This window comes from Schistocerca cancellata, chromosome 2, assembly GCF_023864275.1.
Source record: "Schistocerca cancellata isolate TAMUIC-IGC-003103 chromosome 2, iqSchCanc2.1, whole genome shotgun sequence".
In the NCBI taxonomy this organism is placed as follows: domain Eukaryota; kingdom Metazoa; phylum Arthropoda; class Insecta; order Orthoptera; family Acrididae; genus Schistocerca; species Schistocerca cancellata.
In genome coordinates, this window is record NC_064627.1 from 477,243,163 (window position 1) to 477,315,251 (window position 72,089).

General features: G+C 47.3%; 1 protein-coding gene across 1 annotated transcript; it reads right to left on the reverse strand.

The window, feature by feature from the left end:
* Positions 1-24,556: 24,556 nt before the first annotated feature.
* LOC126155385 (uncharacterized) lies at positions 24,557-45,724 on the reverse strand. The gene is made up of 3 exons (XM_049916224.1): positions 45,698-45,724; positions 33,488-34,329; positions 24,557-24,602 (listed from the first exon to the last, which is right to left on the reverse strand). The coding sequence occupies exons 1-3, from the start codon at positions 45,722-45,724 to the stop codon at positions 24,557-24,559; spliced, it is 915 nt and encodes a 304-aa protein (XP_049772181.1).
* Positions 45,725-72,089: the final 26,365 nt, after the last annotated feature.

Here is a 72,089-nt window from a genome sequence, read left to right on the forward strand (position 1 = left end):
ACATTGTGTCACTGAATGCAGATACGGGAGGGGGGTATGCGGTCAGCACACCACTCTCTCGGCTGTTGTCAGCGTTCGTGATCGGAGTGGCTACTTAGCATTCAAATAGCTTCTCAAGTGTCCTCACAAGGGCTGAGCGCAGCCCACCTGTCAACAGTGCTTGCAGACCTGGGCAGTCACCCATGCAAGTGCTAGCCAAACACGACACAGCTTGACTTTGCAGGTCTGGTGGGAACCAGTGTTACTACTGCGACAAGGCCAGTGACGATATCAGCAATTATTTACGTAATGCAGATGCTGATATGTGTTGTTTTTGTTCTACCAATGAATGAATACTGTTTCTCAGTCATATGTTCTAAAATGTGTTCGCATTTGAGAATTCTATATACTAACGCTGGTGCAAAGTAAACTGCAATATTCGGAGTGAGGTCCATGCTGTTGATCAAACACATCCAAAGCAGCTTCCTGTTAACGTGTGCATGATGTGAAATTGGATTATACAACAGGTAACTGTTCACGTTAATAAATAATCAGTATAATCACTGTGGGGAAGCTAATTACAGTTGAGGTATTTTTAACCGATCTGAAGCTGTTATGATTGCCAAGTAGTTGGTTAAAGTTGCTTAGACTGTCAGAATTATCTTTACTTCTTTTGTTGAAAATTCTGGTAATGTAAATTCAACTGTTTCAAAATTAGCAGTTAGTTTATAAATTTTATTACGCATGTATCTTGTATGCTGAAATTTGATGCTTTGACATGAATGAATAATAAATACACTCCTGGAAATGGAAAAAAGAACACATTGACACCGGTGTGTCAGACCCACCATACTTGCTCCGGACACTGCGAGAGGGCTGCCACGGCAAACTGGCTGACACTGACGGCGGCGGTGCACAAACGCTGCGCAGCTAGCGCCATTCGACGGCCAACACCGCGGTTCCTGGTGTGTCCGCTGTGCCGTGCGTGTGATTATTGCTTGTACAGCCCTCTCGCAGTGTCCGGAGCAAGTGTGGTGGGTCTGACACACCGGTGTCAATGTGTTCTTTTTTCCATTTCCAGGAGTGTAGATAGCTTACCTCAAGAACTCGCCCATCTAAAGACAGTATTCAGCGAAAATGGGTATTCCATCCGGCAGATTAACAGGGCACTAACAGATAAAACTAGGAAGCAGAATGTGAATAAAGAGGAGAACGTGCCGGAACAATCTTTAGCTTTTCTTCCTTTCGTTGGCAACACTTCGTTTAAAATAGCAAGAATCCTCAGAAAATTTCGGGTAAAAGTGGTTTTCCGCCCATCATCGAAGATTGCGGACCTTGTGGGATTAGTTAAGGACAATCTGTTACTACGAAAGGCCGGAATTTACAAGATACCGTGCCAATGTGGTATGGCTTACGTAGGTCAAACCACACGCACCGTGAACGCTGCACTGAACATCAACGTTACACCCGCCTTTTACAACCAAGCAAGTCCGCTATTGCTGAACATTGTATTTCTACTGGACATTCAATGGAGTATGAGAAAACAATGATTTTGTCCACAGCAACGTCTTTCTGGGACTCCATTATTAAAGAATCCGTAGAAATACGACTGGCGGAAAATCTGTTAAACCGTGACAGCGGCTACCAGCTGGACAGTGCATGGAATCCCATCATCTCCACGATTTGCTCAAATCGAAGACGACAGATTGCGTCGACCGCCGTGGCAAACAGCAACGCAGAGGGCGACTGAGTTCCGGTTTTCCACCAGCGAGGGCGCTGCCGGTGGGCAGTGTGGTTCTAACTATCAAGTTTTCGACGCATGCGCAGAATAGTTACAGTACGCTATATATTGCGGAACGGACGACGTTTTCGCTGCTGCCAGCCCGCCCCGATGGGGAATTGGAAAAAGACGTTTTCGCTCCTTTCCCCCATCTGCTCCTATTCCTCGAACATATTCGCATCCTCTACACCTCCCGCCGTCTTGAACTCCCTCACCGCCTGGTTGCTCCTCTCCTCTCCCATCCCCACCCCCTGCCACGTCTTCACCGTTGTGTCCCCCCTACTCTCCATCTCTACACCCTACATCTCCTTTCCCAAGGTGGCTTCCATCAACTCCCCCTCCCGGATGATGCCCTCTCTCCCTACATTTATCCTTCCTATCAACTCTGATCCTCACCCCTCTCCTTTCCTCCGTCCTTTCCCTGGGCTCCCTCTTCCTTCCCCCCTTCCATCCTGTGTTTTCTCCCCGCCTACCCTCTATCTCCTTTCTCCCCCCCCCCCCGAGTACTTTATCCTCCCCACTCCCTGGCACGTCTGCTCAGCACACCCCCCCCCCCCTCATATTTATCCTCATCTTCCATTGGCTCCATTGGCTCCTTTCCCCCCCTCCCCCTTCACTTTTCCTCTCCCCCCCCCCCTTTTTCCCGTCATCTGACCAGTTTCCCCCCACCTGCTCTCGGGTGTGGTATGTCATATTTGTGCCAATTTTTTCGTGCAGTGTTTAAGTGAGTGTTCAGTGTTGTGCGTCTTTACACAGTGTTGCGAACAGAAATCATGCTGTCGTTGGGTGTGCTTTTTATATCTCTTGCGAACAGAACCCAGACTGTCGCCGTGTTTTTTAATTGTCTATTATTTTTCTGCTTCCTGTGTATTTTATTAGCATCATCCACCCTGTGTTTTATGTTTTAAGCTCCGGAATTTTCTGCCATTTTACCTTTAAGTCACCGATTTTATCGCCAACTGTTATTTTTTTATTATCTTCATCTTTTTACAACAAATTCTGTAGGCTGAAGAGCGGCGTAATAAGCTGCTGCCCGCATCTCGTGGTCGTGCGGTAGCGCTCTCGCTTCCCACGCCCGGGTTCCCGGGTTCGATTCCCGGCGGGGTCAGGGATTTTCTCTGCCTCGTGATGGCTGGGTGTTGTGTGCTGTCCTTAGGTTAGTTAGGTTTAAGTAGTTCTAAGTTCTAGTGGACTGATGACCATAGATGTTAAGTCCCATAGTGCTCAGAGCCATTTGAGCCAATAAGCTGCTGCCAGCCCGCCCCCTTTAGGGGGAATCGAAACTCAATAAAGGAAAAAAAAAAAAAAACGTTTTCCCCAGTCTGCGACGGCTCACCTGAAGATGACTGGCAGGTGCCCAGTTGAAATATCGTGCGAAGTAGTGAACGACGACCGGCTGCAAGCCCGAAATTTGTTTGAACAGTCAATTCGCCGGGAAAATTTTAAAATTCACAAACTAAAAGTACTTCACTGCATGTAGTAACACTGCATGAACCTAGGAAAAATAGTTAAGTCCAGTTACTTAGTTCTCTCGCAGTCTCAAGTCTTCTACAGTCATCGCTACTCAAATCACCAGCCTACTACAGCACCTCCAATGTGTAATATCGTCCAGTAGTTGTCATTCCTGGTAAACCATTCGTTCCCTTGTGCTTCCCAATAAACTTACCAAACCAAACTGTGGAGTCCATTTCAGCACTGCGAAAGTTTGGTATTAAAAATTATTGTAAGGCAACTTGGCCACTACCATACACAGCGATGGCGCAATCCCGCAACACTTTCGGCGGGACCAAAGTAGCGTTTTCACACGACCACATAGCAGAGGCTTCCTCCAAGAACTGTCTCCATGACTGCTTACCATTAACATTCAGAAAGGACTCATTCTAGAAGAGGCGACTCGGGGTGACGCTCCTTGTCTTTCGAGATTCTCCTAATATTATATGTCTTTAGTCTGCATACGATACCTACCCACCGAAAAGTGCTGCTCTTTCTCTAAAATACATCTAGTCGTCTTTCCAGTAATATTTGTGTGCTTCCACTACACATAATGCTGCCTAAAAAAAATCATCACACAGTTAATAAACGCCAATATTGTTTAATTATCAGTATGAAATAACATTCATTTCACTATTAACCCATAGAAAAAAGACCAGCGATCAACCAATTACAGAAATCGCCTACAGATGGCAGAATCTCACAATATCTCTCGCCTGGGGTGCTTCCTAACTTGGCTGTTGCTAGATTGTGAGAGCGTACTTGATTCTGCGTTCGCATATGGTATGTTTCTTGTCACAAAGTAACTCGCCGATTGTGTGTGTTAAAAAGGAAAAATATATTTGTGATGTTACTGAGGTGGTAATGAGTCTCTCATTAGTCTTTTATAACTTCAGTCAGCTTTCTCTACGAGTTGTAGATAACTTTTCCCTCCCTACTTTCATAATTTTAAAGGATATATCCTAACATGAGTAAATTGTCAAAATCTTTTTCTGACACTAAAAATGCTATAAAAGTAAGTTTGCCTTTCCTCGGTCTCTCTTCTAAAATAAGTTTTAAGCTCAATATCCTCTCACGTGCCCCTACATTTCTCCAGTACCCAAATTGATCTTCGCTGAGGTCGTCTTCTACCAGTTTTCCCATTCTTCTGTAATTATATTATTGTTGACATCATCAACAGTTGCATTTTAAGTGTAAACTTTACGTTGTTCTTTTGAAATAACAATAATCGATGCTAACCTTAGGAGAAGTTAATTCAAAGCATATACAATAAAAATATCTTTAGAAACAAATAAATTATTGTTTTTGATAGCATTAACTTCGCTATAAGGTCAGAGCACATACGTCATTGTGAATAAACCGAAAATATCGTGTTTTAAAGCAGTCTGACTGCCGCATTTCTAACATTGTGATTGATATTCACTGAAACGCCAAAGAAACTGATATAGGCTTGCGTACTCAAATACAGAGATGTGTAAACAAGCAGAAAACGATGCTGCGTCGGCAACGCCTATATAAAACAAGTATCTGGCGCAGCTGTTAGATCGATTACTGCTGCTACAATGGCAGGTTATCAAGATTTAAGTGAGTCTGAACGTGGTGTTATAATCGGCACAGGAGCGATAGAACACAGCATCTCCAAAGTAGTGATGATGTGGGGATTTTCCCGTACGATCATTTGACAGGTGTACTCTTAATATCAGGAATCCGGTGAAACATCAACTCTCCGACATCGCTGCGGCCGGAAAAAGATCCTGCAAGAAAGGGACCAACGACGACTTAAGAGAATCGTTCAACGTGACAGAAGTGCAACCTTAAGGTGCCTCTTACGTGAGGAAGACATTTTTACCAGTTTTAATAAATTATTGTCTCTTACTGATGTATTCACGATAGTTAGGAAGTGCTGTAGTCGGTAGCCGGCCATGGGTCGGAGAGCATTTCTCACGCTGGCTGGCTAGGTGACGAAGCGACCATATGTCGCGCGTAGTGGGGTGGGGCTCGGGCGCTGGACCGTAGCAACAAGCGTCAACCTAGGAACTATACATGACGGGAAATACCGCCATCTTGGCGCCAAAGTCACCGATTTTGTTTGTTTATATTTAATAATTAAAGTCATAAATGACAACATGAATACTAGGAGGAGCTTCTGGATGTTTAAAACTATCATAATTTTGCCTCGTTAAAATTCACACCCGTTCATTAACAAATGCATATCTTAGTAAGTACGAACTTGATCGGAACTCCACGAACTGCGACGAAACTAGTAAGAGATACGGACTGCGCGCCAAAGTCGGCAGTCTGCGTTAAGAGCTCTTCCTGTCTTGTTCGATGGTAGCCATGCTCTCGGTTACGAGTAATTTGTGACATGAGTGTTTCATTATTGATCTAATAGGAATAAAAGTGATATTACGGCGTACTGAATGTTAATTTCGAGTAAACAAATACCCCAAAGTTGATCAACAGCAATTTCAGATAATTAGCTTCCACCGACAGAGACATCCAATGCGCCAATGAAGAATCTGCACGGGACGACATTTACGAGAGCTGCACCGTGCACAGGTAGGAGGAAATCCGACGACAAGACCCACCAAGGCGGATCAAGGAAGGTCCGACTTACACTCGCAAATTCCGGGTGGAAATGCTCACCAGTTATACTGTACATCCCATATAGCACCCTCTACGGACTCGCGGCTAAGCTGACTAATAACAGTAGCAGTTTAGAAGCGAGGGGATCTTGCAAACCCTTCCGAAAATTGCTGCAGATTTCAGTGGTGGGCCATCAACAAGTGTGAGCGTGCGAGCCATTCAACGAAACATCATTGATATGGGCTTTCGGAACCGAAGGCCCACTCGTGTACCCTTGATGAATGCACAACACAAAGATTTATGCCTCGCCAGAGCACGTCACACCGACATTGGACTGCTGACGACTGGAAGCATGTTGCCTGGTCGGACGAGTCTCGTTTCAAATTGTATCGAGGTGATGGACGTGTACAGATATGGAGACACCCTCATGAATCCATGGACGCTTCATGTCAGCAGGGCACTGTTCAAGCTGATGGAGGCTGTGTAATGGCGTGGGGCATGTGCAGTTGGAGTGTTATGGGACCCCTGACACGTCTAGGTACGACTCTGATGGGTGACACGTACGTAAGCATCCTGTCCATTCATGTCCATTGATGTGCATTGTGCTTTCCGACGGACCTGGACAATTCGAGCAGGACACCCCACAGGTCCAGAATTGCTACAGAGTGGCTCCAGGAACACTCTTCTGAGTTTAAACACTTCTGCTGGCCACCAAACTCCCCAGACATGAACATTACTGAGCAGATTTGGGATGCCTTGCAACGTGCTGTTTAGAAGAGATCTCCACCCTCTCGTACTCATACGGATTTATGGACAGCCCTGCAGGATTCGTGGTATCAGTTCCCTCCAGCACTACTTCAGACATTACTCGAGTCTATCCCACGTCGTGTTGCGACACTTCAGCGTGCTCGCGGGGGCCCTTCACGATATGAAGCAGGTGTACCATTTTCTTTGGCTCTTCAGTGTACTTGCTTAAGAGTGCAGCATACTTTATTTCCATTGATAAACTTTATGACAGTCTCCAGAGACTGATGCGAGAGAAATTGTCAGCCCTAGAAGATACTGCGCTACTTGTTTTAAACATTACTAATTTCTTGACCTGTACATTATAAAACCACAATACAATGTCAGCTGTAGATTACTTTAAGATTATTGATGACCACATACATCCCTTTATGCTTTATGTTTGCCCGACGGCGATAGCAGCTTATAGGAGGATTACAATCCATATCATGGTTTGAGGATCTTGATAATGAGCTCACGGTGATGTCTTGACCGTCAAATACTCCTGATTTGAATACGATGGAACACATTTGGGATGCTATCAAGCGTCAGCTTCGCGCCCAGAAACCGACGGCCCCTAATTTAGGAGAACTGCATCACCCGTGCGTAAACATAAATCCGGAAACTTACCAAGGATTTGTCGAATCCATGCCACGCAGACTCGCTGTTGTATTGTGCTGTGAAAGTGGACCAACACGCTACAAAGCAAGTGGTCATCACGCTGTAGTCCATGAGTATATGCCCATGTGAAGTGATTTTCGGGAGCAGAAATCAATATCGAGATCGTAGTGGCTCAGGCACGAATTGAGGAGTTGGAAAATACTGAAATGCTTTCTGAAAAACATGCACTTGAGAGAATGCGTAGTTTTAATTGCTCTCGTTAATGGGAGTAGAAACATAATAGCATGCTCTACAACTGGCAAACCAGTTATCCAAAAAGAAAAAGAAAGGAAGTCATATAAATCTTTGGGTTTTTCGATTTTGTCTTTTATCTTTGCAGTGATTTGTGCACTGTAATAAAACTTTGCAGAAAACTTGTTGCCGGATCCAGGCCCTTGTCCTATGCTGAATCTGCTCTTGCTGAACTATCCAGTCAGTTTGGGAAGCAAGTATGACAGCCGAGAATAGGAAGTTTACTGCAACATGTTAACGTGAAGCTCATGACAATGGCGGAACCGATAACAAGAATGCCAACACGTGTGTGTGTGTGTGTGTGTGTGTGTGTGTGTGTGTGTGTGTGTGTGTGTGTGCATGTATTCAGGAATGATGCTAGCGGACGAGATATAGTGTGTGAAGTAGCTCCTTTAGGTGTAGTACATGTAACTTTAACCTATCAATTTCCCTTTTTAAATTTTCTAACCTACCCGCCCGATTAAGGGGTCTGACATTCCACACTCCGATCCGTAGAATGCTAGTTTTCTTTCTCCTGATAACGACGTCCTGATTAGTCCCCGCCAGGAAATCCGAATTGGGGGGGGGGGGGACTATTTTACCTCTGGAATATTTTACCCAAGAGGTTGCCATCATCATTGAACCATACAGTGGAGCTGCAGGCCCTCGGGAAAAATGACGGCTGAAGTTTCCCCTTGCTTTCAGCCGTTCGCAGTACCAACACAGCGAGGTCGTTTTGGTTAATGTTACAAGGCCAGATCAGTCAATAATCCAGACTGTTGCCCCTGCAACTAATGAAAAGGCTGCTGCCCCTCTTCAAGAACCACACGTTTGTCTGGCCTCTCAACAGATACCCCTCCGCATCTACGATGTGGCTATCTATATCGCTAAGACGCGCAAGCCTCTCCACCAGCAGCAAGGTACATGGTTCATGGGGGTGGGGGTGTGAAATCTAGTACAAGGTGAAATGTCAGCATGTATTAGTCGACCACAATATTATTGCACATAAGAGACCGATGACCTCAGAAGTTTGGTCCCATAGTAACTTACCACCGCACATAAGAGTAAGGGCTCTTTGGTCTGATTATCTTGCTTTTTTATGGCGATATTTCACGAGGACACGCTCAAACCTTTGGCAGTAGACTAGCAACTCTCTTAAAACTATTCACTATGCGAGGCGTTTTCCTTAGTTTTGTTTCTTGCAAAGTCACTGTGCATTTCCTACAACGGCCACGGGAGAAAAAAATGGCTCGGAGCACTATGGGACTTAACAGCTGAGGTCATCAGTCCCCTAGAACTTAGAACTACTTAAACCTTGCTAACCTAAGGACATCACACACGTCCATGCCCGAGGCAGGATTCGAACCTGCAACCGTAGCGGTCGCGTGGTTCCAGACTGGTACCGCTCGACCACCCCGACCAAGTCAAAACATCTACAGAGTACCATTCTCTTTGTGCAAGAACAGATAAAAGGAATTACTAAAATTCTTTAAAGAAGATCATGTAGTTTTTGTGGTGTGGGTTTATTTAGTTATATTAACGTAACTTACGATCCAAGTTAGTGGAGCTGGATTATAGACTCATCAGAAAGTACCCTAGAGCGTGTGTTTTATGTAAAGGAAATTTGTTCTCAAAACTGTGTTTAAATATGTGTACTATGCAAAGCATTCTTTGACAATACTTATGAAAATTAGACGGACTAAACTACTGGGTCATCAGTCCCTCCTTATAAGAGAAAAATGTAAAGGTAAAAAGCGAAAAAATGTGGACTTGGTTGCTCACATTATATAACCGAGTCAGAGTTTAGAAGGAGTGACAGTAGTTGTAACATGATAGATAAAAAAAATGGAGAGAACCCAGGCAGCATCTTGCACAAGAGGGTCTAAAGGCACAAAAGTGTAAGAGAGAAGAAAGTAACCTGCAGTCGCTTGGTGGCTACCCGTCACAGAAGTCAGCTCTAGCCACTCGCTCCCCCCCCCCCCCCTTCCCCCCCCCCAAAAAAACAACCCTAACAATGGAAGTGGAATTGTTAGCGATTCGAGTAAAATCCGCTCTCGTTCAGAAAACGAAACGCTTTGGTAATGGCTGTCACGTCATCCACAAGCATCTGAGGTAGTGATGTAGGCAAGCTGAGAGCGTGCCTGCAGATAGGCCAGCAGGACGCACTCAGCAAGAATATACGCTATCGTCAGTAGACTACCGCAGCTGCAGTGAGGAGGATCCTGTCGACGCAGAAGGAACTCTTGGGTGAGTCATGTGGCCGATGCGTAGTCACTCTTTCCAAGAGGCTTGGAAGGATGTATGCCAGACCTTAGTGGACACCTTAATCGGCCTTAACTTATTTTGGATCATAGTAGCCTGCCATTACAGTTCCCAGAGACTCCAAATATTGCGTCGAAGTTGTAATCTTAAGTCTGTGCCCTGTAACTCGACGTCAAGTTGATCTCTTGTAGTTGCGTCTTTACCTAGACGTTCAGCGAGTTCATTTCCTGGTATGCCTATGTGGCTCAGTGGCCAGATGAAGGACACTGTCTTTCCAGAGCTGCAAAGGGCAGCCAGTAGGTCCTGGATGTTTGCAAGCAAAAGATTTTTTGGATAGCACTCATGGAATCGCTACGGATCCGGAAGATCGTAGTTGTCAGGAATTTGAAGTCCCGCAAACTCTGAGATATGGCAACCAACCCCGCAGGGTATACACTGCAGGCACTAGGCAGAGAGTGCTTCTCGTGTCCCCTTGCAAGTGCAAAAGCGTTACTGACCCTGTCATTGACTTTCGATGCATACGGCAATAGAACAGTGGTGGAGGATTGAAAGAAACACGTGTCGGAGAAGGGTAGGATCAGCGTCTTTCTTGAGACCACAGAAGAGATCCATCCGCATCATTGGACAGGGTTCAACCCACGGCGTGGGAGGGGGGTGAGATGTCGAGTGGGAGCTCTAGGAACATAGACGAATGGAGGCTCTGAAGGTCCTTCAGCGCACCTGAGTCTGATCTCAGCTTGTCATCCCAGTTTTGGGCGATGTGCAAACGGTTTGTTGCTGGTTGTGGAATAGAGTTGAGCAACATGGGTGGGTAGGCATCTGACAGAACGTGACTGCATTGTTTGTCGTTCTGTTTTAAGGTGAAAAAACAACTTGGATCATTCGCGCCCATGTGAAAACTATAGAACACAAAAACCGAGGGGAATTATAAAACGACTATAAGTCAGTCCCAATTTGACATAAGGGAAGACAGCTAAAAACAGGGACGTGGAGAAAGGTCTATAAAATACACCAAAAGAAACGGAGATTCAGAAATAAATTGAAATGGCCTTCACCATATTGCTACGACGGGTAAAAAGTAAAACGCAGTCGGCAGCCCTCGCGTTGTTTGCTAAAACGGCCGATAACTCAGACGGCAAACCCAAGCGGGAACATAAACGCTTAAAACATGGGCATTCCGTCAGGAAATGGCGGACAGTTAAAACTTGGGCGCAATGTGTACAAAGTGGTGGGATAGCGCCACTTATCAAATGACGATGAATAAAAAGCCAATGCCCAATACACAGCCTAGTTAAAATGACCACCTCGCGGCGGTAGGGCCGAGAGGAGGTCTTCCAAGCCACTTAATAACCTGGAGCTTATTCCCATGAAGGTAGGACCAGTGGCGATGCCAAAGGGACACCACCACCTGACAGACGGCAAGACATGAATCATCGGAGGGAATATAAGAACTAGGGGGCTGAGGTACGAGGACTGCAGCATTGGCAGCAGCGTCAGCAGCCTCCTTCCCTGTCAGACAGACATGACCAGGAACCCACATGAACAGCACAGTGGCTCCATCAAGAGCGAGCAAGTGACAGTTTTCCTGGTCCGTTGGACTAAGGGATGGGCAGCATACAGCGCACAGAGGTTTTGAAGGGCGCTGAGTGAGTCTGAGCAGAGGACACAATTGAAAAGTCTGTGTCGCCAGATGTACTCTGTGGCCTGATCATGGCAAAGAGCTCTGCTGTAAATACTAAGCAATGTGCCAGAAGCCGATATCGAAAGACACAGGTGCCCATAACGAAGGCTCACCCAACCCCATGGTCAGTCCGAGAGCCATCAGCGTAAACAAAGATACTATCACAAAGTTCTATGCGAACGTCGTGAAACTGAAGACGATAGAGCGAGGCTGGAGTAGTGTCATTGGGAAGAGAATGAAGGCCAAGGTTAACATGGCCTCTTCACGAAGCCAAGGTGTTGAAGGGTTCACACCCACTGGGAAAGTTGCAGATAGTGTGAAGTTAAGCCGCCGTAGCAAGTGCCGAAAGTGGACTCCAGACGGTAACAGATAAGAGGGACGCGCCCCATACTGGGTATCAAAGAAACTATTGAAGGAGGCATATGATGGTTGGCCTCACATGGCAGACAAACGGCATGCATACATGTTGAGGAGAAAGTCACGGCGGTAGGATAATGGTAGTTCAGCAGCTTCAGTATGCAGACTCTCGACTGGGCTAGTGTAAAAGGCGCCATTGGTCAGATGGATGCCACGATCATTGATAGCGTTCAGACGGCATAAGAGGGATGGGCGTGCAGACGCATGAACAAAGCACCCATAGACGAGTTTCGAACGGAGGAGGTGGTTCGATCGCCTCCCCATGAAGTACCATTGAGGACACGTAGGACATTGAGGAACTGCGTGCAGCAGGCTGCCAGGTAAGACACATGGGAGGACGAAGAGTGTCTCATATCTAGCATGAGCCCCAAAAATTTCGTAGTTTCAGCGAACGGAAGAACAACAGGCCCAAGATGTAAAGATGGTGGAAGAAACCAATTGCACCACCAGAATTTCATACAAACGGTATTGCCAGTGGAGAAACGAAAGCCATTGTCGATGCCCTGTGCTTAAAGAGCAGCGAGATATCGCTGAAAACGCCGCTCTATGAGAAGTCCATGGACAACTGCAACAGATGGCAAAATCTGTCAACGAAAAGGGAGCCGGAGACGCCCTGCGGGAGTCAGGCCATAATAGGGTTAATGGTGATAGCAAAGAGGACTACGCTCAGGATGAAATCCTGAGGCACGATGTTTTCCTGGATAAAGATGTTCCGACGAGGCAGAACCCTTACGGACCTTGAAAACTCGGTCTTTTTAAAATTACTCAAGAAAACAGGACAGGCGGCCGCGTAAGCCCCACATGTTCACAGTACGAAGGAGCAGGTGTCTTAGGTTTTATACAAATCGAAAAACACAATCTGGGATTTCCGGAGAGAACCATTCATGACATGTGTGGACAAAGTGACGAGATGGTCAACTGCTGAATGGCGCGTTCGAAATCCACGCTGTGCAGTGGTTAGGAAATTGCGAGACTCCAGCCACCATACCAGCCAGGCAAGAATCATACGTTCCATCACCTTGCAAACACAGCTCGTGAGAGTTCTGGCGGTTTCTAGAAGGAAGTTGTGTGTCGTTACCGGGCTTAGGTATGGGTATGACAGTGGCTTCACGCCAGCGTCTGGGAAATGTGCGCTCTGCCAAATGCGGTTGTATATATTAAGCAGAAAGGGCTTGCCTGCAAGAGAAAGGTACTGCAACATCTGAATGAACAGCGTCTGGCCCTGGGGTGGATGATCGGGATGAAGTGACAGCATGACTACCTCTCTCATAGTAAAGGCGGCATTGTAGCACTCAGGATTCTGAGAAGAGACAGGTATCGCCCGAGCCGCCTCCGCTCGTTTCCGACATAGGAAAATATGGCGATAGTGGGGAGAGCTCTATATTTCAGCAAAACGGCGGCCCAAGATATTGGAGATGATAATAGTGTCCACGATGACATCGTCTGCTACTGTCCCAGAGAGCCGTCGGAGGTTGGCCCACATGACAGTGGAGGGAGTGGAACTGTTAAAGGACTAGTTTATAAATCCAGCTAGCTTTTTTGCTATCCCGAATGACTTTACGACAATGTGCACGCAATTGTCTATAATGACTGCAGTTTGCCATAGTAGGATGACGAGCAGAAACGTGGAGAGCACGTCTCTGTACGCCAATTGCATCAGTCCACCAAGGGACCGGGACATGGCGTGGTAAAGAGGAAGTGCTGGGAATGGAACGTTCTGCAGAGGTAACAAAATTTTTTAAGGTAGTCCGCCTGAGGAAATCGTGTTCGTCGAAGGTCGCCAAGGAGTAGTAAAGCAGTCAGTAGGCTTTAGTATGCTGCCATTTGGGTGTGCACATAGATGGGGGTAGGAGTCAGCAAACGGTTAGCACACGGGAAATGGTCGCTCGAATATGTGTCAGAGAGAAAAGACCACTCGAGACGATGGGAAAGTTGGGCAGTGCAGAAGGATAGGTGCAAATGGGAATAGGTGTGCCACTGTGTTAAGACAAAAGAAGTTAAGTTCATTAAGGTGGTCAGCCAAGAGGGCACCTGACAGGTTCTGGGAGAACCCCAAAGGGGATGGTGTGCATTAATGTCACTGAGCAGCATAAATGGGTGAGGTAGCTGCCCAATAAGCCTGGTGACATCGAATGATGGAGGGATGTAAATGGTACGAAGGGAAAACGTCAGGTGAGGAAGGAAAAAGCGATCTGCAACAGTTTAAAGATGGGTAGTCAGTGAGATGGGTTCACTATGAATGTCATCTCGTAGGAGGAGACTCCCCATGATATGGAATGCCAACCTGAGGGGGAAGGTCAAGTTGGATATGGAAGAAATGCGAAAGTGCAAAGCGGTGGTGAAGATGTGATTTTGTGTCCTGAAGGCAAGGTAGGAGGGGCCACTGCAATTCCAAAAAGCAGCCTTAAATCCTCTTTGTTGGATCAAAGGCTGCGAAGATCCATTGGAGGAGAGTCATAATGAGGAAAAAATGAAGTGGGTGTCACCTTGGTGGCTGCCTGCAAAGACTCGCTGCTACAGGGCATAGAGGCAGGAGGATCCTGTTCCATGACGTCCACAGAAACAGCTTTCTTGTGCTGTCGGCCTGTGGAGTCCAACGCAGGAAAACGGTTGGTGGTGCGCACTGGCAACATGGAGGCCGGCTGGGTGACTCCGTCGAACGAAGACGATCTTGATGTCGCTGAAGGAGAAGACAGTTTGCCTTTGTTGGACTTCGAACTAGTGAGCGACTGGATAAGGATCTTTTCCTTTTACCCGGAAGTCCTGGACAGCCCGCTCATCGAGATACACGGAACATTCTCGAGAGGAGGCATGCTCGCCATTGCAGTTGATACAGCGATGAGGAGTAGGTGGCCAAACGCCCTTGTGTGCATCCCTACCACAGGTTACACATTTGTCTGGATGTTGTTAATATATTCGAGTGTGGTTGAAACGATGACACTGGTAGCAGTGCATCGGGGTGGAATGTAGTCAGACTGCAATAACTTCATAGCCTGCTTTGATCTTGGATGGAAGCACCACTCTATTAAAGGTGAGAAAAAGAGTGCATGTTGGCAGTAAGGATGCACCTACCTTTTTCATCATTCGATGGACAGCAATGACACCCTGATCAGAGAGGTATGTTGGGATTTCTGTCTGAGATCATGAGCAGTCTAGTGTAAATGACACCACGGGAAGAAGTCAGAGTTCTATGGTCCTCAGCACCAACAGGATAGCCACGGAGAAGCGAAGCATCAGGCAGTTGTGCTTGAGAATCAGAAGTAGTGTCCAAAAGTGAAGTGCCATTCCGTAAACAACAGCAGGATTGCACAGGGCCGGCAATTGCATTAATACCTTTCTGAATAACGAACGGATTTACCGTTGCGAAGGACTGACCGTCTTCAGTATGTGAGAAGAAGAGGAAAGGTGGTGCAGCTGGAAAGGTCTTTGAATCATTAGTATCATTCCGTTTACGTTTTGTAGACATTGATTGGGAAGATGATTAGCTCATAGCGAGCAAATCCCCATGACTGACGTCTCCTATGGCGCGCTCCTTCCAGCTTGGGGCTCCTTCACAAGGGGGAGCACCCACCTTAGGTGATTTTTCACACATCAGGTCACACCTCCTTAACACCTGACAGAGGGACCAATCGGCAGTTTGGGAAGGTAGCAGCTCCTCCCTAGGCCTGGCCTGTACCAGAGGTACGTGCGAACCGTACCTGTCGACCCAGGGCTGGGAATTACGCGTTACCCAATCGCCTGTTACACATCAGATGCATGGGTCGGCCTTCAGGAGCGCATAGGGAGGAAGAAAACGAGGAACCTCAAACGCCGAGGCAGAGGAAGGATAGGAGAAGGTAAACAAAGAAAGGAGAAGGGAACGAGAGACAGTAGTGAGACTGTCCGTATGTCAGCGACGAACAATGCAGAACATTAGAAATAGCACCTCAGACATGTTCCCCAAGAGATGCGAGTAACAATAGATATACAGCACAGAAGGGAAAAGATGCTGCAAATGCTCGGGCCCCATGGTAGCCAAGCACGAACCCGCCAATGAGTGGCGAGCCCCATGCGGGTTGTGACTGTTTTACTTGCCAGAAGCTGCTGTCGTCTAACCAGCAGCCTGTACCAATTTGCCGATATCCGCCACACGACTGGCTGCAGAAGTGGCTGCAGAGGAGAAAGCCTGCCAATCAGCTTTCCAAAGCGACCGATGGGGAGCGTGTTATAGATGTCGGAGCGGAGAGGGAGAGGTAGTGTGTTCGCTGCCACGAAGACCGCCTGGACGTGCCACTGAATTAGAGGTACAACATACTCAGGCTGCGAGATCAATAGCTGGGGTTGCATCTCAAGTATTGAGTAGGCAGACCTCAAATTCTGAAAGCAGATGTTCTAGTGCTTGGCCTCTGAGACACTGTCGCCACCCCACGGAGGATTATGGGCATTCAAGTCCCTCAGCAGGAGAAAGGGGGGGGGGGGGAGATAGCTCTTCCAATAACTAACAGCTCATGATAATGGAAAGGTCCATCTGGGGGTAGATAAACATTACATAGTCATCCAAACTTACAGACAACAGCCACAGCCTGTGCTGCAGTCTTAAGGGGCCCCTGCTCACTGAAAATATCCGAGCATATGAGGGTACAGACCCGTCTCTCGGCATTAACGCGATTGGTACCGTAGGGTTGATGGTTTTTCATAGCAGGGAGGTTTGTTGCCGTAATCCACCTTAACAGGTGCCCTCATCGCTGACGTCCGAGGATGACTAGGCATCTCTGGTAGTACTGATGGTGTGGGAACCACTTGTGCTATAGGTGTAGGGCCGGTCGGAGTGGCCATGCGGTTCTAGGCGCTTCAGTCTGGAACCGCGCGACCGCTATGGTCGCAGGTTCGAATCCTGCCTCGGGCATGGATGTGTGTGATGTCCTTAGGTTAGTTAGGTTTAAGTAGTTCTAAGTTCTAGGGGACTGATGACCTCAGACGCTAAGTCCCATAGTGCTCAGAGCCATTTTATAGGTGTAGGGGATGAGGGAGCTGATGTTCCCTCACAGAACTGAGGCAGGCTCTGGAATACGAACCGGGACAGGTGGTGTCATGCGAGACCTTAGAATCTTGTGTGATGTGGACTGTGACACGACAGTCGGAAAATTGGAGACTATATTAATCATATAGACGTCATTCAAACTTTTTCCTAGCATCTTGGTAAGACCGGCGGTCAAGCGTTTTATACTCGCTAATTTTCTTCTCCCTCTTGAACAGTGAGCATTGGAGTGAACAAGGGTTGCGGTTCTGGAAAGTAGACATACTGATAGGGTTGGTCACAAGGGCTGCCTTCATGGGGCGCCTGCCCACATGTCCTACAGACAGTCTCATTAGAATAGCAGGATGACGTGTCCGGACCTTTGGCGCTTAGAGCACTTCATCAGAGTAGGAAAATAAGGCCTTACATCACACATGCGAACCATGACAACCTTCTCAGGCAAAATGTTGCTGTTTAAGGCCCGGATAAAAGCTCCATTGTCCACTGTTATCTTTGGGTCCTTTCTGGACGCAATAAACAAAATGGAAACCACACAACAACATAGTAGTACACAGCTCTTCATCAGTTTGTAGCGTTAAATCCCGATGGAAGATAACACCTTTAATTCTTTTGAGCTTGTTATGAGGAGAAATGGTGACTGGTATATTTCGGATTTTTACACAGGCAGAAAGTACCCATGATTGATTAGCGCGCAGTGGTTGATCAGCAAATATCCATTTCTCACCTTTCCTACTGCCGCAGCCTCACCAATCTTCAATGTTATCAATAAAAAGACACTGCCTTTGTTGAAGCGAAAGAGCCGCCGTCAGTGCGGGAACAAACCAAGAACTCGCCAAACTGTCAACTTCCATTTCTCATTACCTGACTCTCGTCTCGAGGATTGGTCAGTGACGGAAATGCCGTAGGATTGTAAGCCTCTGCGTTAAAGCCACTGTTACTGACTGATGAGACGGCCATGTTGGCATGGCCACCAGTAAGTCTGATCACTTTCATTGCAGATCATCCACCCCAATGCCACTCTAATCGGAGGCTCTCCACATGGGCGCCAACCCTCCATGGCGAAGGCCACCTGGCACAATAGTCGTTGCTCGGAGTCCTGGTACACAAAAATGGCCAGGCACCTACCCATTGGTTGACATGTGGGTTTACAGCTTAGGCATCGGAAGTGCGCTGTTAGGGGTCTGCCACGGGGAGGTTTCATGACAGTCCCACCATGGAAGACTGGCTACCGCGCTGGATTTCGGGTGCACAGGTAGACAGACTTGATTGATAGGTGCAAAAGATAACAGCGCATAGTGGAGAGGTAATACACCACAGTAAGGCGCCCATCCCGAAACAGCCCGCACTTTCGTAATATTTGAAAACCCAAAAAGGGATCAGAAATTTAAGATACCAAAACATGTGACGGAAAAAGCGTTAAAGAAGTGAAAAGAGCGAAACCACAATTCCAAAGAATAGTCAAGGTCAAGGAGGAAGACTTGACCCAACAAGAAAGGCTTAGTCGCTTCTTACAACAGGCAAGGGAGGGCCACAGGTCTGTTCTGTCCTCCGACACTGCAGAGGGGCTTTGACAATATATAGATTTGAATGTAGTCTGCACGTTGCTTTTCAACAATCTGGCCACAGAAAAATATCTTGTTTTACTTGTGAGTGGGACAGTCGAACCAAGGAGGTTACTGGACCAAAAGAAAACACTATGCAGAATATAAATGAAACAGCTGTCTAAGCAAGATACTATTACCTCCTCTACACATCAAACTTGGATTAATAAATCAGTTCACTAAAGCAATTCCGAAAGATTGTGACTGCCTCCAGTACTTAGTAACAAGGTTTCCAACAGTAAGTTCTGAAAAACTTAGAAACTTAGACAGTGTCTGAAAGTACAATAAATGCAATGGAAAATAGCTTGGTTTTCGTGCAAAGAAGTAGTGGTCAACTTTTTTGACAACGATCAATCAACTTACAAAACTGGTTAAAACAATGTTGCAGAGTTTCATGAAGTTAGTATGTAATTTGAGCTTCATTCACATGTTGATCTTTCCCTGCGACCCTTGGCGATGGCAGTGAAGAACAAGAATGGTTCCACCAGGACATCAAAGAAATGGGAAAGATATATCAGGGAAGTTTGAAGGCAAACCTATCTGACTATTGTTTTACGCAAAACAGAAAGGACACTGGTTAAAGGTCAGAATGAAGGAAGATAAATTACACCCAATGCCGTGAAGTCAGCGAAGGAAAATTCACCTGCCATTAATGTGTTTTTAATAATTATTAGCACTTTTAAGTGAATATATAGCATTATCTACTCTAATTATGTAGTGATTTTGTATACGGTAACAATATGAATTTTAAAGCAATTCAAAATTCCCTTTAGGAAAAAATGGTTTCAATTAAAACTTCAGGCACGATTTGTATTTAAAAAAATAAAAAGTACGAAAAGTACTTCCAGTATCACATGACAGTCACAAACTACCATCACAGAAGTTTTAAAATGTAGCTTTGTGTAGTCTGAGCTCACATTGATAGCAACTGATTTAATATTTTTGTCGGTAGTTTTGTGGAATTTGTCCTTTACTTCATGTGATTTTAACGTAACTTAACATTTACGTGTTGATACACGTTTTGTTTACGATTTAAGAGTCAGCAGGAACCAGGCTGCAAGAAAAATTAATGTAAATGGAGATTTCATCCTCGCTGGTTAGAAATTTAGAAAGACGTAAGCATGAAATGCAAACAGTTCACTGGTGTCTTGTCCTTCCCCTTTTCTGCATCATCATCATCCTGAAAGGTGAAATCAATAAACAGCTCTTAACATACAGCAACAACACTCAGGAGCTCAATTCGTTCTTTATGTTCCACGCGAAACAGGAAAACCTCAAGTTAACAAAAGAAAAGAACAGAATCCTGAGTAGATACTGACAAATTCAATTTGACTAACGCGTACCTGCTAAACTCAGAGCAGTGCCCGCTTAGAGCAACGGTCTACAATTGAACTGCAGCATACAAGTGACTGCAGAGCGTCATTCGAAAAACCAAAATATTTACAAGACTTTTTTAGTGCTTTGTGTACTGTTCTGCCAATTTTAGTGCATTTTATTTTCCTTCTACATCAGTAAGATTATCTCTGCAGTTATCTCTGCTTCTTTGAGAATCAATACCCACTGAAGGATATGTTTACTAATACGATAGTTTTTTTTCTTTCTTCAAGTTTCAATCGGATGCGAAGTTAAAACCACAGTGATAGTCGGATGAAACTTTGCGCAGATGTACTGTTAGTAAGCCTGTCGATCGCGTTACGTCACGCTTTTCAGTTCTGAGCGCACGTTGAACACGCGAACATACCTAAAACAATAGGGTCTCCCACAAAGTGTGAAGTGCGTGCTGTCATTCGGCTTCTACATGCTGATGCGTTCTCCTAGATTTCATGCAGCTCACATAACGTTACTGTTATGCATGTCTAAGTGAGGCAGTGGCGCCGGTACTTTGAAGCAGGACGTACAACGTTCGTGACGCAGGCGGTCAGAGAAGATAGCGACAGGTCTCGTTCAGCACGTTAATCGAGCGATTCGAGAAGTATCGTCTACGAAGTGCAATTCAGAACATGTTAAGAGGACTGTTGTCTGGCAATGTCCATGATAATGCACAACCACATTGCAGTTTGTAATGGTTATGTGGCCATTACAGCACTCCAACCCCAGTTCTCGATGCCAGTAATATCGTACTACTCTTCTGCGAAGTAAAATTTTTGTGACATTCACATTTGGTTTTATTAATGTATAGGTACTCCGATATATCGATATATTACAGTGGTATGGTTCTTGTGTGTATTCATTTCTGTGAGACTGTCATAATCCTTGACTTTTAACCGTTTTGGCGCGAATGCGCACAGCAGTCTTTCACTTTGCAGAAGTTAAGTTACTTCGCTTTGTAAAAGAACAGTCAAGTCTTGTGTTTGGTTAAAGTGGAAATTAAATATATGAAGATTGATACAAAACTGTTTTCTTCATAATGTGACAAAAAGTATATGCGAATTTACAAGAAGTTAATAAAAATGTGGATGTGAACACTAAGTCAAAAATTATTTCTACCATACCATTGTTCTGATCTGGGATTGTTTGATCATTAAGAATTTCCTGAAAAACGCATTTGTTAAGTCTTCAAATATTGCTAAAACACAGATCTCGACCTTCTAGCAGTCAAAGTGGAATCACCCTAGAATCAACAAGATGGGCCATAACTTCGACGAAATCTACGTGGAAATCCATTCAAGGTAAGTGCCAAAATTAATGACTTTTTACAGTGACTTCATTATTTCCATTCTGACGATACTATCCACAGTCCATAACTTTGTTGTTGCCCGATAAAGCGAACATATGCTGCGTCAGCAACATTATTAATCTGATTTATAGCCTACTTTGCAAGTGGTGGTATTGTTAGAATTTGCATCAAAGACTGCTCCATCACTGTTTTCGATGGGAAGCGTTCGATCACCCACCATACAACCCGGACTTAAAACCCTCCGATTTCAATCAGTCTGCTTACGTGAACCGCTGGCTTTGTAACAACATTTTGGCACTGCAGGCCAGCGTATAATTTGTGTCTTGTGACAAGTGTTGGACAGTTAGTACTAGGCAACGAAAAATGTCTAATTGTGACGAGAGAATTAACTAAAACGTGTAGCTAACTGTTGCAAATAAACTATATTTTTGGTGTTCAATGTGGCTTCCATTTCGCAACAGAACGGGTGTTTAAACAATCCCTCGTAAGGAGAGTTTCACCAAGTTATCGAGGTAAATATTGACTAATTTGTCTATCTACTGCGATATTCAGTGTGAAATGCTGAAGCGTAACTCCAGTCTGCAAAATATAATCAATATTTCAAAATATTTGCTGTCATCTAGTGGAAAATTTAATGCGTTGTCTGTGCAATTATTTTGATAAAAGTTTTGGAGCTAACGAAAATAGAACGATTACTTTCATTGCTGACTGTGACAAAAATTCATTTCGAATCCATTGTGTAATTTCAGATGGCGGATGGCGGGCGGGGGGAGAGAGAGAGAGAGAGAGAGAGAGAGAGAGAGAGAGAGAGAGAGAGAGAGAGAGAGAGAGAGACACACACATACATGGTGTAGGCTCGAAGACATGTCGGACGAAAAAATGTTATGAGCACTGCATTTATTATTTTTTATTAAATAGTTCACAAATTACATAAATACAAGTAGTTACAGTTGCGTTCAACATTGTCGGTTTATTCTTCAACATTACAGACCAATGTTATTCTAATAACTGTGTAGGTTACCCGTTTGAAGTAGCATCTCAAAAATTTGAACATCCACAAGACGGATTCACAGAAAGCATGAGCAGCAATCGTGATTAGATGCAGTGTTTCTTCCAAGATGGCTTTCTTTAATGGTATTTAAGAACACAACGTCATTTTTAATAACATGATCCGTCATCTCCCTGGAGGTCCCATTAAGTTTTTTATTATAAAAGTAAAATTTAAAACTTGTCACGTACAGGTTTGAGGCCGTACTGAATATGTCTTCAGTTAGGAAACAGGAAATTCCTGATTGCCGAATTACGATTGAAATCTAACTCGTCACTAAGTCAAAAAATGTTTGTAGACAAAAGTTATGGTCGTTTATTACTGCGGAAACCAATTTAACTGGATTCTGATGTTTAAAACTAATAAGATTTACAGGCACCTTCCAGAGCTCCCGATCTGTAGGTGCGTCACCGTGTGGAAAATATCCATGACTTACAGATGTGTGTTACGAAGCATTTTGTCGCCCTGAACGTTCAGCTGTTTGAGCACCCGGTCTCAAGACAGGGGTTCAAGAGCATTCATCGCTGCTGCCATCGCTTTGAGAACGAAGTACGATGTCCCAAACACGGCCTCTATGACGGAGGTATGGAACGCGGCATCATCAAACTTTTTAGCCAGCTGTTTCGTGATTAAATCAACATTCTTTGCCCTTTGGAAAGCTTCCGAGAGTTTGTCAATCATCGATTCCATTTGATAGAGTTTATTTGCTAGCTCGTCCAGATTAACATCGGCTCCTGTGTCTACGAACTGCTGTACGTCCTCAGCGGCCCTGGTGACTTGCAGGACAGTGTGTTCACCTAGGAGCTTATCATCGTGAACGTCGAACAGGGGCGCCATGGCCTGCTCCATGACGCTGACGGCTTCCTTCTGGAGCTGAACCGCTTTCTCGCAGTTTACCACTGCCAGGTCTGCGCTCTGCGACGCACTGGCGGCAGCCCCCCTCACGGTGTCTATATCTGCCGTGCCTAAACACGCTGCTACTTTCAGTGCAATCTGGGCCATCCCGTGCGCTTCTAGAGCCGAACTGCACACGTAACCTGCGTTTTTCACGCAGGTAAGCAGGAAATGACACTCCGAAAACATTTTATACAGGCGCGCTTCGGACGTGGCAGTCATCCTCGACAGAGCTTCCCGCTGTCGTGTGACCAGCTTTCGTATTACTTGAGCTCTCTTGCAAGCCTCCTCCACAGCACGCTGTTTATCGACTTCCACCCGCCTTTCTTCTTCTGTCTCGCTACAGCTGCTGGTAGCTGTAGGCTCGCTAAGGCCTTCTACAGCACCACCCTCACTGTCTCTTCTGCTGGTGCTAGTTTGATCATCAGGATTCTCAGCACCACCCTCTGTTGTCACGCTCTCCCTCTCGCCTACATGTTTACTGTGCGTCACATGTTCGGACATCAGTTCCCGTTGTTGGGCCACCGTGTTTACTACACCCCCAATATCGCTCTTTTCTGCAGTCCGTCCATCCCTTAGTGCAATCATCGCACTTTCACTGCTACTATTCATTCTCCTGCGTTTCGCCTCCAACTCATCTTGTGGCCTCTCGCACTTTCCCTCCTTTTTATTCACGTTCGCTTTCTTCTCTCCACATGTCTCCTCGTGACACTGATTCAGTATCACGCTCTCCATAAAATCTTCTCTGCTATTTGCCATCATAGCTTCAGAGATATCTTCAGTCTCTTCAATCGTGTCTTTAAATTTTCCCATCCTCGCATTCTCGCGTGTAGCAAAATACTGGTCGGCAGCAAGTATGTAATCTTCAGCTGCTTCGAACCTCTGCTCGTAGCTATCTCCCTCTGGAGTGTCTCCTCCTTCGCTGACGATCGACTGCACCTCGACGTTTCCAATGCAAGCAGTGCCTAACACACCTGTGGCAAACTTATGAAGCTCACTGCTCTCTGCTATTACCAGAACCTGACATTTGTCGAGCCAAATGGAAACGTCTCTTTCCTTTTGATCACCCGTCCGAAGTGCTTCCAAAGCATTGCGGTAATATTCATCTAGGTCCGACAAAGATGTGCAGTCAGTCTGTTCCGTATCTGTGCCAAACCCACTGCCACTGTTGCTATCGCTGTCCCTGTGGCTGCAGCCGATGCTACCCACTGCTCCCACATCCCCGGCCGCTGCAGTTGCTTGCCGTTGACACGGGTTGCTTTCGGCAGGTAGCGAGACTTCCTGTGCGACGAACTCCACAGCGGCAGCTACCGTCGCCCGACTGCTCTCCGACAGATTACGTTGCTCCGAGCGCTGCATTCCACCCGCAAATTGACTTTCTGTAGATTTTAACGGCTGGTTTGTCTGCTCGGCACCACTACCTTCCATCGTGAAACAAAGTCTTAGTTTTTACGATTGCTGCCTCCGGCTGGTGCTTCGTGTCACGGACGGGAACCTGTAAATAAAATACTCTTGTGAGTGGTAACGGCACATCTCTCCCTTAAGCACATAAAAAAGCGTAATCCAAGTAGCTACTAAGGAAACATGGCTGAAAATATTTAAAATTTTTCCATCTTAATCCTTCAGAATGTCAGACAAATACTACAAAAAATGTCCTGAACTGACTATTTACATGACTGGCTTTGCCATTCCGAAATTCATTTTCAAAGCCTGTGCTGATTATGTCTTCACAAATCAAAACCATTGGACAAATGACATCAGTATACATCGGAATATTACATTTATGTCAGAGCCGTCAATATAATTTCGTACACTGAAGTTCAATTCAATGGACATGCAGTTTATGCGAGAATGAGAAACACACACATCATAAAAGTTTTGCATCACCTTGGTCCAGAGAGTTCCGGAACCTGTACAGAAAATTGGAAGAGAGATCAACACAAACATTTCCGCCTTTTTTTTTTGATCGTGAAAACCACACATTGCATGTTGTACCACCATACAGCGAGACCTTCAGAGGTGGTGGTCCAAATTGCTGTACAGACCAGTACCTCTAATACCCAGTAGCACGTCCTCTTGCACTGATGCATGCCTGTATTCGCCATGGCATATTATCCGCAAGTTCATCAAGGCACTGTTGGTCCAGATTGTCCCACTCCTCAACGGCGATTCGGCGTAGAGTGGTCGGTGGGTCACGTCGTCCATAAACAACCCTTTTTAATGTATCCCAGGCATTTTCGATAGGGTTCATGTTTGGATAACATGCTGGCCACTACTCGATCGATGTCATTCTGAAAGAAGTCATTCAGAAGATTTGCACGATGGGGGTGCAAATTGTCCATGAAAACTAATGCCTCGCCAATATGCTGCCGATATGGTTGCATTATCGGTCGGAGGATGGCATTCACATATCGTACAGCCGTTACGGCGCCTTCCATGACCACCAGCGGCGAACGTCGGCCCCACACAATGCCACCTCAAAACAGCAACGAACCCCACTTGCTGCATTCTCTGGACAGTGTGTCCAAGACGTTCAGCCTGACCGGATTGCCTCCAAACACGTCTCCGACAATTGCCTGAAGGCATATGCGACACTCATCGATGTAGAGAACGTGATGCAAATTCTCAGCGGTCCATTCGGCATGATGTTGGGCCGATCTGTACCGTGGTGCAAGGTGTCGTGGTTGCAAAGCTGGACGTCGCCAAGGACGTCGGGAGCGAAGTTGTGCATCATGCAGCCTATTGCGCACAGTTTAAGTCTTAGCAAAAAGTCCTGTGGCTGCACTTAAAGCATTATTCAACATGATGGCGTTGCTCTCAGGGTTCCTCCAAGCAGTAATCAGTATGTAGCGGTCATCCACTGCAGTCGTGGTCCTTGGGTGGCCTGAGCGAGTCATTTCATCGACAGTTCCTGTCTGTATCTCCTCCATGTCCGAACACCATCGCTTTTGTTCACTTCGAGACGCCTGGACATTTCCCTTGAGAGCCTTTCCTAGCACAAAGTAACGTGTATGCGATCGAACCGCGCTATTGACCGTCTAAGCATGGTTAAACTACAAACACGGGCCATGTAGCTCCTTCCTGGTGGAACGACTGGAACTGATCGGCTGTCGGACCCCCTCCGACTAATAGGCGCTGCTCATGCATGGTTTACATCTTTGACTGTTCGGAGATGTCACTAAACCCGGGCAAAGTGACTGTGATACAATATCCACAGTCAACGTCTATCTTCAGGAGTTCTGGGAACCGGAGTGATGCAAAACTTTTGATGTGTCTATTCATTAGATCAAAAAGTACGTTCGTCCTCAACATAATGCTCCATTATCTCTCCTTTATACAGGGTGAACATTAACAAAACCGACGAACTGCAGAGATGGATTGCTGACTGAGTGGAGAAAAAATGATTATAGGAGCATGTATCCGGAAACCCATCGTTGCCACAGTAGATGGCACTAACGAGTGAGCTGCTCTGCAAAATACCGTGTGTGCCTTCTGTATTGCACGCCGAGAGATTGACGCAGCGTACTGTAAGCAGCACGATGGCCCGGTATCCATATCGGGAACAAGCCGAGATGGCGTTCGTGTACGGCCAAGCAGATGGAAACGGCCGAGAGGCAGCACAGCTGTACCAAAACCTGTCCTCCAAAACTGGTGTGCGCGCAGTTCGCACTTTCGTCCATCTGAAAGGACCCGTGATCACCCAAATATCCAAAAAGGGCTAGAAATGTTGTGTGATGTGATTGGCGTCAGTGAGACTACTTGTTTTGGTACAGCCGTGTTGCCTCTACTTTTTTCCGTCTGCTTGGCCGTACACAAAGAATCTCGGCTTGTTCCAGACATGGATACCGGACCGTTCTCCCGCTTAGAGTAGCCTGCGTCAACAACAGGGCCTTCAACACACAAGGAACACATGGCTCGTGGTCAGAGGAACTTCCATTCGTCAGCAACATCTACCAGGGAAACTAATGCATTTCCGGACAGATGTTCATGGGTCTCTTTTTCCTCCATTTCCAGTCAGAGATCCGTCCCTGCAGTTTGCCCGTTTTATTAATGTTCACCACAGATTTCAGAGTAATTGTGACTCTGCTGAGGTCGGTGTCTTCCTGATTTCGTACGTAATTGATTGGGGCGAGCACTACAACTCACGGCGAGTTGAATGGTTCAGAGTTTCACGGAACTGGGGTACCTTGAAATTTTGTTCCCTTTTCTCCGTAGGATGGACATAAGGTAAGAGTATAGGTTTTTTTGACAAGCCGTATTCATAATTCGTTCTTTTTCCCGATCCTTCAACTGATACAACTGCTGAACTGTTTCAAATTGGTGGGGACTTCAATCTACAATCGATATGTTGACGAAAACGAGTCTAAAATCTGGTAGGCACAAAAAATCAATCTTAATCAATGCTTTCTCAGAAAATTATGTTGATTCAGAGGCCCAATCGAAGAGTAAATGGTTGCAAAACATACTTTACCTTTTAACAAAGAATCATGAGTAAATACGGAGCATCATAACGGCAATAGGGCTTAGTGACCACAAGGGCATTGTAGAAAGACTGTACTGTAATAGCCAAAAACTAAACGCAAGATATACTTAAAGAACAAAAATTCTGCTTGACTTCTTCCCAAGAGTCCTGTCCTTCCAGCCTGCGAAGACCATATTTGGCTTAAATTCAAATAATAGTATCTACAGACATTAGAAGATAACTACATCAAATACATTAAGAGGTGGTATTGGTCCGGCTGGGTACACGAAACAATTCAGAACACTGTTTCAGAAGCAACAAGAAGGTCACGTCAAATTTAGAATACAAATCTAAGATTGGCAATGTTTTGCTGAAGCTTTAAATTTAGCATGCACTTCAATGCGAAATTTATTTAATAGTATGTAGAACAAAACTAAATCCGAAAAAATGCAGAGAGGTTTTGGTTCTATCTAAAGGACAATTGCAGCATGACTACCTTTACTACACGATAGCAAGGGTAGTTTTACCGATGACAGTACCACTAAAGCAGAGTTACTGAACAGTTTTCTGAAATTCCTTTACCAAACAAGATGTAGCAAATATTCTTGATTTCGAATCAAGAACAGCTACCAGCATCAGTAACTTAGATGTCATTAGTGTAGCGAAGCAACTTAAATCAACAAAGGCGTGGCCCCTGGTCTACAGTGTATAAGGTTTACGTATCTTTCAGAATATGCTGATACAGCAGCTCTGTACATAGATATCATTTACCACCTCTCGCTCGATGAAAGTTCCGCACCGAAAGACCGGAAGTTGCGCAGGTCACATTAATACCCAATAAAGGCGACAGGAGTAAGACATTTAATTACCGACCCGTATCACTAACGTTCATTTGCAGAAGGATATGCGCAACATACTGTGTTTGAACATTTTAAATTGTCATTAATCTGTTTCATTGATAAGCAGTCTATTCAGATTCAGGAAGTACCGTTCTTGTGACACAAATACTTCTATTTTCACGAAGTAATTAGTGATCTCGAGCGAAACGTCGAACGGTCAATATTGTTAAATTTCCAAAGGGTTTTTGACATCGTCAAAAGGGACTTTTAATCAAACCGTGTCTACGGAGTATCGTCTCAGTTGTGTAACCAGATTCGTCACTTCTTGTCAGTTAGGTCTCACACAGTCCATAGTCATTTGAAGTCTTCGAGTGGAACGTAAGTGATAACTGGTGTTCCCCAAGGAAATGTTTTAAGCCCTCTTCTGTTTCTGATCTATATAAATGGATTAGAAGACAATCTGGGCAGCTCTCTAAGATTGTCTGCAGATGATTGTTGTTTCCAGTCTAGCCGTCAGATCAAAAACTGCAAAAGAATGTACTTAAGTGTGTGCTGTGAAAGTGACAATTGACTAGATAGTGGAAAGCATGAGATTATCTACATGTCTAGTAACAGGAATCCACTGAGTGTTTTATCATGAATCACAAATCCAAAGACCGAATTCAAGGCTTGCAATTACAAATAACAAATTGGACTCATTACAGATGTGCTGAAAGCGAAATAAAGACCGTGTTTCATTAGTGGAACACTTAAGATTCAATAGGTCTACTAGGCTGACTACACTACGCTTTTTCGTCCTCTGCTAGTCTACTGATGTGCTGTATGGGGTCCTTGCCAAACAGGATTTCACAGAACATCGAAAAAGGATGGATGGACATGTTTGTATGGGCGCCCGCGCGAAAATAGATTGAGACGAGAGTCAGTAAAATACACAACACAGGAAGATAAATCAATACGTAAAACACAGGTAACAAAAGTGGGAAAACTATGTGCATACCCGCACAGAACCACCGAACGAAGTACTGTGTCAATAGTAAAGACACAGGAAGAAAAGTGGTATAAGGAGCTAAAACAGTATAGCAAATGTACGTGGCTGGCTGACCACAAGAATAAAAAAAGGAGAAGTCAGCCACTCTGCAACACACTAAAACCTCCAACCTAAAAGTTTAGGTCAGAGCCCAGACTCCTATCATCAGCTAAAATAGATGACAGATCCCCACCAATATTTGATTCTACCCTCGCATCACGATATAAAATGCACTCCGTTAAAATATGGTGGACAGATGTGCACGCCACAAGCATCGCTAAACGGAAGATCCTTTCACCATAGAAAAAAGCTGTGTGAGAGAGGGCGGTGCCCAATTCTGAGAAGTGTGTCACTTCATCCGGCCTGAGTAACTGGCAGGAGAAACGCCACGGACAGGTGATTGACTTCAGCAACCGAGCTTATTGGCCGTCACAGCCAGCCATTCCTCATCCCATAACTGCATGCACTTCCTGTGTAGTGCAGAAACGACAGCCTGCAGGGAATAGGACAGTGCTATATCCTGTCCTCTGCAGACCTCCACGGCAGCCCGATCGGCCTGTTCATTTCCCCATATCCCTGCATGTCCTGGTACCCAGCAGAATGACACCTGCTTACCCTGCCGTTGGCGCAAGCACAGTTGGTCATATATCAGCTGGACCAACTACTCATCTGGGTACAGGTTCTGTAACGATTGGAAGGCATTAAGGGAATCTCAGCAAATGAGAAACCGTTCGCCCCGAATACGTCGTATCTATTCCAGTGGCTTCAGGATCGCGTGAGCTCCGCTGTGACAACAGTATACTCATCAGGAAGGCGAATCCTGGTGAGATGATCGGGGAACGCGACAGAGCAGCCAAGGGAATGCCCTTGTTTGACGCTATCAGTGTACACTACTGTGAAACCGTGATGCATATCTAAAATGTTAAATAGATTGAAATGTGAAATCTAACATACGATCTTTCTTAAAATTCGTCAGGCCTAAAATAAGTCTTGGAATCTGGAGAAGCCAAGATGGAAAACTGCTACCACCGCGATGTAAAACATGAAGACCGACCACACCCCTCTCTAGAAGGCAGGTCCTGTGCACGAATCCTATGGGGCCTCGTTGCCTGTAGCCAGTTACGGAAAAACCTTTCCAGTGGAGGCTGAGCAACGGTATAGTAGGCGGGTGTGTATGGTGCGGTGTGGACGGTGCTTTATACACCTGGCGCACCGTAAGTAGCCGTCTGACGAAGTGGCGGTTCAATAGCCTCTGCACAGAGGATTGGTATGGGGCTTGTTCTGAATGCCCCAGTGATCAACCAAATACCTTCCTGGTGCCCAACATCCAACATCTTTAAATAAGAGGGTCTCTAAGACCCATACACCATGCACCCATAATCGAGCAGAGATCGCACAAATGCCCTGTAAAACTGGAGCAGACAAGTCCTGTCTGCTCCCCAGGTACTATGGCTAACATTTTAAAATACTCAAAGCCTTAAATGACCGTTTTTCCAAGTCCGTAAGATGTGATAACCAGATAAGCTTAGAGTCAAATATGAGGTCCAGAATCATCACTGTCTTTAAAAGGAAGGACAGTGTCCCTCTTCCTCAATTCAGGAAAGTTTAAAATGGAACGACAATGGTTAATAGGGACACACAGATTTCTTGGTGTAAAATTTAAAACCACTCTTCTGTGCCCATTCATCCAAACGTTGAGAGTTAGCTGCAACTGACGTGTTTTTTTTTTGTTTTGGTTTCAGGGCGCAAAACTGCTATGGTCATTAGCGCCCGGTCTGTGACTTAGGAAAAGGTAAAAAAAGAAAATGGAAACCAGCAGCGATGGGAACGAAACTCAAATTGGAGAAACTAAAAGCAGAAGGAAAGCTTAAAAAACCACTACAGAAAGGGGTTGATTGTCCCCAAAAAGAGCTTCAAATGACTGACGTCATCTCACTGGCACTCAAACTGGAGAACGCGATCGGCTGAGCGCGTGTCGTCTGCTAAAATGGACGATATACCAGGCGACAGCTGTAGACGGGCGCGTAACGGAGTAAAATAGGGGCACTCAAGTAAAAGGTGTCTTACCGTCCACAGCTGAGAGCAGTGGGGACAGAGTGGGGGAGGATCGTCGCTTAAAAGATGTCCATGGCTAAAAAGACAGTGCCCTATCCGGAGTCTAGTTAAAATTACCTCCTCCCGACGACGCGTTCGGAAGGAAGAGGTCCAAGCACAGGGAAGAGCTTTCACGTCCCGCAATTTATTATGGGGCAGTGTCGACCAATGTGCGTGCCATTAAAGAACAACACGACGACATAAAACACTCCGTAGATCGGCGAAGGGAATCGTGCCAATAGCTGGCCGAAGAAAGACTGCAACCTTGGCCGCTATATAGGCCGCCTCATTTCCACAGATACCAACGTGTCCTGGGATCCAGAGGAACGCCACCGAGACGCCCCCCCAAGTGGAGCAAGCGTAGACAGCCCTGAATCCGGTGGACCAGAGCGTGGACAGGGTAGAGAGCCGAGAGAGCTGAGAGAATCTGAACAGATAACATACTGTACCCGCTGATGGCGACGAATGTATTGGACAGCCTGGAGAACACCGTAAAGCTCCGCAGTATAAAACGAACACTGGTCGGGAAGCCGAAATCGATTTGGGGTGTCTCCAACAATATAGGCACTCCCTACACCAAACTATGTTTTTGAGCCATCAGTGTAAATAAATGTGGCTTCCTTCATTTGTGCACATAGAGCAGAAAATGCCCGACGATAAACAAGTGAAGGGGTACCATCCATGGGTAACTGTCACAGGTCACGGAGCAGGCAGGTCCGGGGATGGAGCCAAGGCGGTGCTGTACCCCAAGTTGTCAAAGTTTTAGGAAAGCAGAAGGAAAGAGAATGGAGCAGTTGACGGAAGCAGACTCCCAGTGGTAGTAGGGAGGAAGGGTGGCCTGCATACCCTAAATCCAAGGAGGCGTCGAAAAAAATGTCATGGGCCAGATTAGCAGGCATGAAAGACAAATGGCTAGCATAACGACTTAAGACAGGTCGCCAATTGGACAGCGAAGGTTCAGCAGTCTTAGCATAAAGGCTTTCCACAGGGCTGGTGTAAAAAGCTCCAGACAGTAAACGTAATCCACGGTGGTGGATAGTTGGGTAATCACCCCTCCCTGGGCCTGGCCGTTACGAGGGGGTACGTGCGTGTCCTACCTGTCTACCCGGGGCGAGGAATTATGCATTACCCCATCACTGGCTACGCATGAAAATGCGTGGGTCGGCCTTCATACCACAACCACAACAAGAAAGGGGGGCAAGGGGCAAAAAAAGGGGGGCCAAGGGGCAAAAGAAAGGGGGGCCAAGGGGCAAAAAAAAAAGGGGGGCCAAGGGGCAAAAAAAAAAGGGGGGGCCAAGGGGCAAAAAAAAAAGGGGGGGCCAAGGGGCAAAAAAAAAAGGGGGGGCCAAGGGGCAAAAAAAAAAGGGGGGGCCAAGGGGCAAAAAAAAAAGGGGGGGCCAAGGGGCAAAAAAAAAAGGGGGGGCCAAGGGGCAAAAAAACAAGGGGGGGCCAAGGGGCAAAAAAAAAAGGGGGGGCCAAGGGGCAAAAAAAAAAGGGGGCCAAGGGGCAAAAAAAAAAGGGGGCCAAGGGGCAAAAAAAAAGGGGGCCAAGGGGCAAAAAAAAAAGGGGGCCAAGGGGCAAAAAAAAAAGGGGGCAGGGCGCAAAAAAAGGGGGCAGGGGGCAAAAAAAGGGGGGCAGGGGGCAAAAAAAGGGGGGCAGGGGGCAAAAAAAGGGGGGCAGGGGGCAAAAAAAGGGGGGCAGGGGGCAAAAAAAGGGGGGCAGGGGGCAAAAAAAGGGGGGCAGGGGGCAAAAAAAGGGGGGCAGGGGGCAAAAAAAGGGGGGCAGGGGGCAAAAAAAGGGGGGCAGGGGGCAAAAAAAGGGGGGCAGGGGGCAAAAAAAGGGGGGCAGGGGGCAAAAAAAGGGGGGCAGGGGGCAAAAAAAGGGGGGCAGGGGGCAAAAAAAGGGGGGCAGGGGGCAAAAAAAGGGGGGCAGGGGGCAAAAAAAGGGGGGCAGGGGGCGAAAAAAGGGGGGCAGGGGGCGAAAAAAGGGGGGCAGGGGGCGAAAAAAGGGGGGCAGGGGGCGAAAAAAGGGGGGCAGGGGGCAAAAAAAGGGGGGCAGGGGGCAAAAAAAGGGGGGCAGGGGGCAAAAAAAGGGGGGCAGGGGGCAAAAAAAGGGGGGCAGGGGGCAAAAAAAGGGGGGCAGGGGGCAAAAAAAGGGGGGCAGGGGGCAAAAAAAGGGGGGCAGGGGGCAAAAAAAGGGGGGCAGGGGGCGAAAAAAGGGGGGCAGGGGGCGAAAAAAGGGGGGCAGGGGGCGAAAAAAGGGGGGCAGGGGGCGAAAAAAGGGGGGCAGGGGGCGAAAAAAGGGGGGCAGGGGGCGAAAAAAGGGGGGCAGGGGGCGAAAAAAGGGGGGCAGGGGGCGAAAAAAGGGGGGCAGGGGGCGAAAAAAGGGGGGCAGGGGGCGAAAAAAGGGGGGCAGGGGGCGAAAAAAGGGGGGCAGGGGGCGAAAAAAGGGGGGCAGGGGGCGAAAAAAGGGGGGCAGGGGGCGAAAAAAGGGGGGCAGGGGGCGAAAAAAGGGGGGCAGGGGGCGAAAAAAGGGGGGCAGGGGGCGAAAAAAGGGGGGCAGGGGGCGAAAAAAGGGGGGCAGGGGGCGAAAAAAGGGGGGCAGGGGGCGAAAAAAGGGGGGCAGGGGGCGAAAAAAGGGGGGCAGGGGGCGAAAAAAGGGGGGCAGGGGGCGAAAAAAGGGGGGCAGGGGGCGAAAAAAGGGGGGCAGGGGGCGAAAAAAGGGGGGCAGGGGGCGAAAAAAGGGGGGCAGGGGGCGAAAAAAGGGGGGCAGGGGGCGAAAAAAGGGGGGCAGGGGGCGAAAAAAGGGGGGCAGGGGGCGAAAAAAGGGGGGCAGGGGGCGAAAAAAGGGGGGCAGGGGGCGAAAAAAGGGGGGCAGGGGGCGAAAAAAGGGGGGCAGGGGGCGAAAAAAGGGGGGCAGGGGGCGAAAAAAGGGGGGCAGGGGGCGAAAAAAGGGGGGCAGGGGGCGAAAAAAGGGGGGCAGGGGGCGAAAAAAGGGGGGCAGGGGGCGAAAAAAGGGGGGCAGGGGGCGAAAAAAGGGGGGCAGGGGGCGAAAAAAGGGGGGCAGGGGGCGAAAAAAGGGGGCAGGGGGCGAAAAAAGGGGGCAGGGGGCGAAAAAAGGGGGCAGGGGGCGAAAAAAGGGGGCAGGGGGCGAAAAAAGGGGGGCAGGGGGCGAAAAAAGGGGGGCAGGGGGCGAAAAAAGGGGGGCAGGGGGCGAAAAAAGGGGGGCAGGGGGCGAAAAAAGGGGGGCAGGGGGCGAAAAAAGGGGGGCAGGGGGCGAAAAAAGGGGGGCAGGGGGCGAAAAAAGGGGGGCAGGGGGCGAAAAAAGGGGGGCAGGGGGCGAAAAAAGGGGGGCAGGGGGCGAAAAAAGAAAGGGGGCGAAAAAAGAAAGGGGGGGAAAAAAGAAAGGGGGGGAAAAAAGAAAGGGGGGGAAAAAAGAAAGGGGGGGAAAAAAGAAAGGGGGGGAAAAAAGAAAGGGGGGGAAAAAAGAAAGGGGGGGAAAAAAGAAAGGGGGGGAAAAAAGAAAGGGGGGAAAAAAGAAAGGGGGGAAAAAAGAAAGGGGGGGAAAAAAGAAAGGGGGGGAAAAAAGAAAGGGGGGGAAAAAAGAAAGGGGGGGAAAAAAGAAAGGGGGGGAAAAAAGAAAGGGGGGGAAAAAAGAAAGGGGGGGAAAAAAGAAAGGGGGGGAAAAAAGAAAGGGGGGGAAAAAAGAAAGGGGGGGAAAAAAGAAAGGGGGGGAAAAAAGAAAGGGGGGGAAAAAAGAAAGGGGGGGAAAAAAGAAAGGGGGGAAAAAAGAAAGGGGGGAAAAAAGAAAGGGGGGAAAAAAGAAAGGGGGGAAAAAAGAAAGGGGGGAAAAAAGAAAGGGGGGAAAAAGAAAGGGGGGAAAAAAGAAAGGGGGAAAAAAGAAAGGGGGGAAAAAAGAAAGGGGGGAAAAAAGAAAGGGGGGAAAAAAGAAAGGGGGGAAAAAAGAAAGGGGGGAAAAAAGAAAGGGGGGAAAAAAGAAAGGGGGGAAAAAAGAAAGGGGGGAAAAAAGAAAGGGGGGAAAAAAGAAAGGGGGGGAAAAAAGAAAGGGGGGGAAAAAAGAAAGGGGGGGGAAAAAAGAAAGGGGGGGAAAAAAGAAAGGGGGGAAAAAAGAAAGGGGGGAAAAAAGAAAGGGGGGAAAAAAGAAAGGGGGGAAAAAAGAAAGGGGGGAAAAAAGAAAGGGGGGAAAAAAGAAAGGGGGGAAAAAAGAAAGGGGGGAAAAAAGAAAGGGGGGAAAAAAGAAAGGGGGGAAAAAGAAAGGGGGGGAAAAAGAAAGGGGGGAAAAAAGAAAGGGAAAGGAAAGAAGCGGAGAAAAGGGTAAAGAGAAGAGGTAAGGAAAAGAGAAGGACAAAGGAAGGATGAAAGCGTGCAACCAGAGAAAACGAAGAATGTGTTACATTTTCGAGCGTCCGTCTCCAGACATAGGCACGAAACACTCCCAGATGGGGAGAAAGGGAAGGAATGAGCCGGTGGTGAGGGGAGGGGGAGCGAAGATGGGGGATAGGGAAGGATGCGGAAAAGGGAGGTATGCAGCCCGGAAAGGAAGGAGGGCCACATTAGCTCGGGGTCCCGTGCTCGCTACATACATATCCACGAAAGAGTTGTTGACCCCCTGGGAGGAACTGATGTGTTGTTGCGAGGTTTGAAGAGCAAAACGAAGTCATCCACAAACAAACAAAACTGGACAGGACTTTTCACTGTGACTGCAATGATATTAATAGCTATGGCGAAGAGAGACTCTAAACGTTATGTTGAGGAACACCATTCTCCTGCTCAAAGCGATCATACAGGATATCACCGACTCGGTATATAAAATATCGAGGCGAGAGGAAGGACTGAATGAAAATGGGAAGACAACCACGAAAATCCCACTCGTGAAGCTGCTCCAAGATAAGATGCCTCCAAGTAGTATCTTAGGCCTTCTCGATCTCAAAAAATATAGAAGGTGATGCCAACGTTTAAGTATGTCGTATAGCCACCTCCTTCAGGGCCAGGTTATCAAAGGTGGATCGATACCTCCTGAACCCACATAGAAAGTGACTAAGTGATTGCCTTCATTCTAAGACCGTTTACCATCAGCTCCAAGCTAGTGAGGGAAACACTACAGTAACTACTTGGGCATGTATGGTCTTTCCCAGGTTTAAAAAGAAGAATTGAAATTGCCTCACACCACGAGTCAGGAAAGACCAAATGGCATTACTAAGTACGAGGACAGTCTACAGTGATGGATCACGTCGTGACCAGCGTATGTGTCACGAGCCATAGAGAATGCACAGTTATCACCAGAGGTGAACCGAAATCCAAACTACACCTCTCACCAACTGCTCTATGGCGCTTGAAACCTGGATCGTGACTGGCTGTTGCAGCAACTGTGGAAAAATACGTCACCATAGTCTGGGCAATGTCTCAAGGATTGGTTTGGAGCATGCCATTCCCCATTAGAGCAGCCATGGGGCTGCTGCCTCCTCTCCCAGAAATTCTCCAGATGGTTTCCCACACAACAAAACTTTTGGTGGAATAATTATGTTCAGGAACTGCTGCCATGACCTCTTCTTGCCCTCTAGAAAAATTCGGCGACACTTTGCCCTCATCACCCAAAAGGCTGGAAGATTTTCTGCAGTTGGCCAACACTTGAACCTACACAGAGGCGCACACCTGGTCCTGATTGCAGAGCGGCTTTTGGCACTCCACCTGGGGACAGTTTGCCTCTTCTGTTGTCCTGTGGACTGGATGCTGCAGTGTCGTGGTGGATCATTTTTGAAATATGATCCACCCATGCCTCTACCTTTTCACTATGTTTGAACTGGGCCAGCTGGCTATGTAGTGTCCAGCCAGCTCTATCGAACACCCATCGCAGAGTTTTCCTTTCGGGTTCCATCCCATCTGGCAGGTGAATCTAGATGGGGAAGTGATCACTTCCATACAAAAACCGAGAGATCAATGGCGAGAACGACCCAGTTGCTAAATGCGTGACAGATCACTCTCCTGCACTGCAAGTATGTGCATGGTGACATGGGAAGTCTAAATTGCCCTACCCCTGCGGCAGGTAGTTGCAGAGCTCCAAAGCAGAATGTGTTTGTTAAAATCACCACAGAGGATGAAAGGGCGGGGGGGAGCTGTGTAATAAGTTTGGTTAGGGCCGCTTCATGAAGTGCATCTTATGGAGGCAAGTGAAGGGAACATTGTCAGCGGATGACGCACTTGCACTGATAAGCAACTGCCTGTTAATTCATAAGTGAGGCGAGGCGAGTAGTAGTAGTAGTAGTAGTAGTAGTGGTAGTCTGTACTGACGAAGATATCTATGCCTCCTATAGCTCTCTTTCCACTCATGTCATCCTTTTTGTGGAACACATAGCCTCATAACTCAAAGGTGTACGGTTGATGGAAATACGTCGTAGTGAGAGAGAGAGAGAGAGAGAGAGAGAGTACTACTTATAGAGCGAGGGGGAGTGAAGGGGTGCCTGATCCAAGGTATCTAACTGCATGATGTGAAGTGAAAGAATGACGTCTGACGGCACTCGGGACAGCTTTTGACTTTAACGTCATGAAGCTTTCCTTGCACACTGTCCCTTCGAGGATGAGGGGGAAAGAGCGTTGATAGGCACTGTGTGGCTTCTTGACACTACGGACTTGCTGCTGGTCTTTTCTGAGCTGGCTGCTTAGATTGCTTTATCCTTACTCGTTTTGTTTTGGCATGTACACATGCAAGTGAAGGTGCTGGTGGTGGATGGTTGTACACTGGATAACGTCTGCATCGAGGCGTGGACCTTAGGAACAGGTTTCTGCGCCATGGAAGCATAAGAAGTGGTAAAGACAGGTGGTTTCGTCGCCTTATATTCCTCTTTGGCTTCAGCATATGAGATCTGCTTGCTGATTTTTCGTTCCTGACTTTTCGTTCCTCTGCAAAAACAGGGCAGTCTCGGCTCCAGACTGGGTGGCTCTCAGAGCAGTTAACGCAGCCTGCTGGAGATAGACAGTGAATCCAAGCTTTATAGGCTGCTTTTCCACATTTCCCACAGATCACTTCACCCCAACAACTCAGCGTGTTGTGATGAAAACTCTGGAATCTGTAGGACCAAATAGGGTTGGTGATCTCAATTTCTCCTTTATTCCTCCACATTCTTTGCTTTATGTCCACTATCCCCTGTAATGCCCATTCCTGTTTAAGTTCGATATCCATTACTTCACAGTATGTGACCAGACCCTTGCAAGAGTTAACGGAGTTAAGCAGTTCAATAGTTACACCATAGTTACGCAATTTTTCAGTTTTTGTAAGTTGTTCCACCTGCTTTGCCCTGTTAGTCTACCAGTATGGAATCATTCCGCAGCCACTTAACAGACTACGCGCTTTCAGTAAGTCCTTCCAAGCCTTTATGGATATAGAAGGGGGACACTTTCAGACGTCCCCTCCTTCCTCTTTATGACCAAAAATTTTGATTTGTGGCTCCTTGGGCCCTGTTACTATAGCCAAACTGATGCTGATTACCAGGAGAGCTAGCTTCCCTCATTCGTTTAGAGGATTGAGCGTGAATACTCCCAAGCGGTACACCCTACCCACAGGGAGATGATTTCGAAGATTTCATCTCTGTCACACTAGCAGATAGCGAACCAAGCGTCCACTCAAAACCCCACGTGTCTGAGTAAGCCTTATACAACTGAGGTGCGGCCTGTTCCCGACAGGTTATCAACTAATGACTGTTCAGCCTCTGCAATCATGCATCCCATCAGCATACAGCACACAGTTTTAATCTGCCAGGAAGTTTCATATCAGCGCACACTCCGCTGCAGAGTGAAAATCTCATTCTGGAAACATCCCCAGGCTGTGGCTAAGCCATGTCTCCGCTATATCCTTTCTTTCAGGAGTGCTAGTTCTGCAAGGTTCGCAGGAGAGCTTCTGTAAAGTTTGGAAGGTAGGAGACGAGATACTGGCAGAAGTAAAGCTGTGAGTACCGGGCGTGAGTCGTGCTTCGGTAGCTCAGTTGGTAGAGCACTTGCCCGCGAAAGGCAAAGGTCCCGAATTCGGGTCTCGGTCGGGCACACAGTTTTAATCTGCCAGGAAGTTTCGCCTTCCCATACATTTATAGAAGTGGAACGATTGATGGCGTCGAAGGACGCTTGGAATGACCTTTTCTTACTCTTCCTAATGACGTGTCGAATCTTGACCCTCGAGAATCTGAAGACCCAAAATTTGTCAGTCGGCATTTAAAATATCCAAAAGCCACACATCTTGCCCAGATTGCGGAATGACACTCAACTGTCCACCAAGGTACTTGTAGCCTTCTAAGATGACGTGAGGACTCTGGGATGGAGAGGTCAGCAGCACAATGGATCACTTTGGTGATGTGGTCCACCCATCCTTGGGCACTGTTGCAGTGTTCAGACACATCCAGCTGGCTGAAACGTGTCCAGTTAGCCCTGCTGACCATTTTTGGGGGCTTAACTTCAGGTGGTGAGCAGTTTAGCGGTGAAGGCGTATTGGGAAGTGGTCACTGGAATGAAGGTCGTCAATGATCTCCCAGTAAACAGGGACGGCGAGGACGGGAGAACAGAAAGAGGACGATGGCTGAAAATGACCCAGTAGCAGTAGAGAAATGTAAATACCTATGTTGAGGATGCACAGATCGTGAGACAACATGAGGCCCTCCAAACCCCAACCCCCCAGTGTAAGTATTGGTCGAGCCCCAAAGGACATGATGGGCATTGAAGTCTCCCAGGAGGAGGAATAGTCGTGGGAGTTGTGCAATAAGATCCACGAGAGCCTCAGTCTAGTGCATCTTGCGAAGGTAAATACAGTGAGCAAACAGTGATCCTTTGACACACATGAATTTAAACTGCAACTGCTTGCAGGTCAGTAGCCAAGGGGAGAACAGAGGAGTGGTGCACATTAGTCACGAACACTGCGACATCTCCCTTGACCCTTTCCTCCGATAAGTCATCCTTGTGGTATAACTTATATCCCTGTAGCACAGAGACATCTGTATCTTTAAAATGCGTTTCTTGCAAACAAAAGCACAAGAGATGTGCCTGCGCTAGAAGTTTGCTCCTTCACATGAATCCTGAACCCATTCATGTCCCACTGAAGTATGGAAGCCATGTCGTCGGGGCACTTCTAATTTACCCCTACCTTTGCACTGGGGAGGTGAAGCGCTGTAAGAACAAGGGGGAGGGAAGGGGCTGCCTGGATCCAAGGCATCCAACTATGCTATCTTCCTCATCAGTCAGACAGGAAAGAATAACGTCTGACGGCGATAGGAACAGCTTTTGACCAGAACGACGTGAGCCTTTCCCAGCACCCACTCCCTTCGAGGATGAGGGGGAAAGGGGGCGTCGAGAGGCACTCTGCTTTTCTTATACCTTCTGAATGCTCGCTGCAGAACTGTTGTTGGCCTTTCTGGTGCAGCTGCCTGTATTGCTTTGTCCTTAATCTTTTTCCCTTGACATGTAGACATTCCAGTGCACGTGCTTGTGGTGGATATAGGCACACTAGGTGTCGTCTGTGACGAAGCGACCGCCTTGGGACTAGGTTTCTGGAGAATCTAAGAATATGAGGTGGCAAAGACAGGTAGTTTCGTCGCCTTATATTTGTTTTTGGCTTCGGCATGGGGGACCCATTTTGTCACTTATCTCCTGTATTTTGTATCTCCAGTACAGAAAGGGCAGTCTCGGCTCCTGACTGGGTGGTTCCCACAGCAGTTCACGCCTATCAACGGAGACGGGCAGTCAGTCCCAGCCTTATCAGCGGTTTTTCTACAGTTTCCGCAAATGGCTTCACCTCCACAGATCATGGTTGTATGGCCAAACCGCTGTCATTCATAGCACCACATAGGGTTTGGAATGTATGGCCGAACATTAAGTCGAAGGAACCCCGCTGTAAGATGTTCAGGAAGTGTCGGAGAATTGAATGTGTCAAAGTGGCACACTCTTCAGTTGCTCCACATCGACTATTCCCTGGGATGCCCATTCTTGCTTCAGTTCTGTTATGTCTATGTCCATGATATCTCGGGACGAGACAACACCCTTACTGAAGTTGAGAGGTATGCATGTCAAACGGTATCAGTCACCCAGTTTCTGCGATTCTTGAACGTCTACCTGTTAGTTTCGACCAACAATGTGCCATTACACAATCGTTTTATAGATTTTAATGTTCCAGCAAGGCCTTCCAAACCCTTATGGATATAAAAGGGGGACACTTTTTCAAATGTCCCCCTCCTTCCTCTATCACCAGACACACATTGATGACTCCATGAGCCTTGTTACTGCTGTCTGAAGTATTATGCAGACTAGCCGCTCTTATTCTTATGGATGAATGGGTGTGAATTCTTCCAGGTGGTTCACCTTCCCGCTGGGAGATTATTTTGAGGGTTCCATATCGGTCCCACGAGCAGGTAGGGAAATAAAGATCCACTCAGACAGAGCTCTGCCTGCGTGAGTAAGCCTTATACAACTCAGGTGTGACAGGTTCCCAGAGGTTGCCTGCTAACAATTGTTCCACCTCAACAACCATACATCCAATCAGCGCAAAGCACACCTTGATTGGTGGATTGGAGTTGAAGGGATCAAACAGCAAGGTCATCAGTCTTGTTTCAAATGTGGTCCATTCAGTTTGACATCTCAGAAAAGTCAGAACGATAAAAGGTAAAAGGCTAAAAAACGTAATCGTGCAGTCGTGTTGTCAATGGTAAAAACAAAATGAGGGAAGTCAGCAAGAGAGTAACCCCAAGGCTTTGCTATGGGCAGGAAATATCCCACCTCTGATGCTGTAGAGGCAAGATCACCTATTTAAAATCGTTCAACTGCTTAAATGTAGAAGTGTGTATTGTAAAAGGAGACTAACCAATTCTAAAAAGTGATAAAAACGGAGTAAAAGGGAAACAAAAGAGGATCTTCGCCAGGGAGAGGAGTCAGAAATCTCCAAACAGATTACAATAGGAGACACCCCAACCCTCACCGCCCTGCCCCTACATCAGAGATTAAAAACCTTAAAACTGAGAATAAAAACCACTTTCACGGAGGAAACTGAGAACCAGTTCAACCATCCAGGAATCGCCAGCCAACATTAAAGGTGAAGTGCAAGGAAGTCTGTACTTAAGCCAAAAGAAGGGGACATTCCACCAAAATGTGGGCTACTGACTGGAAGGCTCCGCAACCACAAAGCGGGGGTGGCTCATCACGCAAAAGAAAACCATGGGTCAGCCTGGTATGGCCGATGCGGAGACGACACAGGGTGGTTGAGTCCTTTCAGGAGAAGAGGAATGAAGAGCGCCACAGAACAGGTGTCACCGTAACCGCACGACGTTTATTAGACAGGGAGGTAGTCTCCCAAGAGTTAGCTCAAGATTGTGCGAAGTGGGGATTTGATGTGAAGCCGTAAATCCGCTGCAGTAGGGGTTACAGAGAAGGGGGGGGGGGTAAGTGACTGCTCCCACAGCCAAACGAACAGCAAGCTCATTACTTGGGAAACCCACATGGCCAGGGACCCAAAGGAAGTCAACGGAACAAGCAGCACGGTGTAGATCAGTGAGATGGTCATGAATGGCCGAGACCAAGGGATGGCGGAAAAAACACCGGTCAATAGCCTGAAGGCCACTCATTGAGTACGTACATAACAAAACGCGGTTAATTTGGGACTGTTTAATGAAGATAAGGGCCTGGGAAATTGCCATCAATTCTGTAGTAAACACCCCACATGTAGTTGGCAGGAGATGATTTTCCGTGCCAACAGAGGACGTGAAGGCATATCTCTCACGATCAGCAGATTTAGAACCATCGGTGTAAAATACAACAGCATCCCGAAACTTCCATAAAATTCGGCGGAAAAAACAACGGAACACCATTGGGGGAATGGAATCTTTCGGACCTCGGCAGAGATACATCCGAATTCGTGGCCGAGGGGTGTTGGGAAAGGAACGTGGGAGACAGGACAAAGAAGTAAGCTGAAAATCACAGAAGAGACGCAAGGTGGAGCCCAACCGGTAAACCCGCCCAAGGGCGGGAATCAGGAGGGCGACGTCCATGGTCTGAGAATAGGATAAAATAGGAAGGATGAGTGGGAGAGGAACGGACAGCGATTGCATAAGAAACCAGAAGTTGGGACCGCCGAACGGAAAGAGGGGATCCCAGCTTCAACTAGGAAACTAACAACAGCGCTAATAAGGAAGGCACCAGTGGCCAAACGGATCCACGAGGCACAGTGTGGAAGGAGTAGCTGAACCATAAACGACCATAGTCCAAGCTAGACAGCACTAAAGCCCGACAAAGGCGGAGAAGGATGGAGTGGTCCGCACCTGAAGAGGTGTGGCAAGGAAGCGAAGGACATTGAGTATACAGAAACATCCTACCTTTAGAACTCTGATATGAGGCAGCCAAGTGAGCTTGTTGTCGAAAAGAAGACCCAGGAAACTAAACTGTGGGACCACTAGCAATCTGTGCATCAAGATAGAACTCCGGATCAGGATGGACCGTAGCACGGCGACAGAAGTGGACCACCCGCGATTTTAAAGGAGAGAATTGAAACCTGTGTGAGTGTCCATGCCGTATAGCTCCCTGGAGCTGCCGCTCTACAATCGAGGAGCAACTAACCCTAATGCAGAAATCATCCACATACGGAGCAGGTGTGACTAAAGGACCGACAGAGGCCACAAGTCCATCTATGGTAATGAGGAAAAGAAGTACACTCAATACGGAACCCTGTGGCATGCCATTCTCCTGGACATGTGGAAAACTGAACACAGTACCAACCCGAATTCTGACCGACCGATGAAACGGGAACTGGCGTATAAAAATCTGGAGTGGGCCCCGCAGACCCACTGATGAAGTGTAAGTAAGATGTGATGGCGCCAGGCCGTGTCATAGGCCTTGCGAAGGTCAAAAAATACTGCAACCAAATGGCGGCGCTGGGAAAAAGCCTGCCGAACTGCGGATTCCAAGCGAAGTAAATGATCGATCGGAGACCGTCCCTCTCGGAAGCCACACTGGTAAGGGGACAACATATCCGGAGATTCGAGGACCCAATTGAGCCGACTGGCTACCATCCGTTCAAGTAACTTGCAAACAACGTTTGCCAGACTAATGACTGTACAAGACAGTTCAAATACCGAGATACATGAAAAATTTTGGCATCATGTATGACATTTTTAATTTATTACTTCTTTGATAAGTATTCATAACTAATTTCGCCAACAATCTCCAATTCACGTGTATCACTGCATGTACCTGCAGAGCCAAACCACTGTACAGTTCGTAGTTCAGGAGATACGTGATCATAAAAATTGAGTTGCGTAAAAATGAAACTGCAGAGCGAAATTCACTAGACATAGGTGAAACACATGCATAAATGTCAAATACGTCGAATATACGTGACTTGTATATTCGAGCAAATCTTAGACGTATGGAACGATTTCAGTCCAATCTCGTATACATATTAGTCTGAAAAGAAATACCTTGGGGGTAAAAAATACGTCTCCTGTTGAGGTGAAATGATGACGGAGAGAGAAGGGGTGAGAGGAGAAGAAAGACAGGGAGGAAGCGAAGGCGAAGATCGACAGATGCTCAATAAGGAGATGGTCTCTTAGAAGACTGGAATAAATGTATGCCCAGGAAATGGCGGCTATTCAGCTAGTGTGCTATAAAGCTTGAAGCGTGTTTAAGTGCCGAGGAGGGCAGCTGTTAAAGAACGAGCAAACTGATAATCTGAAATATGCTTTGAAACTTTATCGTTGTTTAAGTGATCTTGAAAAAATATGCTCAACACACCCTCTCTCGCTCCAAAAATATTGCTGAACATTTCTTTTTGCGCTTCACGTAAGTCTAGAGCGAATCTTCATCATCTACGAGTAGCTATTAGCAACCCAGCAGCTTTCTTTTCAGTTTCTCTCATGCAACCCTTCAATACTGTACAGTATATTAGCACCTTTGTTAAAGCAGCAATTCATTTGAACGCTTTACCGAGACACCCTCAGTGGACAGTAGTTAATGCATTTGTGATTTAATTTTCTGGGAAAATTTAAATTCGCCACATATTTAAGTTCTGCGTCCCTGCCGACGCAAAACGCCCTTTCGCTGCTCGCGCGTCACGAAACTCTTGCTCCTCTCCCAGCCAACGTGCAGCGTAGCCTGGACAGCATTAGCGGCCGAAGGAGGTGACGCACTCACCACTCCAGAGGCGGCGCTGACTGCCATCGCGGCAGTCGAGGCATTTGCCATGAAGACAACTCTGTGAAAGGCGTGCAGAATCGAAATGTAGTCCTCAGTGTGATGGATGGTGGTTCACAGCAGTGACGTGGGTTCACATGGGTGGTGGCAAGCAGAACCACATGGGCAATGGTGGACAGGTCGGTAGATGACCTTGTCACGAACTGTGGACCTCTTGAGTTAGCGGCCAACAGCCCCTGGAAGTTAACCAGTAGGTGGCACACCAGGTGGTAGGCAGCAGCACAGTGTGTCAGCTCGCTAACCAATAGCAAATCAGACTAGTGTGAAACTACCTTAGTATCTCTTTCCTTGTGGTGACTGCAAGGTGCTAATCTAGAACTGGTGGTATACAGGGTGTCCATAATTTAAAAATTTGTTTCAAAACTGTCGATAGACAACCACTGCTCAAAATAATCTCAAATTTGAACAGCACGTTATTATAGTAAGTGGAAAACGCCATGAAACAAAAAAAAATTAACGAAAATTTTACCTGTTGATGGGGTTCTAAATGTCAATATGCTCACCAACAGATGCATTGCAAACGTTTGTTCATTTTGCATCCGACGCACCCAACATGACAGTCTCCATGATGGATCGTGCGCTGCTGGTAAGGCTCTTCTACAAGAACGGTGGACTCCGTGCCATCAGCCCTCCAGAAGTTCTCGGCACTTAGGGATATGAAAAAGGCGTTGGTCCTATGTCTGCTAAGGGTCTGGAGAAAATAATTACAAAATTCGAAAACGCAGGTTCTTTTGAAGAGCAATGCAGCAGAGAGAGGGAAGCAGTCGATCCGACGTCTGTCGGATATGTGGCCACAGCACTGCAGGAGGGGTCGAGTGGTTGTGTGCAAACATGCAGTGCACAGTGAATTGCCCGAACATTGATATGCATGTGAGTGTGGTGCATAAAATCCTATGAAACATCCTGCATTACTGTCTACACAAAATCATTTATGTTCAGGAGTTGCTTCCTGCTGACCTGCCAGCAAAACAAAAGTACGTTTTGGAATTCGTTGCACGATCAGACTTAGACAGTGAATGGCCATCTAACATTCTGTGGACAGACGAGGCCCATTTCCATCTACGAGCAAATATCAGTATTCAGAATTGCAGATTATGGGCAACGGAAAATCCGCATCCACATCAGCCAGTACCACACATTCTGAACGTGAACTCTCAAACGCTCTCGTCTGTTCTGTAACAAGCTATTTCTTGATTTCAGCTTGTGGCAGAAAACATTGGAAAGCATATTGAACATGCTTTGCCAAAATTATAAATTATGTCATTTTGCTCTATGTTTGGCCACTGGACAGTCAGAAATCTATGTTTTGCTTCTTATGCAGTTTTTGGCCAATTTTACCATCCATTGCGGTATGACCTTGGATGCTGTTCTCAGGATTCTTGCTTTCGTCGTTTTATAAGGTCGCGAACACAGGCACAGAGCTGATTAAAGGCAATGAGGTGCTCCAGTGAGATGTGCCACAAATAGTATTGGAGAGCCTGCGTATGCGTAATTGCCACAACGATCTCTGGGTTCCATCAGGGCAGCAGCAGAGGACCCCAAGGAAGAATGGATAGCTTGCCTGGTTGCCAAAAGAATGGCTGCCGTTGAATGCTGAACAGCTGCATAAACACTGCCTTCAATGGGGAGCTAAGGCCAGCAACAGAGGTGAGCACATCCCAACCAGCATTATGGAGAATCTGTCTTGGTGGGCATCCACAGGTGCAACATAGGGGACAGGTTGGTTGGGGTTTAAGGGACCAAACAGCAAGGTCATCAGTCATTTGTTTCAAATGTGGGCCATTCCGATAGTGTGACATCTCAGAAAAATCAGAATAAAAAGGAAAAGGCTGAAAATGTAAAAGGGCACTCATGTTGTCAATCGTAAAAACAAAATGAAGTAAGTCAGCAAGAGAGCGAACCCAACGCTATGCTGAAGCAGCAGAGGCAAGACCACCTGCGACTTAAAAGGTACAACCGCTAGAATGTAGAATTACGTATGGGAAAAGGAGACTAACCAATCCTAAAAAAAGATAAAAACACTGTCATAGGCCTTGCGTCTGTCAAAAAATACTACAACCAAATGGCGGCGCTGGGAAAAGCCTGCCGAACTGCGGATTCCAAGCGAAGTAAATGATCGATTGGAGACCGTCCCTCTCGGAAGCCATACTGGTAAGGGGACAATAGATACCGAGATTCGATGACCCAATTGAGCCAACGGGCTACCATCCGTTCAAGTAACTTACAAACAACATTGGTCAGGCTAATTGGCCGATAGCTGTCAACAAATAGGAGGTTCTTACCCGGCTTAAGGACAGGAACCACGATGCTATCCCTCCACTGAGAAGGGAAGTCACCCTGGAGCCAGATACGGTTAAACACCTGAAGAAGACGTTGCAGTTGTGGAGCACTGATATGGTGAAGCAGTTGGTTTTGAATGGAGTCTGGGCCAGGGGCCGGATTATAAGAAGAAGAAAGTGCGGAAAGAAATTCCCAGTCAGTAAAAGGTTCGTTGTAAGAGGGGTAAAACATAAGGTGGAAGCTTCGGCCCACTGTTTCCGGTGAAGTAAAGCAGCCGGATAGGAGGCTGAAGCTGATGCCATTGTAAAATGGGTCGCAAGATGTTCTGCGAGAATCAACGGATCCGTACAAAGGCCATCTGGGAGGTGAAGGCCTGGGAGGGTGGACTGCCGATGGCAACCTTGGAGAGCAAAGTGTAGCCCATACCCGTGACACAGGGACAGTAGAACCGAGGGAAGAAAAATCGTTCCCAACATATTCGCTTTCTCTGTTTCATTAAATAACGGGCTTTAGCGCGAAGGCGCTTAAAGGTAATAATGCTGGCAACGGATGGGTGCATCTTAAGGTGTTGCAAAGCTCTACTGCGATCACGGATGGCAATGTCCGTACTCCACCACGGGAATGGCCGGAGACGAAATGGTCCAGATGAGCGCTGTACAGCAAGGGGAGCAGCGCGAACAATCGCGTCAGACACGTCACGTAGGACCATCAATACAACCCGACAAAGAGGGAAAAAACACGACCTGTGCAGTGTATAGAGGCCAATCGGCGCGTTGGCAAGACCAACGAGGTAACCTGTCCATTGAGGAGCGGGAAGGGAGCGAGAGAATCAACGGAAAATGGTCACTATCACAAAGGTCGGCGTGTGGCGACCAGTGTAATGAGGGGAGAAGGGAGGGAGAAGAAAGAGAAAGATCAGAGGCAGTAAAGGTACCGTGACCGGCACAAATGAGTAGGGGAGCCATCTTTAAGAAGGCACAAGTCGTCGTCTCTACTAAACTGATCTAAGAGAAGACCTCGTCTAGATGGAAATGCACTGCCCCACAAGGGATGATGAGCATTAAAATCCCCGAGAAGGAGGAAGAAGGGCAGTTAAGGCAGCAGGTGTAAGAGTCCTGTCTGGAGGGAGATAAAGATTGCAAACCGTGACCTCAGAGTCCAGGTGGACCCTAACAGCAACCGCTTCCAATGTCGTTTGAAGAGGAATCCACGTGGTAGCTGTGTCTGTACGGAACAACGTACAAACGCCACTAGAAGCCCGCAGGAGTCTGACCTGACTGACAGAAAACACAGAACCCACAGAGGGTTAGTGAGTGATCATCAGTAAAATGAGATTCCTGTAGAACCACACAAGCTGCAGAGTAAGACGAAATAAGGGATTTCAATTCCGGAAGGTGACGGTAGTATCCATTACAATTCCATTGGATAACTACAGACCGATGATTTAAATGGGGGGGTTGAACAGGCTAAAGCCAGTCATACCGCCGAGTCACCACCCATCACCGACAAGGAGGGTGTGACATCCATGAAAGACAGGTCAGAATCTGGTGGTGAAGCCGAGGATGGGACCTCTGCTGACACCAGAGGCTCTTTGTCCCAGTACTTATGTTGTTTCTTCTTTTCTGTTTGAGATCGAGGAGGGCTGTGTGGCATAAAGGATCCAGCTGCAGCAAGATCGGGAACAGATAGAGGTCGGGCGACCTGGACGCCGACAGACCGCGGTTCTCGCGGTCGTCACGTGGCAGTAGACCTTTGGCCTGGAAGGTGCCGGGAAGGGGCATCCCGGGAGGGGCGCCCTTGACCAGCAGAGGCCAAAGGAGTGGGACACTTCTCCAGCTGGGGAGGGGGAGCAGCGCCTGGAGGAGAGGGTGTGGGAGCTGTAGGGGAGGGGGGAGGAAAGGGGTCCAGGATTGGGGTAAGGAAGGGGGAGGAAGGTGTGAAGATTTAACTAAAGCATAACTAGACATCATGGACACAGGGTGAAGACGTGTATACTTCTGATGAGCCTCTGTGTAGGTTAAACGATCATCGGACTTTTGTATCTTCTTTTCCTTCTTATGTACTAGGCAATCTGGTGAACATGGAGAATGATTGCCATGACAATTAACACACACAGGGGGGGGGGGGACACAGGGACTCCCCTCATGGAGTGGACGTCCACAGTCACCACAGAGAGCAGCCTGCGAACAGCGGGTAGACATGTCCAAAATTCAAGCACTTAAAACACCTCATAGGAGGTGGGATGTACGGCTTCACATCACATCGATAAACCATAATCTTTACTTTTGCAGGGAGGGCATCCCCTTCAAAGGCCAGGATAAAGGCACCAGTATCAATGCGATTGTCCTTAGGATCCTTCTGAACACGCCGAACAAAGTGAACACCCCGCCATCCGAGATTGTGCCAAAGTTCCTCATCAGTTTGAAGGATGATGTCCCTGTGAAAAATCACCCCTTGAACCATATTGAGAGACAATGGGGGGGGGGCGGGGCAATGGACACAGGAATTGTGTTAAGATGGGTAAAGGCATGAAGGGCCGCAGACTGGGCAGCTGAAGCAGTTTTGATCAGCAACAAACCCGACCGCATCTTTCTCAGGGAGACCACTTCACCAAACTTGTCTTCAATGTGTTCCACAAAGAATAAAGGTTTGGTATTGGTGAAAGTATCCCCATCAGTCCTGGTGCAAACCAGATAGAGGTGGAAAGGTTTCGCCCCTAGCCGACAGGCCTGACTCTCTTCCCAGGGGTAGCCATGGAAGGGAAGGCCGAAGGGGCAAGAGATGAAGCACTAGCAGAATCAGTTCCACGCACAGAGAGAGCCGCAGAGTTCTGGACCCGTTTGCGTTCCAATTACATAGCGTCCGCCCTGATACCACCCACTCCAATCAGGGGCTCTCCTCACGGGCGCCACCCAGCCACAGCAAGGACCACCTGGCACGGCAGCCATTGCTGGGAGTTCTGATGCTCCAGAATGACGAGCAGCCACTCCAAGGCTTGCATGAGGACACAGCTAAGGTATCAGAAGTGTGACCCCTGTGTGTTCAGGGGGCTCAACCAAAAGGGTACATAGCGACCCCACCACATGGGCTGGCTACAGTGCTGGCTATGCACCCTAGCATCAGGCAACGACGTGAAGGAGACACTAGGTAAGGTGCTCTTCCCCAAATGGCTCACACTATGGAAGAGAAATTTAGTAATGGAGGTCAAACCCCAGTGGGGGAACAGGGAGTGCCCAAAGGAGGAGGTAAGTATGCAACAAAGCTAAATTGCAAAACCAACATAACCAGGAGGATACTGGGGTCCAACATAAGCAAGGACACCAAGAGGGAGAGGAGAGGGAGAGGGGGAAGGAGCAAGGAGGGGAAATGATGTTCCCTGCATTTGAGGGGGCCTTGCTACCAAAGTAAGTGCTTTGGGAGCAATGGAGGAAGATTTACCCACTACCAACAAGGGGATGAATGTATGCTGGTGGCCCAGAGGGCCCACTGTTCGTGGCACAGATTGAGGAACCACTGGCACTTGGGACAGCGATGGTGACTGCAGCATATGTCGACATCAACTGAATGGGGCATAATCTTTCAAATTTACATTTAGCCTCTCTGTAAGGCAACCAGTCCAGAGTCCGTTACTCCATTATTTTCTGCTTCTTTTGGAGTACTGGGCAGTCTGGTGAGCAGGGGGAGTAGTGCTCTCCATAGCTGATGCAAGTTGGAGGAGGCGCACATGAAGTATCTGGGTGCAGTGGACGTCCACAGTCTCGACATGTGGCACTGCAAGTGCAGCAGGAAGACGTGCCTGAACTTCCAGCACTTAAAGCACCACATAGGGGGAGGGACATATGGTTTAAAGTCACAGCGGTAAATCACCATCTTGACCTTCTCAAGCAATCAATCGCCCTCAAAGGCCAAGATGAAGGCACCAGTAGCAAACCTGTTGTCTTTGGGTACCTTGTAAAGGCGCCAGATTTAATGAACACCACGTCGTTCTAAATGGGCGCGGAGCTCGTCAGACTGCAGGAGGAGATCACAATGGAAAATAATCCCCTGGGCGATGTTGAGGCTTTTATGGGGAGTGACGGAAACAGGTATATCACCCAGCTTGTCACAGGCGAGTAATGCTCGGTTGGTTGGTTGTGGATGCTGTCTGAATCAAGACTGCACCATTTCGGATCTTTGACAGCGCTGTCACTTCTCCAAACTTATCCTCAAGGTATTCAACGAAAAATTCAGGCTTCATAGGTAGAAAGGAGATGATCAGTTCTGCCACAGACTAAAAACAGAGGCGAATATGGCTCTTTTCTGTAGTCCTACGTTCCTCCCATGGTGTAGCGAGGGAGGGAAAAGATTTAGGGTCATACCTGTCGGCACTGTATTCGATATTGCCCTTCTTAGGGACTGCTGGTGCTGTACAGTCACCAACAAGAGATGGCTTAGTCTGCTTCATTGCGGGTCATCCGCCCTGACGCCACCCACTCTGATCAGGGGCTCTCCTCACATACGCCACCCACCCACAGCAAAGATCAACTGGCATGGTGGTTGTTGCTGGGAATCCGATGCCCCAGGAAGACAGGCTTCTACTCCTTGACATATGTGGGGAGTTTACAGCTCAGGCATCAGCAGTGCAATCCCTGTGTTGTCAGGGGGCGACCACCAAATGGGTACATGACGGCCCCACCACAATGGACTGGCTACCATGCTGGATATTGGGCGCAGAGAAATCTAATATCGTCATGGGGCGAAATGGGACAGGAGACAACAGAAGAAGACATGCCCCAGAAAGTGTCCTCGCCCAAATAGTTGAATTGCAGGTGGAGATGCAAAGCCATGACAAGAGATTCAGGAGATCGAATCGAAGGACACTATGGATAACTCAGGCACCCCATAAGGCATTCTTCCCCATATAGCCCGCACTTCTGTAGAATTTTGAAAGTGGCTCGTCGAACCATAGAATGGGACCTGAACTCATAGGGCCGAAAAGTGAGACTTTTAGTCTCCTCTTACAACAGGCAGGAATACCTCAAGCCTATTCTAAGCCCCAGAATTGCAGGGGGAGGGAGGGGGGAGCTCACTATAGTTTGCACACATGTGGGGAGGGGCATAAGGAGCGTTCACATGCAGCAGACATCCGCAATCCCTGCAGAAAAGAGTAGCAGTGCATTGGGAAGACTTGTGTCTTAACTTCATACACCTGAAGCATCTCGTAGGAGGAAGAACAGTTTCATGTCATACCAGTAGACCATCACCTTGACCTCCTCAGACAATGCAACACCTTTTAAAGCCACATTGAAGGCCCCAGTAACAACTTTTTTCCGTTGGTCTCCAAGGGACATGACAGATGCCGTGGACACACCATCTCACTAAGTTGGCCGACAGTGCATCATTAGACTGCAGAAGATCATATTAAGAGGTGACGCTTTCGATCGTTTTGAGACTCATCGGGAGTGAGTCACAGGAATGACCCCCAGTTTTTCACAAGAGTGCAGCGCCTGTGACTGGGCAGGAGATGACGATTTAATCAGGAAGCAAACACTCCATCTCAGATGGCTGCAACTACCCCATATTCGTTCTCAATGTCTTCCATAAAAAAGTAAAGGCTGTGGCCAAAAATATGTTCCCATCAGTCCTAGTGCAGACCAGATGTTTGGGAGGAGGATTTTGCTCTTTGTTTAGTCCTGCATTCCTAACACACTGTGGCATGGAAGGGAACACATTGGAAGCGTACTTTGTTCTATTGTTCAAGGCCTTTCCATTTGAAGAGACTGCTGGAGCCATGTGACCAGCAGAAGAAAGTGAGTCACTTCATGTGCGATCCACCCTCCATGGTGCCACCCACTGAACAGATACTCTTGATGGACTATCCAGCTACAGCAACAGCTACCTGGCCAGTCATATGTTGCCAGGAGTCTCGACACCCCACTCACTAAGGGCACATACTCTGTGGTGTACATGGGGAGTGTGCAATGCAGGCACCAACATTGCAATCCCCATGTGGTCAGGGGTGCAGTTACTTAAACACCCCCGCCCCTCACAATGGGATAGCTGCTGGTCTGAGTTTTGGGCATACTGTGATAAAGTAAGGGTGCCAGGTTGGAAGGGCACAGAAGTGGAGCAGATATCACAGTGGGCGACCTTCCCTGCAATTCTGTGAAACTTGGAAAAAGATGGCAGGTCAAACTCAATAATGGGGACCATACAATCGTTAATGGTAGGTGAAGATAGTGCTGGGTGTGAAACTTTAAATCAAGACCCAAAATCTTGAACCATGTCCAAGCAGAGCCTACACCAAAAGGATCATCCGATGGAAAGTCAGAGGAGGGAAGAGATAGTCTAAGTGTAGCTTTGCAGCACAGAAAGAGGAAACAATGTTACAAAGGCTGGGGCCCCATTGTAGCCAAGCCCCCTGGCGGGATCCGTCAGATTGCATAACCGGATGAACCGAATGAAGCCCCCGTCGTCTGTTGTGGTCGTGCAAACAGCAAACATTTTCTTCCAGAAGAAGCTGCTAGGCTTCCCGAAGCCATTGAAAGTTCTCCTGTCCGACACAGACATGAAGCCGCATTGCTTTAAGTGCCACGAGAGCCACGTGGCAAAACACTGCTGCAATGCACTGCTCTCCATCAAGTCCTGAGAATAAGAAAGCCGCGACTGCGACAAAAAAAGCTGACATGCACCCACTGAGGCGGGCCTCATATTGCAAGTTTGAGCGGTTGATCGGCCTTCTCCCGATACAGCAGAGTCGAAGAGAGATAGACATGGGAAAGAAGAAGCGCCGCCGAAGGGGAAGGCGCCAAAGGTTCCCAAAACGGCTCAGCAAAACAAAGAGCAGTCAACGCAGACAGAAGATCGTGAAGCGCGAACATCAGCGCGCTTCGCGAAGACAAAAGAAGTGGGTGCAAACTTCATACCCGCACTGAATAAATTTCGAAGTACATACTGGTCCATACAAAACCGTTACTTCTTTGGGCAAGATCCTTGGACAGGCTGTCACAAATAGCGACGCTAGAACACTGAAAGAAAGGCTGTTTGCTGGCATTTTACATTGTTTTCTAAATTTTTAGCTTTTCTTTCTTGTTTTCAGTTATTCTGAGGATCAGTAGTAGCCATGTTTAACACAGGACCCTCGACAACTCCGCTCTTTTTCAATGTATTTCGTCTTTCAGTCCTTTTATCTATTTCGCTAACTAATGCTCAATTTCTTCTTGGAAACCCAGTTTCTGAACGTCTTCACACGTTTTAATGGATACCGCTGTGTCATCTAATCTTTTATGACAAACCTTTCCCCAAATGAATTCTTGCTGTTATACAGATTTCACCCGAGCTATTTTCGCTACATACCTGATAGAATCAGCCCTCCTGGATTTAGTTACGAAGTTAACTACAGAGGTATCTCTTTAATCAGCGTTGTGGGTAAAATCTTCTCAGGTATTGTTGAAAGGAAAGTGCGAGTATTAGTTGAGGACCAATTGGATGAAAATCAGTGTGGGTTTAGGCCTCTTAGAGGTTGTCAGGACCAGATCTTTACCTTACGGCAAATAATGGAGAAGTGTTATGAGTGGAACAGGGAATTGTATCTATGCTTTATAGATCTAGAAAAGGCATATGACCGGGTTCCTAGGAGGAAGTTATTGTCTGTTCTACAAGATTATGGAATAGGAGGCAAACTTTTGCAAGCAATTAAAGGTCTTTACATGGATAGTCAGGCAGCAGCTACAGTTCACGGTAAATTGAGTTCGTGGTTCAGAGTAGTTTCAGGGGTAAGACAAGGCTGCAACCTGTCTCCACTGTTGTTCATATTATTTATGGATCATATGTTGAAAACAATAGACTGGCTGGGTGAGATTAAGATATGTGAACACAAAATAAGTAGTCTTGCATATGCGGATGACTTAGTTGTGATGGCATATTCGATTGAAAGTTTGCAAAGTAATATTTCAGAGCTAGATCAGAAATGTAAGGACTATGGTATGAAGATTAGCATCTCCAAAACGAAAGTGATGTCAGTGGGAAAGAAATATAAACGGATTGAGTGCCAAATAGGAGGAACAAAGTTAGAACAGGTGGACGGTTTCAAGTACTTAGGATGCATATTCTCACAGGATGGCAACATAGTGAAAGAACTGGAAGCGAGGTGTAGCAAAGCTAATGCAGTGAGCGTTCAGCTACGATCTACTCTCTTCTGCAAGAAGGAAGTCGGTACCAAGACTAAGTTATCTGTGCACCGTTCAATCTTTCGACCAACTTTGTTGTATGGGAGCGAAAGCTGGGTGGATTCAGGTTACCTTATCAACAAGGTTGAGGTTACGGATATGAAAGTAGCTAGGATGATTGCAGGTACTAGTAGATGGGAACAATGGCAGGAGGGTGTCCACAATGAGGAAATCAAAGAAAAACTGGGAATGAACTCTATAGATGTAGCAGTCAGGGCGAACAGGCTTAGATGTTGGGGTCATGTTACACGCATGGGAGAAGCAAGGTCACCCAAGACTCATGGATTCAGCAGTAGAGGGTAGGAGGAGTCGGGGCAGACCGAGGAGAAGGTACCTGGATTCGGTTAAGAACGATTTTGAAGTAATAGGTTTAACATCAGAAGAGGCACCAATGTTAGCACTGAACAGGGGATCATGGAGGAACTGTATAAGGGGGGCTATGCTCCAGACTGAACGCTGAAAGGCATAATCAGTCTTAAATGATGATAATTTCTATCTAGCGCGAATAAATGCGATTACACAGCTACACAGTAAACACATCTACCAGAGCTGACTACAATTATTCAACAGAAAATATATGTTTTAAGTTAATAGTAATTTTACGACGATCATCACTGGGAAACTTATCCGTATGGGAATTTCAGCGTCTGCAGGAGAAAAATAGGTAAGCGAGTTTTCCTTAGTTATTCCCGCAACCATACGTCTGCTACTCAACGTATAGACGTAATAGACCTGCTGCCAATTTTGCTACTTGTCATTTCGCGTTTATACCGTTTGCTTAAGAAACAGTTATAGTTTAAGGACTTTATCTTTAAACATTCTAAGAGTCAGTAATCCTGTTTTCAACAAGCCTTTCAACTATCTTGCTATCCTGTACTTTGTGTAGCAGCACTGTAGTATTTGATAAATGACACTAAGAGCAACAGGCTAAGGGAATACTACCAATAAAATGGTTTTGTCAATTGTTTTCTAGACATTACAGTACGGTCGGCTCTTTAGACCCACGCTCTGTAGTCCTCTCTCAAGGGAAGAGAGATTTTGCGTCAGTTTTTCTTTCACTCCATTTGGTACCCACGTTAGTGAAAGCACAATAAAATCGTTACTAGTTAGTAAGGTAATTTTTAAAGGTGCACACAGTATCTCGCTAAATAAGGTGCTCGGTATTCTCAAACTTCTTACGAGCTGACGATGCAGAAACTGATCATAAACAGTATGTGCAGAACGGAAACAAAATCCATCGGGAAAGAATATTTGTTGGAGACGTACCTCCAAAGACGCTCTGAGCGATACACAAAGTATAAGTGATCTGTATGGGCCTACAGCTGCTGAAAATTTCTTTAAATGATTTTCCTGAGGTGTTCTTTTATTTTGAAATAAAGCATAATTTGGCAATTACGTTATGAGCGTTTTCAATTAAATCAAAGAAATTGTCTAGCTTATTATCCACACATCACTGTGGGGAAGTGCAACAAGCGATGGCGACCTAAGTTTACACAACCATAATACATACCGACAACTTGCATGCATGTCCAGTCCATACATAAAGATATACAACCTTTATGCGTTTCCTTTTCGCAGAACTCAAGTTTTACAGTAATATGCGAAACTTAAAGTAACTTTCGCTTTATGTGCCATTACCAAGTGACATATCTCAATGAAACGAACAAAGAAATAGCTACTACAGGAGAGAAATACAGAATTAGACGAGCAAAAACGACTAACACAAAAATAATTGTACAGAAGTAATCGCGATACATGATGGCCCTCAGGACATCACAAAGGCGGGACATGTTCTCAATAGTGTGAGAGATCACCACAGACAGATTCTGCGCAATGCTCCCTTGCTGACCACAAGGTTGTTACGGAGTTATTGGGGCAGGGCGTTCCATTCATCCACTAGAGCAGCTGATAACTGCTGGATGGTCGTTGGTTGATTTGTGCGTGCTACACTACATTCCTCGAGGCATCTCACACGTGCTCCATGGGATTTCAGTCAGGGGAACGGGCCGCGCACTGCCATCCATAAAAATTATGTCAGTGCCGAATGCAGCCTTGACGAGACGCACATGGATGATAAGTACAGTGTCACTACGTTCACTGGTGAGTGTGCCGTGTTCAGAGGTTTCGAGGTCAGTACACCCATGCCACATCACGCCTCCGGCCACAAAAACACCTTAACCACCAGAACGATCATGTTTCTGGATGTATTGTGTGTTCCACCTCACACCGTATGACGGCACGTCCGGAATCACTACTCAGACAGTCTGCCTTTCAGTCGAGAAGAGCGCACAAGCCCACTCTTCGCTGGTCGAATCCCTATGCCCTCGGCACCATAAAAAACTGTGCTGCCCATGTGCGGGTGTCAACAGATTACAACGTACTGGTCGTCGGGCAATGAGATTAACCTCACGCATCACTGTGCCACTGTGGAGCGGGCGATTGCGTGCCTTTGAATTCTGTTAAATCTGGTTGCAATTCCATCCGCTTTTTGACGTGGGTCCCGTCTTGTCTGTTGAACGATGTAGCAGTGATATGTTGCTGTAGTTGACCGTGGACTTTTAGCTCTACTTCGAGCAGCAGTGCCTGAGGCTCGGAACGCTCCCCATGCTGTAATACCAAATTCCTGTGCTATACTCTTCACGCTTCGTCGTCCTACCACTTTCCAGATTGTTCTTCCCCTTGTGAAGTCATCCAAATTTCTCCGGGCCATGTTGTAATTAAGAGTACCATTACAGCACAAATAACTCCTCGCTGCTTGACACTGTCTTACCTTTCCTTCTACCACCTCGTGATGCGCGGCCAATCCCATTCGGCATTTATGCTGACCTCTCGCCAAGTGACGTCCACCTCTCTATGTACGACAGACCTCTGGCAACATGCTCCCGCCCTTTCATTCATTTCCACCGAGTTGTTACTATACGTTACTTTTTTCAGAGTAGTGTGTACAATATCACTGCCCTACAAATTCATCCACTCAACTTCTCTATGCAGCTATCTACTCGAGAAAAAGCTTATTTCTTTCGATTTACTGACATCCAGAAGATTGTTTTTCCCACCCTGTCTTTATGAACGAAGGACAGATGCGCAATTTCTACTTTGTCAAGTTTTAAGTGGTCGCAAGGACTGAATGACCTCAGAGTATGCTGACGATAGTGGAACAGTAACCAGAAAGATCTGACGAATAATCCTTTGAACAGTTCACAAATGCTTAATAGCTCACTTAACCAAAAGTTATCAGTTTGTGAAAAATTGGCTGATTCAACAGTTGTGTTTATCAGAACTTTAGTTCCTTTATACTACTCTGTATCCGATGGGTTATGGTGAAATGCGCAACATTTAAAGTCGTTTTTCCACCAGCTAATGTTTTATTAAGTGCTACTCGAGTTTAACAAAACGGTCGTATGCTTCCTGGACGACTTTGTCAATCTCAAAATAGTTCTTTAAACCTACGTTCAGAGACAAGTCTATCCAAAATGACTGTACACCAGGCATAAACTTTCAGTGTTTCGAGCTTTGCATGAAGTCTATTCCCACGTGGTTTTGCTGTCTTAAGAGGTTACCAAGTTCCGTATGTTTTTTCAGCAAGACACAGAGGGGGAAGAAGAGCAAATAGCACGTAGGACGAGAGCTGTGGCAGACCAAGCTCAGACAGTCACTGCCCGTTCGTGGCAGAGCAGGCAACAGGGCGTCCTGCCATCCTCTCAATGGGGCGACAAGGCTGAAACGTCCTAAGAGTCGAAGGTGAAAAGCCCCTTCCCGAATAAACCGTAAAAGCACGTCAGCCGCTGAGGCATCAACCGCCAGCACCAGCGATAGCTAGTCAAACAGTAAGTTAGGACAGTCCAGCAATATGTGGACCACCATCAAAGAAGCGCCACAACAACAGCGGAGCGGATTCTCGCGACAGAGGCAGTATCCATGAGTCTTGCAAGTTGGCCAATGCGGAGCCAGCAAACGATGGAGTCCCTGCGAGGAACCCGTACAAGGAATATGAACGTAAGTTAGTTTTAGTGCAGCTCAATGTGTATAAGGCAAATACCATTTGAAATCTTCAGTCGTCCTATCTGCTAAGATGGGGCGACGTCACAGTGCATGCGATAGTCTATTGTCAGCGGCTTGTCAGTCTCAAAGTATGGAAAAATACAAGGTGCTCCAAAATTATTCAGAAATGGAAAGGTAGAAACGTGCGGTTTGAACCATAATGTTTATACACATCCATGTTCTAGTAGCCACTTATTAGTTCAATATGTTTAGAGAACCATATTTCCTAGACCCAAATTCGGAAACGTTTGATATCGCAAAAAAGATTTTACATGTAGTAAATGGATACTATCACTGATTTGTTACAAAAGTACCTTAATTTACATTTTGGTTGGTTGGTTGGTTTGGGGGATTAAAGGGACCAGACTGCGACGGTCATCGGTCCCTTTTTCCAAAAAAAGTAAACCATCAAAAAAAAACGAACAACAGGAAACACGTCAGACGACACAGGACAAGAAATACTCCTACAGAGATCAGACGAAACAAATTAAAATCACACAGAGTGTGACAGTGGTTGGCCGACCATAGAGATAAAAAGGAAAAGCCAACCACCGAGAACACATTAAAAACTCAGCGTAAAATCGTAGGCCAATGGCCAGAATCAACACAAAAGAACAGAACAAACACTCAGAGTAAATAATAAAAACCCCCTGCCCGAATAAAACGGAAAACTAAGTCAGCCATACCAGGGTCATCACATAAGAGGGCAGGGAGCGTATCAGGCAGCGCAAATGTCTGCCTGACCACAGCTAAAAGGGGGCAGGCCAACAAAATGTGGGCCACTGTCAAAGCCGCCCCGCAGCGACATGCAGGAGGGTCCTCCCGGCGCAGTAAATAACTGTGTGTCAGGTGGGAGCGGCCAATGCGGAGCCGACAAAGGACGACAGAGTCCCTGCGGTTGGCTCGCAGGGATGACCGCCACACAGTCATCGTCTCCTTGATGGCACGGAGTTTATTGGGCATGATCCGATTGCGCCATTCAGCGTCCCAAAGCGCAAAAACTTTTCGGCGGAGGACTGCCCGCAAATCAGTCTCTGGGAGGCCAACGTCCAGAGACTGTTTACTCGTGGCCTCTTTCGCCAGGCGGTCAACATGTTCATTGCCCGGGATACCGACATGACTGGGGGTCCAAACAAAGACCACAGAGCGGCCGCAACGCGCAAGAGTATGCAGGGACTCATGGATAGCCATCACCAGACGAGAACGAGGAAAACACTGGTCGAGAGCTCGTAAACCGCTCAGGGAATCGCTACAGATAACTAAGGACTCACCTGAGCAGGAGCGGATATACTCTAGGGCACGAAAGATGGCGACTAGCTCAGCAGTGTAAACGCTGCAGCCAGCCGCCAAGGACCGTTGTTCGGAATGGTCCCCTAGAGTTAGCGCATACCCGACACGACCAGCAACCATCGAACCATCGGTGTAAACAATTCCAGAGCCCTGATACGTGGCCAGGATGGAATAAAAGCGGCGGCGGAAGGCCTCTGGAGGGACCGAGTCCTTCGAGCCCTGTGCCAAGTCGAGCCGAAGGCAAGGGCGAGGAACACACCACGGGGGTGTACGCAGAGGCGCCCGGAAAGGAGGTGGAACTGGGAAAAACCCAAGCCTGCAGAGAAGCTCCTTGATGCGTACGGCGATCGGACAACCCGACCGGGGCCGACGGTCTGGCAGATGGACGACTGACTGCGGGAACAGGACACGATAATTTGGATGCCCGGGCAAGCTAAAAACGTGGGCAGCATAAGCGGCCAGCAAACGTTGGCGTCGGAACCGCAGTGGAGGTACACCTGCCTCCACTAGGACGCTGTCCACAGGGCTGGTGCGGAAAGCACCAGTGGCAAGGCGTATCCCGCTGTGGAGAATTGGGTCCAGCACCCGCAACGCAGATGGGGATGCTGAGCCATAAGCTAGGCACCCATAATCCAGGCGAGACTGGATTAACGCCTGGTAGAGCCGCAACAGGGTAGATCGGTCGGCGCCCCAGCGGGTGTGGCTCAAACAACGCAGGGCGTTGAGATGCCGCCAACACGCTTGTTTAAGCTGCCGGATATGAGGCAGCCAAGTCAACCGGGCATCAAAAAGGACACCCAAAAACCTGTGGGTCTCCACCACAGCAAGAAGTTCGTCGGCAAGATAAAGCCGCGGCTCAGGATGGACCGTTCGGCGCCGGCAGAAATGCATAACGCGGGTCTTGGCAGCCGAAAACTGAAAACCACGCGCTACAGCCCAAGACTGCGCCTTGCGGATTGCGCCCTGTAGCTGACGTTCAGCTGCTGCAATGCTAATAGAACTATAGTAAAGACAGAAGTCGTCAGCATACAGGGAAGTGGAGACAGAATTTCCTACTGCCGCAGCGAGACCGTTTATTGCAATTAAAAACAGGCAGACACTGAGGACAGAGCCCTGGGGTACCCCGTTCTCCTGGACGAGGGAGGAACTATACGAGGCCGCGACTTGCACGCGGAAGGTACGATACGACAGAAAATTTCTGATAAAGATCGGCAGAGGGCCCCGAAGACCCCATCCATGAAGCGTAGAAAGGATGTGGTGACGCCATGTCGTATCGTACGCCTTCCGCATGTCGAAAAAGACAGCGACCAGGTGCTGACGGCGGGCAAAGTCTGTACGGATGGCCGACTCAAGGCTCACCAGATTGTCGGTGGCGGGGCGGCCTTTACAGAACCCACCCTGAGACGGAGCCAGAAGGCCCCGAGACTCCAGCACCCAATTTAAGCGCCGGCTCACCATCCGTTCAAGCAACTTGCAAAGAACGTTGGTGAGACTAATGGGACGGTAGCTGTCCACCTCCAGAGGGTTCTTTCCAGGTTTCAAAATGGGGATGACAATACTTTCCCGCCATTGCGACGGAAACTCACCCTCGACCCAGAGACAGTTGTAAAGGTCGAGGAGGCGTCGCTTGCAGTCCACTGAAAGGTGTTTCAGCATCCGACAGTGGATGCGATCTGGCCCGGGAGCGGTATCAGGGCAAGCGGCAAGGGCACTCTGAAATTCCCACTCACTGAATGGAGCGTTGTAGGGTTCAGAAGCGTTGGGGCGAAAAGAAAGGCTCCGACGTTCCATCCGCTCTTTAATGGAGCGGAAGGCCTGGGGGTAATTTGCAGAAGCGGAACTCATAGCAAAATGCTCTGCTAAGCGGTTTGCAATGACATCGGAGTCAGTACAAACTGCTCCATTCAGTGAGAGTGCAGGGACGCTGGCAGGGGTCCGATAGCCGAAGACCCGTCGAATCTTGGCCCAGAACTGCGATGGAGTGACATGGAGTCCAATGGTGAACACATACCGCTCCCAGCACTCCTCCTTGCCTTGGCGGATAAGGAGGCGGGCCCGCGCACGCAGCCGTTTGAAGGCGATAAGGTGGTCCATGGAGGGATGTCGCTTGTGACGCCGGAGCGCCTGCCGGCGATCTTTAATCGCTTCAGCGATCTCAGGCGACCACCAAGGCACAGCCCTCCGCCGAGGGGACCCAGAAGAACGGGGAATGGCAGACTCGGCGGCAGTGACGATGCCGGCAGTGACCGATGTAACCACCGCATCAATGGCATCAGTTGAGAGAGGCTCAATAGCGGCAGTGGAGGAGAACAAGTCCCAGTCAGCCTTATTCATAGCCCATCTGCTAGGGCGCCCAGAAGAGTGACGCTGTGGTAGTGACAGAAAAATCGGAAAGTGGTCACTACCACACAGGTCGTCATGCACACTCCAGTGGACAGATGGTAAGAGGCTAGGGCTACAGATTGAAAGGTCAATGGCGGAGTAGGTGCCATGCGCCACACTGAAGTGTGTGGAGGCACCATCATTCAAAATCGAGAGATCGAGCTGCGACAATAAATGCTCAACGGTGGCGCCTCGACCTGTTGCCACTGACCCACCCCACAGAGGGTTATGGGCGTTAAAGTCGCCCAGTAATAAGAAAGGTGGCGGCAATTGGGCTATCAGCGCAGCCAGGACATGCTGCGCGACATCACCCTCTGGTGGAAGGTAAAGACTGCAGACGGTAAGAGCCTGCGGCGTCCACACCCTAACAGCGACAGCCTCTAAAGCTGTTTGTAGAGGGACAGACTCGCTGTGAAGAGAGTTAAGGACATAGATGCAGACGCCACCAGACACCCTTTCATAAGCTGCTCGGTTCTTATAATAACCCCGATAGCCACGGAGGGCGGGGGTGCGCATTGCTGGAAACCAAGTTTCCTGCAGAGCAATGCAGAGGAAAGGGTGAAGGCTGAGAAGTTGGCGGAGCTCAGCTAGATGGTGGAAGAAACCGCTGCAGTTCCACTGGAGGATGGTTTTGTCCATGGCTGAGAAAGGCGTGCCGGGACTGGGACGGCAGATTACGCCGCTGAGTCACCTGCTGCCTCCGATTGAGCACCCGTGCTAGTGCTATTGCTATTCACGGCGTCTGAGGGACCGGCGAGATCGAGGTCCTCAGCGGACGCCAGAATCTCCACCTCGTCCTCAGACGCAAAGCTAGAAGGTAGCGATGGGGTGGCTACCACCGCGCGTTCCTTGGGCTTAGAGCTGCTCTTCTGTGATTTCTCACACTGCTCCTTGGGTTTAACTGGCTGGGAGGGCTTCACCGATTCAGTCTCCGGGACTGAGGAGGATCAGGAAGCCCTTCGACCTGCAGATTGTGGGCACTTACGCCACTGGCTATCGTCAGCCTTCCCGCCGGTGGAAACCTGGGAAGGGAGGGACCCAAGGGACCCCTTGCGAGCGTGAGATGCCGAAGAAGTTGGACACTTCTCCGGCTTAGAAGCGGGGACCGACGTCCCCGATGGGGGGGATGGTGTTGCTCCTGAGGTAGGTGGCACAGGAGCAACCCGGTGGGTAGAGCCCCCACTGGCAAGGGGGCAGGAGGAGTTGTACCACTCGTCGATCCGGCCGGAAGGCGCGAAACTGATGGGGCTAGCACAGGTGTTGTAGCAGCGGCGTAGGAAGTTGTCATTCTCACTGGATGTAATCGGTCGTATTTCCGTTTGGCCTCAGTATAAGTCAGTCGGTCCAGGGTCTTATATTCCATGATTTTGCGCTCTTTCTGGAATATTCTGCAGTCTGGCGAGCAAGGTGAATGGTGCTCCCCACAGTTGACGCAGATGGGAGGCGGGGCACATGCAGTATCGGGATGAGATGGGCGTCCGCAATCTCGACATGTGAGGCTGGAAGTGCAGCGGGAAGACATATGGCCGAACTTCCAGCACTTGAAGCACCGCATCGGGGGAGGGATATAGGGCTTGACGTCACATCGGTAGACCATCACCTTGACCTTTTCCGGCAACGTATCACCCTCGAAGGCCAAGATGAAGGCACCGGTAGCAACCTGATTGTCCCTCGGACCCCGATGAACGCGCCGGACGAAATGAACACCTCTACGTTCTAAGTTGGCGCGCAGCTCGTCATCGGACTGCAAAAGGAGGTCCCTATGGAAAATAACACCCTGGACCATATTTAAACTCTTATGTGGAGTAATAGTAACGTTAACATCCCCCAACTTGTCACAAGCGAGTAACCTGCGTGACTGGGCGGAGGATGCCGTTTGTATCAGTACTGAGCCAGAGCGCATTTTAGACAAGCCCTCCACCTCCCCAAACTTGTCCTCTAAATGCTCGACGAAGAACTGAGGCTTTGTGGAGAGAAAAGACTCCCCATCAGCTCTCGTGCAAACTAAGAATCGGGGCGAATAACTGTTACCTCCATCCTGGGACTTACGCTCTTCCCACGGCGTGGCCAGGGAGGGGAACGTTTTCGGATCGTACTTCTGAGCATTAAATTGAGCCCGAGAACGCTTAGAGACTGCTGGCGGCTGGCCGCCAGCGAGAGATGATGTACCACGCTTCATTGCGGGTCATCCGCCCTGATGCCACCTACTCCGACCAAAGGCCCTCCCCACGGGCGCCACCCAGCCACAGCAAAGGCCACCTGGCAGGACGGCCGTTGCCGGGAGTCCCGATACCCCAGGAGGATAGGCATCTACTCCTTGGCATACGTCGGGAGTTAACGGCGCAGGCATCAGTAGAGCGATCCCTGTGTTGTCAGGGGGCTACAACTAACAGGGTACATGGCGGCCCCACCACAACGGGCTGGCTACCGTGCTGGATCTTAGGTGCAAAAATGTCCAAGGTCGTCGTCGCAGTTAAAAGAAACACTGCCGAGTACAGCGTGGTAATCGCACCCAGGGACGTATCCTCGCCCAAGAGATCGAAAACGAGCGGGACACCATTGCAACGACGTGAAAGCCGGCTAAAGGTCTAATTGCACGACGGATACAGTGCACCATGTAAGACGCCCTTCCCCAATTGGCTCGCTCTTCGGAATAATTTAGAAAGATGGAGGTCAAACCCGAGAGGGGACCATCACATAAGGCCAAAACATGTGAGACTCCTTTTAGTCGCCTCTTACGACAGGCAGGAATACCGCGGGCCTATTCTAACCCCCGAACCCGCAGGGGGGCCTTAATTTACATTTTATTCGTACACCTAAGAAGGAGTGCAAGCAGACTATTTATCAATGCTGTCAATTTTCTTCTGCATGTCTATTGAACAGCAGGTGGAAACATTCAAGTCATAATTCACTCTAGTCACTAACACTGCTTTCGCAGTTTCTACAATAAACTGTCTACTCCATACATTACTCATTTGGGGAAAACATTTTCGGTAGCAGCATTCTGATACAGGTTAAATGAGTAATTTGAGATAAATCACTTCATAATTGTTAAATCTGGGACTAATAGGTGTCCCGAATTACTTTTGAGAAAATTCGTAACAGAACTGCAAAAATGTTTTCACGAAAGGGAAGGGGGACAGGACGACAGATGGTCACCTCAAACGTGTGCGCCATGTGTAGCACGCAGGATATCTAAGCGATACTCCAGTTCCATATCTGACCTAACATGCCCTTAACTAACGTGTGCTATTGCTGCTCTGATACGAGCTCAGAGTTATGCAGGTCCCGCCCGAAGAAAAAATGAATGGGGCTCTGCACCAGAATTAAATCAAAGAAATTGTCTAGCTTATTATTCACACATCACTGTGGGGAAGTGCAACAAGCGATGGCGACCTAAGTTTTTTTACACAACCATAATACATACCAACAACTTTTATGTCCAGTCCATATATAAAAACAAAGATACACAACCTTTATGCGTACCAAATATTCGACAAACTGTGCCAACTATTTGGGGGGGGGGGGGGGGGGCAGTCAGTAACTAACATGGGAAAATAAAAAGCTTTGTGTGTTTGTAAACTTTATGCCGAAAACCACACTTTTCTATTTCCATTTCTGACATGTGATCAAAATTATGAAAATCATTTTGCAACATCTTGTCTACATATAGAGTGTCTAAGCGCCCTTCATGCTGGGTTTTTAATAGTCTAAAACGAAGGAACTACTTAAGGGATGGTCTTCATTTAATGGATTTAACTAAGGTTTATTACAGTATGTTTCCAATCAACCTAGGACCAACCTGGAGAAAGCTGGACATACTGCAGCTCCTGTTGGGGTACAAAGGCGAGTATAATAGCACACTTAAGGCTATATGAAGAACAAGCATGTGTAGTATTTGACAGGTAAGAAGTACTGCTAACATTCAAGCAATGGTATTTCCTCTTCACTGTTAGGGCTATCTCAAGGCAGCATTGCAAACAGTATAACGAAGTTGACATCCCTCTACCACCTTGGGCGAGTCAATTTGACTCTCCTGACCACCGGGGTGCACTCAATCCTTAGCTGAAATTAATAGATTGTTTTGATGCTGTTAAATTATTGTTGACTGCACTCAATCGAGCTCACACCGCACCTTAGCAGCAATATTAACTGTTAAACATTCTCGACAGGAGCAGGAAAACTGAAATAGTGGTACACGAAGTACTCTCCGCCACACACGAGGAAACAATTTTTGCATTGTCATCCAGTTATTGGCTAAATTGAAAGTTTCAAGTCTCTAGCTTGTCGGAAAGTTAAGAGTTTAAAATCGATTGCACATTTTGTATTTAAGAAACAGACAAAATGACCTAACCAAAAAGTTTTAAAACTTTTGTTTATATAACAAAGTTTACAGTGCAGAACCAGATATTAAACTTTTAAAACCAACCAAAGTAAATACATATATTTTAAAAATATTTTTGTTTAGGAATATACTTTTATTAACATGTTGAAATAAGATACTTTGTCTCTAAAAAGTTATCAACCCTAGTTAGTCTTCATGTATGCCTAAAGGCTGAGAAAGAGAATAAAATCACTGAAGCCCGGAGACTGAGTAAAATAATAACAGCCGCAACTGACGGAGACTTTTCAGTCTATCTCGCATTAAGTGAAACCACTCAAACCCAATGACAGTGAAAACATCCATATAGCTGCCATGGCCGCAGACTAGTTTCATTAGACTAAAAACCGTCTAAGCGAAAAACGTCTTATTAAAAATAGTGTTGTCCCGTCACTACTAACGAGCTGCGAATCAGTCTTCGACCAACCATTTTCGACTCTACGCATTCAGATAGCAGGGTCTAAATAAATGCAAAGTGATTTGTACTTAACAACACTGTGAAATTAATTTTTGAAGGCTATTTTTTGGAATTCTTTTTCATGAATTTGGTAGCACTCCTTTAGGAAACTGGTACCTGGATCACGTGGGTACAAATTCCGTAAGTAAGAAGAAAATACTAGAGAGCCAGTCCATAACACCATGTCACAAGACGGTATGTTTTTACTCTCACAGACGTAAAATCTACACTACCTGCTGTCTGACGGAAGTGCAAACACTTAAAGGACATGCCAAATACGAAAGATACTAGTCATTTTCAGAAGTCTTGAACAACATTAAAACACAGGAATACACTCAACACAGGAATAAAGAGACCCGCGAACAAAACGTGGCGTCGCTACTGATCAGCCAATCATGTACTACTTCACCTGTGCCCACTGCGTACATAGACCCTCGAATTACTGATGCAGTAAGGTGCTTCTGCCGGTGCTTTCAAATTAACAGCACGTGCGTTTCCAACCAGACGCGACGGCAATGATTCCCGAACTGCATTGCGTACGGTGTAAGAAGCAGGATGTTATAATTCTGAGTTTCCATTTTTTAATATCTGTGGTATACTAGAATGTTCTTACTATATCGTTTAGCAAATTTTATAGCGCTACCGTCTCATATTTTCAAAATTATGTTTTTACGAATAGTCTTAACACTGAAGATTACTATGCTCCACTTCTGAACCACTGGGTCGATTTCAGTCGAACTTTGTACACGACACATTGTCTGCAAAAACCACTGAACGTAAGAGCCACCTAGCTCCTATGGGAGTGTGGGTCATACGTGGATAAAGAGTGGGGGTGGGGAGATCAAAAGATAGAAACAAAGGGAAGGGACGAATAGTTAGTTGCTTAGCTGGTTGGTTGGTTCTATTGACTGGAAACGATTTTCAGAGAAGAAAGTATATGGTTCGGATCGATATTTAGGTTACAGAAGACTAGTGGTCTCCTAGCGCTCAGCCATGGCTGAGAAACCCCACCCTCATCCAATCCTCACCAATTCGACTAAGGATGAAATCAGCTACAGAGTAAAAGAATGCCTCCTAGTCGGGAGATCCAGAATAGCAAAGGGGGTAAGGGTAAAAATGTAATGCACACCACTTGGATCGTCAATAATGAAACAAGATGTGAAAAATAATCGAGGTAGCAGGCGAGTGTGTCAGGTAGACACCTGCCAAGGGTACAAGCCACACCACAGCCGTCTTACTCTCGATCTATCACAGGCAAAACATTGAAGAGGTAGAGCGCCCACTATTAAACAGTGCTACTGCTAAAATGGGAAAGAGGTTGCAGCAGAAAAAGAGAAACCCTAAAACAAGCGGGAAAAGGGCTACTTACCATTACAGCATTATTTTGCAGATTTAGAGCTTTTGGCAACGTTGGCCGGGCTACACACAAAGTTTGAAGAAGGGGATAAAATACAGGAAGCTAGTGATTATTCACAACTTGCACAGAAGCCAGGATGCTGCCGTAAGAGTTTAGGGACATGAAGGGGTAGTGCAGTTGAGAAGAGACTGTTTTAGAGTAGCCCCGCTGTTTATATGTGCCTTGAGCAAGCACCAAGGGTAACCAAGGAGAAGTCTGGTAGCGGTATTTAGTGATCAGGGAGAGGGGATAAAGACTGAGGTTTCTGATAGCATTTTTGTCAGACAAGGTAACAAGGATATAAGATTAACGGCAACACAACGTAAATCATGCGATGTTGAATTGGGTTACGAAATGACCCTTACAATATTGATATCCGCAGTAAACAAGAATGCACACGGCAGGATTGCGGCTGCGAGTGAGACTACGTATAGGGTAGCCAACAGTAGGCACTTTTGCAGAAACATTCCTATGAATGCAGTTACGTCAACGCTGGCTTAAGACAGTCAAACACATTAAGACAAAAGAAACCGACTCACTACGAACGAATTATCCGAATGGGACGGGAATCTGCAGATGAGATGTACATGTACAGACAAATTATTGCAGTTTCCGAAAAAATTTGTTCAAGAGAAAGCTTCACAAACTGAGCAAGTCAATAACGTTGGCCCATCTCTGGCACTTATGCAATCAGTTATTCGACTTGGCATTGATAGTTTTAGGATGACTTGAACATCGTGCTAAATTCTGACAAACTGGCGTGTTATATTGTCAAAATTCCGAGCTGGTTGGAGGACCCAGCCCATAATGCTCCAAGCATTGTCGATTTGGGAGACATCTGGGCGGCGTTGCTGACCCAGGTAGAGTTTGGAAAGCACGAAGGCAAGCTGTAGAGACGCCGTTCGCGGACGGACATTATCTTGCCGAAATAAAAGCCCAAGGGGGTGCTAAGAAGGGCAAAATCTGGCCGTAGCACATCTTCGACGTACCACAGTGCTGTGAGGGTCCTGCAGATGACAAAGGGTTCCCGCTATCAAATGAAATGGCACCCCAGACGATCGCACCTGGTTGCCTGGCCACATGGCCAGTGACAGGCAGGTTGGTATCCTTCTGATGTCCGGGTCGTCTCCAGGCAAGTCTTATCTGATCATCGGGGCTCAGTTCACAGTGGGAATCACTGCAGACAATTCTCCAGTCAATAAGATTTTGGGCCGAAGACTTGTCTTGAGACGACCGTGACAGCGGCGGGACACCAACCTGACCGTCGTCCACCACAGCTTGACAACCAAGAGTGAGTGTGCCATTTCTTTCCGCAGCAGGACCACTTTGGTTGTCATCCATGGCTCCGTTACGGCACGCGGTACATCTGCGATACTCTACGCCCTAGTCTGTTACACATCAAGGCAAGTCATCCTGGGCTTAAATTTGCCGCCGTTGGATAAGCAGCTGCAGCAGCAAGTCGTATACTCCTAGCTCATTTGTTACATAGTTTAATTCTTAATTTCTTTGCGTGTTTTTGGTACTTGCATTGTTTAATTCATAAATTTCGGGCGTATTATAGTATTTGAGAGTTGTAGCATAGCGTTTTAGTACCTGAATAGTGTAAAATCGCGTAGTCTCCTTCCGCCGCCGAGCAGTGCGTCAGCAGTGCACAAGTGGCAGTATTACTGCATTTACTAGGCAATCTCTTATTTTAATAACCGTTTAAATTTTGTGTAGATTTGTTTGCGCTCTCTGTAGATTAGTTCAGACGTTCATTGCACAACAGTTTTTAGCATGGATAGAGACTGCAACTGCTGTGTTCGGATGCAGGCTGAGTTGGCATCCCTTCGCTCCCAGTTTCAGGCAGTGTTGGCTTCGGTCACACAGCTTGAGGCTGTTGCCAATGGGCATCACTG

Coding starts and splice junctions, on each gene's coding strand:
- LOC126155385 (XM_049916224.1), bottom strand. CDS start 45,724: ATGGCAGTCAGCGCCGCCTCTGGAGTG. Junction 34,330..45,697: donor TCAGCGCCGCCTCTGGAGTG/GTGAGTGCGTCA, acceptor GCCCCCCTTTTT/TCGCCCCCTGCCCCCCTTTT. Junction 24,603..33,487: donor CCCCCTGCCCCCCTTTTTTC/GCCCCCTGCCCC, acceptor TTTTATTTACAG/GTTCCCGTCCGTGACACGAA.